The sequence below is a fragment of the Adiantum capillus-veneris genome, chromosome 18 (genome assembly GCF_014529385.1).
Source record: "Adiantum capillus-veneris isolate H3 chromosome 18, ASM1452938v2, whole genome shotgun sequence".
NCBI lineage: Eukaryota > Viridiplantae > Streptophyta > Polypodiopsida > Polypodiales > Pteridaceae > Adiantum > Adiantum capillus-veneris.
This window is the reverse complement of record NC_140948.1, coordinates 41,453,647-41,525,735: the sequence shown is the minus strand read 5'-3', so window position 1 is coordinate 41,525,735 and position 72,089 is coordinate 41,453,647. Positions and strand designations below refer to the sequence as shown.

At 42.8% G+C, this 72,089-nt stretch overlaps 2 protein-coding genes across 6 annotated transcripts in view; one reads left to right on the top strand and one right to left on the bottom strand.

Annotated features, from left to right (window-relative positions):
* Window positions 1-28,334: 28,334 nt before the first annotated feature.
* LOC147435546 (uncharacterized) lies at window positions 28,335-70,303 on the bottom strand. Of its 5 annotated transcripts, none has more exons than XR_015185090.1 (3): window positions 66,956-70,303; window positions 52,551-52,752; window positions 28,335-28,837 (listed from the first exon to the last, which is right to left on the bottom strand). XR_015185090.1 is itself a non-coding variant. In XM_086488585.1 (2 exons), exon 1 carries the CDS (start codon window positions 70,162-70,164, stop codon window positions 66,958-66,960), a length of 3,207 nt encoding a protein of 1,068 aa, XP_086344711.1. In that variant the 5' UTR covers window positions 70,165-70,303; the 3' UTR covers window positions 28,339-28,832; window positions 66,956-66,957. The 5 variants fall into 5 exon arrangements, 2 of the variants coding, with proteins under 2 accessions (XP_086344711.1, XP_086344710.1); XR_015185088.1 differs by lacking the exon at window positions 52,551-52,752 and having other exon boundaries at window positions 28,341-28,602; window positions 28,686-28,837; XR_015185089.1 differs by lacking the exon at window positions 52,551-52,752 and having other exon boundaries at window positions 28,342-28,535; window positions 28,686-28,837.
* A 1,664-nt stretch (window positions 70,304-71,967) lies between these two features.
* LOC147435545 (uncharacterized) overlaps window positions 71,968-72,089 on the top strand; it is an 894-nt gene continuing 772 nt past the window's right edge. Inside the window, exon 1 of the mRNA XM_086487745.1 lies at window positions 71,968-72,089. This exon is cut by the window's right edge and continues 772 nt beyond it. Coding sequence (XP_086343871.1) covers window positions 71,968-72,089 — 122 coding nt within the window.

Genomic DNA, 72,089 nt, shown 5'->3' with positions numbered 1-72,089 from the left:
TATAACATCTTGGCAAACCACAATGGACAATCCATATGATGCATAGGATGACCCATAACATCGAGATATATGTTCTCTCCATTGTCTCGTATGTTTGCATTAATGCATTGTGATAGCTTGAGTCGGCCTTTCTTGATGTTGTCATCTGCAACGCCTGGCCATGTGGATTTGACCATTTCTCGGTCAATCCTAGTGTTCACCTCTTTCCATTGTGTACCCACTGGGTTGGCCCACTGGGAGCAACGAGCAGCAATTCGAGCGGTGTCGTTCACTCCACCGCCTTGACACATGGATCTGAGACGCTCAAAAGCGCGCTTAGCCCTTTGATTATCATTATCCATATCCTGATTAAACACTATACTTCAGTTACGGCATACAAACTTAATGATAATCAATTGCTATAAGAGTAACCACCATTTTACGACAATCAATTGCTATAATTTTAACCACCATTTTACGACAATCAATTGATATAAGAGTAACCACCATCTTTTAAATCAATGAATGAGAATCAGTGACTCCACGTGGCTTATTTCTTGAAACTTAAGAGAAAAAACAAAACTCATAGAAAATTTTTTGTCTATTGAGATATAACAAAGTGTTTTTATTACTCATACATCATCCATGGCGCATAAAACCCAATTTTTAAAAGTGCTTTTATAAGTCACAAGTCTCAGAAAACCATATCCATCAAAAAAAGGCTACACTCATTTCAGAGGGAGGGCGTAAGCATCGTTCTAGCTGGGCTTCAAATCTTTCTAATTCTTCGTCCAAAAGTGCCAAGGTCTTTCTGTCTGTGGATTTCTTCCTCACCCAACCTTCCACAACAATCCTAGATATGGCTTGTACCTCCACTGAAACCTTATGTTTGAACCAATCTGTGTTGTAGTAGTCAGAGAACTCTCCACAAAACTTACAAAATTGCCATATCACCCATCCTATGGCGTACACATCTATGGCCTTGGTCCATGGGCATAAATTCTTTCCATCTAGTAACTCAGGAGCTCGCCAAGGATGAAGCTTTTGCCAGTTTTCATCTGTATTGTTGGTCTTTTGTGTCTCTAAGCCAACACGCAGAGCCAATCCCCAATCAATTATTCCAATACGGGGAGTGAGATCCTTGGTAAAGTCCAACATGATGTTCCATGGATGGAGATCATTGTGGATCACTCCCTCGTCATGTACGAATCGCAATGCCTTCACCAAGGCATGGATCAATGAGGGAGCATGATTGCATAGGCTCTTGATACGTGTTTTCTTGTCTTCAGAGGGCTGCTCCCATTTAAAGTCTTCAGGGATCTTTCCTTTCCCCTCTTGATGCACTACAAGCATCGTGAAAGAGCCATGTGGAAGGGGCACTGTCTCCATAAGATCACCTAAAGTTCCCCCATTGAAGTAGGGGAATATCAGAAACCATGGAAACGTTACAGAGTGGGCAATACTCCTCACAATCCCTCTATGGTTGAGATCTACTCCACTTTCTGATGCAAAGCTTTTCCACTGATGCTTGGCTTGTCCTTTGAACTCCTTGGCACAATAAGTATTCGTTGCAAGAAGGAAATTGATCCCTTTGATTTGAACTTGCCACCCTGTGCCATAAGCCCCTGACCCAAGTTTCTTGATCTTCTTAATGGACTATTTGGAATGCCCAAAGTCATACTACATTCAGAATTGTATATACTGCTCTCCAGGTGACTGGCAGAAGCAATAGAACCCAATGTTCCCTCAATGGCAGCCTCCTCAATAAACAGTTCTCCAACTTGGCTGCTCCCCATAACTCTGGTGATAGCCATTCGCATTTTCTTGCTTAGGCCAAAATGTGTGTCTATGTGGGATGCTCGCCTTGACCTCTTCTTCTCAGCTCTCCATCTCGCGTTCCAATGCTCTAGCTTATCCTTGTCTACTTCTTGAGGGCATCCTCTTTCAAATCAGAGGCCACCTTGGGCAAATTGCCCACCCAACTGCTCGGTAATGAGATTATTGATTCGGTTGTTTTGTCTGGATATAACAACAAAATTTTTCGGGCAATCTCACTGTATAATGATTGCAATTTAGCTATATCGTCGGGATCTAGTGCACTGACGATTGTAATCAACAATTGTCTAATTTTCTTTTTGAACTCTATCATTGAAGTAGCAAAAGGATCCATTTTGCCTGCAATGGTATTATTGCAAACAACACATTGTGAAATATAACTATGTGCCACTCCATTTGGATCTTTTCTAAATTCTACGTGAAAGAAAAAGTGCAGTATAGACCATAGATCTCGTACGCTTTTGCAGTGACACACCTAATCGCAATTGTAACCATGTGCCAATGCCTCACCATACAACAACTTACAAACAGATGCTCATGTCATTCTAGCAGCAACACACATAGTCGCAATTGCAACCATGTGCCGAAGCATGAATGACTGGGAGCAACATAAAACATAGTCACCCTACGCTTTTGCAATGACACACCTAGTCGCAATTGCAACCATGTGCCAGTGCATCCACGCACGGTGACTTCTTTCAAACAGATGCTCCTGTCATTCTAGCAGCAACACACCTAGTCACAATTGCAACCATGTGCCGAAGCATGAATGACTGGGAGCAACATAAAACATAGTCACCCTACGCTTTTGCAATGACACACCTAGCCACAATTGCAACCATGTGCCAATGCATCCACGCACGGTGACTTCTTTCAAACAGATGCTCCTGTCATTCTAGCAGCAACACACCTAGTCGCAATTGCAACCATGTGCTGAAGCATGAATGACTGGGAGCAATATAAAACATAATCATCGTACGCTTTTGCAATGACACACCTAGCCGCAATTGCAACCATATGCCAGTGCATCAACGTACGATGATTTGATCAAAGAAATTTTATACCTTTAAGTTTTAACGCAAAAAACTCAAAAAAACATCAATAAAATAAGGAAGGGATTAAAAAATTACTGCTACACTGCTTTGAGAATGTGGAAAGCTGCCAGAAAGTTTGGTGAAGAAGACTTTTCAATGTACCTCTCTTGTGAAAAAGACAAGCACCGGCATCGTCTTTATATAGCCACGGCGGGCCCAGCGGGAAAGTTGATTTACCCGGCGGGCCATTTACTTAACCCGGCCGGCCTCGAGCCGGTCTCCAAGTCTCCTTGCAGGTCAAAAAAGATGAATGTCAATTAACATAATATTTGTTATTTTGCATTTCTATTGTTATTAACCTGAAATTATAGTGTGATCACGTCATTTTGAAATCCCTGGTACATGCCCATAAGTATATTTGCCATGGGTGCTCTATTGCATCAATGTCTTAAAATGCTTGAATTCACGTGATGATCATTTTTGCAATCTTTGTGAGCATTTGACATGTCAAATCTAGCACATCTGTCATTTGGTTAATCATTGCCCACATAGTGTGCACCATGTAGGATTCTCTTGGCTTGTAGTTGTTCATAGGCTTTGATAGCACTAGGTAGTTGAGCCCGGATGGCACGGATAGCCTATGACTCCTCCAGATGAAGTAGCTATCATAGGACATTTTCCAAGAAATTGGACAGAATGTGGGATTGATCCTGAGATGATGTGGTGCATTTCTGTACATTGTTTCATCTTGAGGTCGCTTATCAAATCACTTTTTTCTCCACATGGGTTGACTTTCTAAAATTAGGGGTCCATGGTCCACAGTGATGGGTACATCTTCATAGTCCCCCTTTGCATTTGGTTCTAGAGTCGGTAAGGGCTTCTTTTTCCAGAGGAGGGCTTCTTGCTTCATTAAGGAAAATGGAACCATCTCGTAGCCAAATTTCTTAACCACTTCATCTTATTTTATCATTAGAAGGGTCGTTGACTCAAGCACTTTGATCTCATAGAGCATAAACTCTTGTTTGAGTTGTTGGAGATGTCCTTGATCAACAGTAAAAGCTACAATTAGCGCGGCAGTGGTTTGCTAGCAATAAACATCGTAATGGTCGCGGATATATATCTGCAAGTATTACCACGTTTATTGTTGCTTTTGTTACCGCTACATGGCTTATCAAAAAAAAAAGGTGCTCATTTGGGTCACCCAATTTTGGGTGGCCCAAATGAGCACCTTTATTTTTTACCTGCATAAACATACGAAACATCAATTGCATTTTGAAAAGTGTACAGGAAAAAAATAAACAACAGACTTTGAAATTGCAACCTACACCTTACCTTGATAATTTGAAGTACAAAAGAGCAATAACTTTAAAAAATTACAAATAAAATCTAAATTTTAAATGATTTTTATGCATATGATCATATATTTTTTTTTGTCACATTTTCACTTGTAAAAGAGGACTACAAAAAATTATCTCTTTGTCCAAGTCCTCCTCCTCATCCATAGGTACATACATTTGATCACCCTAACTCTACAATAACCAAAACCAAGTTAAACAAATTAATAACTCAAACCAATTAATACAATAGTATTTGTCCACACTTACCGCCTGTAGAGATTTGACTACTCAGTCAAATAGCTCGTGCGAGAGATGTGATAGTTCTCCAACAACCATCATCAAGTAACAAATTCTGTGTGCTACTCTCGATACTTAACCATCTTTCTGGTCGGGCGACTCAGAGTGATATTTTTCTAAGTTAACAATAGCAAAATAAATTCATAAACCAAACCGTTGTCACAACTCATAGATAAGGAGTTTTAAAAATAATCCTTGAACGCACGTGATATACACACTTTATACATAGTGACACCCCCCCCCCCCCCCTCCCCCCCGAGGAGATCACTAGACACTATAAATGAAGAAGTATCAAACACTTACTCCAACTCAACCTCAGACATCATCCTTTTTCATTCAAGTGTTGGAACCTCATGACAATTTAAGCACATATTGACCTTTTATAAGACCAGTACTCATGGGGCACAAATTTATCTACATCCTATCAGGAGTACATGGTTAGAGTTGATGAACATAGTGTTGAGTTCAAAGAGGAGGTTAAAGAACATAGGAAACCTTCTACATGGATCAATATAGAATGTAATACTTGAAAATTGTGAATCCTAACACTGTGAATATATGAGACTTAAAGTCGATACATTGATTTCGGCTAGGACCACCAAAGGAGGACCACCAATATTTGGAATTAGAAGGTTATGATCAGATTGATATGAAGCCTTTAAAGCGTATAACGATTGATAACCCAAGACTAGGAGTCTATTACTAGGAGGACACCAATGCTAGAGACTTACTGCAGACAACTCATGCCAAGCGAGGACACTTAACACCCTTGAAAATCATGTAAATTTTCAAGATTAGAGAGAAAAGGATATCAAACCTTCTTGTTCACCTCTTTAGAGATTGTTTTAATAATAACTTTGTTATGATGACTCTAAGAGAGGTAGAACTAGGTTGTTTGATCAAGGATATGATAATGGGAATGGGACCTAAAATAGATCAAAAATTTGGGCCAACAGAAAGATCTTTTGGTAGTATGTCTAATCAACAAGGAAGTATGACCCATAGAACTCACTTTAGGGATGAAAACTAAGTGACAAAATTTGAAACCACCTTCCATAGAGGAAAACCGAGTGACACTAGAGCCAGTGAGGGCACATGAGTCACCGTTACCAAGCAATTAGTTTGAAGGCTTCTAAATCTACTATATGAAAGTTAGCTCTATGTACTAAAACATTCCTTTAAACACTATATATGGTAAAGAAACTTAGTAGGTTAGTTTGGTATGTCTAAACACTACAAAAATAGAGATACATTATGATTTTTATCATAATCTATCATTATTTTATATATAATAAAAATAAAGATCAAGCTCTTTTCTATTTTCCATATATGTAGGCTCATTCTAAGAACTACACATAAATAGAGATAGATTTCGATGAAATTTTCATCATAGCCTATCACTATTTTATGTATATTAAAAATAGAAAGATCTCAATCTCCTCTTATTTTTAATATATATAGGCTTAAATACAAACATTTAATTACTACTCTTGATACTTTCAAAGCATCAAAAGTAGTGATTTTTAATACATATAGGCTTAGAGAAAAATATTTAATTACTACTCTTGATACTTTCAAAGCATCAAAAGTAGGATTTTTTCTCAAAAAATCAAAATGATTTTTTTACTACTTTTTAATATAGCTTAGAGACAAACATTTAATTACTACTCTTGACACTCTCAAAGCATCAAAAGTAGTTATTTTTCTCAAGAAATCAAAATGATTTTTAAAATTTTTTCTCTACCTTGCATTGCTTGGGGTTAGCCTTGCAATTTGTGTGAAGGTGATTTGTTCTCCGGAGGTAAAAACTTCTCCTTTTATAGTATTTTTATCAATATGTAAGTAAATATACAAAAAAAAGCTGATGTATCATCAAATAATACGATCGAATAATATAGGTCAACATATAATACACCCATTATTCTTTTTTTTTCAAATGACTTATCATGCAACCTAGATGATGTTTTATTGTGCATGGAATCTCAAAGGACATACGATGGATGTCTCACGTACATGTATATTTTGCTTTCCATCCTTCTATGTCAAAACTAGCTCTATGTACAGAGACGATGAGGTGTGGTCAAGGTATATCACTTGCATATGTTTGAAAGCATCTACCTTGATTTGAGATTGTGGAGGTGCCTTACTCATTGGTTGGAAACTTTATATCTATAAAATATGGCCTTAAGCATCCTATGTGTATGGTGAGTCTATCAATAGTGGATACAACTAAGCATCTCCAAGTGTGGGCATTGATTTCAAAGATGGTCATGGTTTATGTTCAAGGGATGAGATTTCCCATTGAGTGATGGGTATGGTTTTTGGTTGTGATAGCCATTTAGGCTCTTGGATTATGTTTTTGAATATGGTTGTACTGATAAAGGGGAGATCTATGGGGTAGGGTCCATTGTGTTAATGAAGGAGGGGTTGATTAAGTTAGGATTTTTCAAGGGACCTAGTCTACCGAGTCAATTAGAAAGATCTTGTCATGTATGTATAGCTTAGCTCATGTTTGGGGGTTTGTCCCTACACCTGGTGAGGTTTAAGGAAGAGACATGATGGCACCTAAACTAATTTAGTTGGTAATGATATCCTACCACCAGCGCAAGATGGAGGTGTTCTAATATCTAGTGCCCAATGAAGTGAGATTCTCTCTATCCGTAGTAGAAATGGGTGGATGAGTGGACCATTTGATCCTGCACATGGTCCGTTACAAATCAATTTTTTTTAAGATTATGATGTACTCATTTTTTATGGCATAAATTCATGCTTCAAGGTGCTTCATTTTAGTTGAGACTTTAAAAGTTATCTCCCATATTCTCTTCTTTCCACATGCACTCTATTTCACCCTGCACTACACTACACTCACTCACTCTCTCTTTTTTCTCTCTCTCTCTCTCTCTCTCTCTCTCTCTCTCTCTCTCTCTCTCTCTCTGTCTGCAAAAGTGGTGTACACATACATTCACCCTCCACTTGGTCATTTTTATGAATACACTTTCATACATACACATTTAGAGATAGCACTAGTCACTAGGTACCTTTGGGTGCAATGTGGCCCATAGATTAAACTCCATGCTAAGTCGGGATGATGCATATCCTATGCTTTTTCTTCAACACTTGATGTATTATGAAATGTCTATTGATGAAATATGTAAATTATATATTCCTTTTCTATACCCCTAGGGAGGGGATCTCTCATCCCAAAGTGAACTACACAAATCTCTTTGCGCTTGGGTATTTCATTTTATTAAAAGTAAACTTGTGCCAATTCATGCCCCTCTTTACAAGCATGTCACTCTCATCCACACATTTACAAGGGGGCCTTCTTTTGAGCCTTATTTCTAAAATACCTTGTTCAAAGATAATCTATGTATAAGATAAATAATTGAGTAGCTGCCATGACAACAACTATGACAAAATGTGAGACTACTTTGCAAACCGACTTTAGGTCCAATCTACATTCAATCATCTACATGTTGCATTATGCAAAGCTTGAGGTCTTTTTTTCTTTGAGTGCGTAGTAAGAGGGTGCCCCAAGCCAATGAGAAAAGGGATTCTAGTACAAAATTATTATATTTATTTTAAAGTTTGGAGTTCTAAAATATTAATTTTTCTCACCTTGCACTTGTATTTTGGTTATTTCTTGTATTAAAAATAGATTGTTCTTTTTTTCTTGTGTGTGTGTTTACAATCGTGTTGTTTTTTCTCATCTTATGACATGCAAGTCCCAAGAAGAATCGAAAAAAAGATTGTATGCAAAGATGTACCAATAGGAAATTACCATTTGATCCCAAGCCATAGCTATCCACACCTTATTGGCTACAAGAGGATTTTTTGTCCACTATCTATTGTTTATAAAGGCATTTTGCACAAAAGAAATATCATGATATGAATGAAAAGAATTTTTTTGGTATAAATAATTTCTTGACAATACTCATTATAGCAATTTCAATGTTTAAGTCTGTTGATTTTGTATGATTAGTTTTTGCATCTTTCAATTTTGTGTATTGAAACTCTTCAAAGAAACATTTGGGTTTGTTTAATGGTAAGAAACTTGATCTATGGATAGATCAACTTGGTGCTCCAAAGTCATTCACTCATTGGAATGGAGATTAGGAATAAGATTATGATCAACAATGAAGGCTTCTAACAAGAGAAGAAGAAACAAGAGGAGAAAAGTGAAAAGTAAAAGAGGAAAAGAAAGAAAAGGAGAAATCAGAAAAAGAGAAGTAATTTTTATGTAAAAAATCATCCTATCTCAAGACAGTTCCACCATCTCTAGCAGACTTTTAGGTCCTAAAGGTATGGGCTTAGAAGATGGCATAGACTATGATTTAGATTTAAACATGCTGCTATAACAAAGTTGAATAGGGATGAATGTGCAAATATAGACCCAATTGCTATCAAAAATTGGTGATAAAATTAAATGACTATGTTAGGAGTTTCACCCGAGAGTTGGAATGAACGAAAACACTTTAACTCATTTATAAATTAGAACCTTTTTTATAAGAGGCTTTACTTGGTTTATACTCGTCTTTTGTAGAAAAACCTTTTTCTTTACAAAATGGTTATTGCAAGATATGTACAATAAACTTTATTATGAATGGTGTTACCATATACACATGGTTGTGATGTGTGTGAACACACTAGGACTGCCGGGGCATTTTTCCCTCTTTAGGAGGTTTTTTCCCTGGTGCATTCTATATACGCCCATCACTTTAGGGCTATCTATCTTTCCATTTCACACTAAGTAATACACTCTTTGTTGTGTGCCTTGAGCTTCCTACTGTGTGCATTTCCCTAGAACCCTAATTTCAACAATTGGTATCAGAGCAGGTCACGTCCTCCCGAGCTTCATCGCCAACACCGCCAGAACACCCCTGCTCATTTTCTCAAATTTTAATGAGATTTGGTGAACGTCAGCAAGTCGACAAAAATTTTGGGTAATCTCATAGAGCTTGGTCTACTCATAATTTCATTTCGGGCTCATTTCAACCTTGGTTTCCACTATAGCCAGGTCTGCACAGGCAATTTTGTCATTTTGTGCAGATTTTTTGTCGGTGTCAATTACTGCATTACAGGTCCCATACAGTCTGCTGCGGGTTAAGCTATATAGCATGTGCGGATCTCACTTAGTTTGTCCTCATTTAGGGCAGTTTTCACATCAGGTGCGGGCATTTTTCATGGTTGACAACAACATAGATGTGTTCAAGATGTTTGCTGTTGAGGACAGATTGGATGGGGACAATTACCCTATGTGGGCTTACATGATGCAACATGTACTTGTGTCAAAGGGAGTTTGGAACATTGTGCAGGGCATTGATATATTGAGGATGCTCCAGTTTTTGTTGCCAAGGTTGCTGCTCACAACTGTTTTGCCTACGATTGAGTAGGCTAGTTGGGATGAAAGAGATGCACAGGCTCATGCATTGATTGCATCCGTTCAGCCAAATCTACAAAACAGGCTTGGGATATTCTAGCTGGTTTTATGCAAGCCGCAATGAGGCTAAAATAGCTTTGTTGCGTAAAGAGTTGGAATCAAAGATTATGCATGAGGAAGATAAAATGTACACTCTCCTTGCTGGTGTTAAGGATGTTAATGAGCAACTAATTTTTGCAGGAGAAGTCATTTTTGACAATTCACTTATGTAGACTGTTCTTGATGCTTTGCTAGATTCTTACGAGACTTTCGCTAGTACTTGGAGACTTATGACCCAAGGAGATCTTGAAGTTGTCAAGTTTGATGCATTGTGCACATTGCTATTGCAAGAGTCACTTCCTAGAAAAAACAAGACTAGACAGCGTGCAGTTGAATAGAATTTTATTGTTGCTCAAAGAAAGGGTGGTAACAACAATGTAGCCACTTCTGTGGTTCTTTTGCAAGTGGAAAATCATCTGTTCCTAATGCTTCTGCTGGCAACAATTCTTCTGGAAATTCTGGTGATAAGGGCAAAAAGAAGATGTGTTGCCAGCAGTGTCCTAAGTTGAAGGCCAAAGAGGCTAAGAAGAAAGAGGGCGGTTCCACTGCAAATGCTGGTTCCACTACAAATGCAGGTATTGTTGAGTCTTCTATCAAAGGAGACTGTGATGTTGATGTTGATGCAGAATGGGCTTTTAGTGCAGAGTGTACTATAATCCTATTGTCCATGATGCATGCATGTTAGTTTCTGTAGATTCACATGTGTGGTATTTTGACAGTGGTGCTACAAAGAAAATTACCTCACATTGTGATTTATTCACCTCTCTCAAATCTGTCCCTCATGGGAATTTAGTTACTTGTGCCAACAATGCCTCTTATCCAGTTCAGGGAGTTGGAAAGATTGATCTTACTGCTGCAAATGGCAGTTCTTTCACACTTGTTGATACACTTTATGTACCTGGGATCGAGAAGAATCTTTTGTCTGTATCTACACTTGCTAGAATTGGTCAGTTGTAGTCAAATTTGTGGAGGACAAATGTACAGTACATGATCTCAGTTTCGGTGATGAAATTGTTGCATATGGGATTTTATGCCATGGGCTGTATAAGCTCACTTTGTATGACAAGTGTGGGCAGAATTTTTCAAATGCAATTTTGGATTCAAAGGCTATTTCAGATGCAAAACTTTGGCATGCACGTTTTAGTCATCTGAATTTTGCTACTTTGCTGCATTTGCAAAAATATAATATGGTATTGCTTCTTTACCGACTCTTGAAGCACCTGTCAAACCCATTTATGAAAGTTTTATTTTGGGTAAGAAGCAACCTTTCCAAAGGATGGTTCAATTAGGGTCACATGCAGGTTACAGCTTGTGCATAGTGATGTTTGTGGGCCCATGCAAACTCAGTCCTTGGGAAATTACCTTTACTTCGTGACTTTCATTAATGATTACTCTAGGCATGCATGGGTATTTCTGCTTAAAACGAAGTCCAAAGTATTTATGTGCTTCAAACAATTTCTGGCTATGAATGAAAATGTCTCGAAATGTACTATGGGCACCCTCCATTCTGATTGACGGGGGGAGTATATGTCTCATGAATTTAATGCATTTCTGGCTAGTCGTGGGATAAAACACCAATGTACAATGTCGTATACGCCTCAACAAAATGGTGTTGTTGATGAGAGGAAAAACAAGTCTCTTATGGAAATGGCACGATGTATGGTCAAAAGTCAAGCTTTGCCACATTCTTTTTGGCTTGAGGCCATCATGTGTGCCACGTATGTACTAAACAGGTGTCCTACAAAAGCTTTACAGTCTATTACTCCATATGAAGCATGGCATTATAGAAAGCCATCTATTGAGCACATGCGTGTTTATGGCTATTTGGCTTATGGTTTAGTACCCAAGCACAGCGCAAAAAATTAGATGATTTTGTTGTCAAATGTTTTTTTTTTTGCTATAGTACTGAAAGCAAAGGTTATAGGTTGTACCATCTGCAAACAAAGCGTATTTTGGTCCACATGATGTTGTGTTTGTGGAAGATTCTATTTAGCCTTTGATATCATGTACTAGAGATAGTAATGTAAGCTCACATGACATTTATGACAGTTTATTTCCTTTGTTCAGGGATGGAAGTTCAAATGTAAATTCAAATGAGTCAAATGTACAGCCTATGGGGGTTTCTAAAAATCTTACAAATCAGCCTATTACTGATGCAGATGTACATGATGTACTTGATGAGGAAAGGGCTGAAAATGAGCAAGCTAGAGGTATGCCAAAATGGCTGGTGCACACTTTGCATGACAGTGAATTGGATGCACCTTTGTCTAGTCATACTCGTTCAGGTTCTCGCCATGCCTCTTATGCATCATATTTTATGCTTTGGCTGTGTCTAGCTTATGTGATATAGAGGAACCTCTATCTTTTGATGAAGCACAGAATTCAAAAAATTAGATGGCTGCCATGCAATTAGAATATGATGCACTTATTGAAAATGACACATGGACTTTATGTGATTTGTCTCTTGGCAAAAAGGCCATTGGTACAAAGTGGGTTTACAAGTTGAAACTCAAGCCGGATGGTGAGGTTGATCACCATAAGGTTCGACTTGTTGCAAAAGGCTATGCACAGCAAAAAGGCATAGATTATGAAGAAACTTTTGCTCCCACTTGTCGTATGACTACTATTCATTTTCTATGTGCATTGGCAGCTCATTTTGGTTGGGATGTACATCAATCCGATATTGTTATTGCGCTCTTAAATGGTGACATTTTTGAGGAAGTCTGCTATGTAAGTTTGGACTTGAGGATTGCAAACGTATTGCCACTCCCATGGAAACAGGTTTGAAGTTAAGTCTACATGATGTTGGTGATCTTGTTGATGTCACTCTTTACCAAACTGCTAGCTGCCTCATTTATGTATGCAACACGAGGCGAGGGTCTAAGCATTGGTAGGCAGTCAAGAGGATTTTTCGCTACTTGAATGGCACTTTGCATCTTGGCTTCTTTTATCCCAACGGGGGATCATTGCCACCACATTTACATGTTTTTTTGGACTCAGATTGGGCTGGTTGTTATGATAAGCAAGTGTCCACAAGTGGTTTTTGTTTCATGCTTGGCAATTCATGTATTTCATGGTTGAGCAAGAAGCAACCTACTGTGGCCACTTCCAGTTGTGAGGCTGAGTACATGGTAGTCTTCACAACTACGGTTGAGTGTGTATGGCTCAGACGCCTTATGGTTGATTTGGGGACAAGACATTGCCAACATCATTCACACTGACAATCAGAGCACATTGGCATTTTTGAGGAACCCAGTTTTTCATGCTCACACAAAGCCACTATGTCAGGGAGAGGCTCTTAGCAAGAGAGATCAGCTTGGCTTATGTGCCAACACGGGACAACCTTGCAGATCTTTTCAGAAAGGCATTGTCTCGTGAGAAGTTCGAAGCTTTCCACAAAGCTTTGGGCTTGCTCCCCTTTGTGGATTGATCATGTCCTCAAGGTATGGCACTTCCCTTTACTTATCGTGCCAGCCCTCATTCACCGCATCACTCCCAGGGGAGATTTCTTATCATATACATGGAACACATTAGGACTGCCAGGGCGTTTTTCCCCTCTTTATATAATCCCATCATTCTAGGGCTATATATCTTTCCATTGCACACTAAGTAATACACTCTCTATTGTGTGCCTTGAGCTTCCTTCGTCTTCTCCAAGCTATGTGTGTTTCCCTGCAACCCTATTTCCAACAAATGGTTCATTTTTTTTCCTGCAATCCTAGGAATCTTTCCGTGAGTTTCTTGTGATGTCTTGAGGTTTGTTTTAGGATTTGGTGGTTGGACTCTTTCTTGGGGTGACATTCTCCCTCTTCTCCTTTTTTTTTTGTTGGCCTCTCTTCCTTCACTTTCCCTTTATCTTTGACTCTTTCTTGTGATCTCTCCTTGCCTCTTCCACTCCTTCACAATATTATCATACCTTCACAAGCCTTAGGTAGGGTCTAAATTAAAGCAAAAAATATATTAATCTAACAATTTCTAATACATGTAGCTAAATAGTAGGAGTAATAGGTATTGTAGCTTTTCCATGCCATGGGATCCATAAAGAGATTTCATTAGTTATCAAATCTTTTCTTTGATATCAATGGTAATAAGGTTAAGGGACAAATTTGAACTCACAAGATCTCCCATATTTTTTGTACTTTGAAAACCCAAAATAGTTTTAACCATGCAAAAAGTCAAAAGCATTGGCAAGGGATTTTTAAAAACTATTTTTAAATTTGTTGTAAGCAATGCCAAGTTTTCCTTCATAGAAAGTAGAACCAAAATGTTCTCACTTTGTGTTGGAAATAGCTGGAGCTCAAGAACCCCTCCAGAGATAGACTTCATAGCTCTTTGTAGGAAATAAAAATACCAATTAGACTAGTAAGATCTGATAGTGGTTTAGATTCTCAAATATTAGATGGACAAATTATGAAAAATTAGATAAGATAGATATCAAATTATAGGTTTAATAAAAATAGATAAGTCAACTACTGATGGTTATGACCAAAAACATGGAATACTTGAGAATTGAAATAGCAAAACTATTGAAGAATTCATATTACAAAGTTCCATAAGTGAAATTACAACATAGAGTAACTCATATTACAACCAAGATGACATCTGAACACAAGTTGGTGGACTCAAACTCTTGCAATGTTTTGCTCTTAAGTAGCCAAGCAATGATAAGTGAGAATAAAACACCTCATAGGATTTAAATGAGAATGACCAAAAGCCCTCAAATAAAGTAATTTGGCCGTATTTATAGGTTTTAAATCTGAAGCTCTGACTATCCCACATATAGTATATAGCTACTAGGTTGTCTGTATCTTCAAGTGACTTGCTTTGTACTAAACTCTCCCCACCTTCCACATTTCTCCTATCCTTTCTCTAATTTTTGGTAAATTTAGAGGATTTCTTAGTGAAGAAAACATGATCATTTTGTTTTTCTTTTGCCTTTTTACCTCAACCTTATAAATTTCAAGAGCTGGTTTTTCAAAGAACATGGGTGATGGCCCACATGTCTATTCAACTGAACGAGCGTTTCAAACCACCATTTGTTTATGAGTAGGCCTTGAGGTTGCATTGTCCTTCATAATTATTCTATAGATAGCCTCTTGCTCTAATTCCTCTTTCCTAGAGGTGAGCATCTCCTGTGCATAGGGTGCAGCAGACGTGTTTGGAGATGGGTTTGATAAGCCCTTTCTTCATACTTGCATCTAATGACCCTTCAGTTGTGGCTTGGTTAGCCAACCGCGAGACTGGTACCTTGAGATCATCCCCATATTCTGTGAAGAATTTAACCGTCAGTCATCCCAATCGGGGGACTTTTCCTTGCCAAGAGCTTTCAATGCTAGCAAGCATTTGTCTTTAAAGAATGCCACTTCCAAGCATTTGGCTTCCGATTAGGGAACCTTCTTCCTGACACTCTCAAGAAAAGTCGTTGTGCTTCATCCACTTCCTAAGACCGGGTCTCTGGCTGGCCACCAATAATCTGGCTTAGATAGTTCACCATTAGACCACCCATCTCATCTTGCTTCTGAACTACATTCCCATTCTCATCATAGACCGAGTGGATGTGGCCCCAGCTCTTCTTGAATTTAAGCCCGAGAAATTTGTGTTTGATTAGAGGTTTTCAGTTGTAGGAAGGTATTCCTGGATAGAGAGCAATCTTGCTTTCTTGATTTCCTCAAGTTGTTCATTAGCCAGGCTAGATTTAGCTTCGATTCACTGCTTGTGCTCATCCTCGGTAGCTAGCCCAACAACCTTGCTTGATGTAATTCTAAAGTGGTGGTCTTCCCCTTGATGATTTAAAATTTGAAGTCCAAACTCAAGGAGGATAATAAGTAGAGTTTGGTGGTCAACAAAGAGGATAAACTTATTTACAAACAAATAGTGCGTATATTCCAAACCAAATAGATCGTAGAGAGGCTCTCTCTCTCTCTCTCAACGGTTGTATACTCTGTTTGGCGGAGTTCAAATGTAAAAGTTATGAACTTTATAGTGAAAACTAGTTTTCACTTGCAACACAAAACTGCTTGTAACTTGAGCTTTGCTGGGTATTTTTCACCCAAACTTAATCATTGCGATGTATAGGGCATGCACAACAAGGCCACAAAGTCTTGTCAAGTTCTGACCCCTGCAGCTAGGTGTTGGGAGAAAATTGCGATTTTCTCCTCAAAGTTTTTTTTTTTTAGCAACTTTTTCCAATTTTGTTGAGTTCACTAGGTTCCCCATCTCAGTATACCATGTTTGTCAAATTTGGTCAAGTTTTGATCTTTTTTTGTCAAAAAAAACAAAAAATTATAGTTTTAGCATTTCCCTATATACCATTTTGCCTGGATCTTGCACTCCCGATGTCCAAATGACACCAAATTTTGAATGTGCACTTAACACATCATGAACTACAAGGACACCTAATTTGAGCCCAATCTAACAACCGTCAAGAGTACTTGGGAAAAAAACGCAATTTTTTTTCTCAAGATGCTTTCTTGACAACTTTTTCAAAGTTTTTCACTTTGGTTGGGTTCCTCACCTTATGATCAGTCTACCCACCAAGTTTGGCCCATTTTGGAGTTTCAAAAGGTCCCCTAACCCTATTTTGGTAGTTTTAGAGTCCCTTCCTGACTGTTTTGAGCCTAGCATGTAATGTGAGTGTCCAAATTTGATTTTGAAAGGACCATTGAGTTTCACGACACCAAGGCCTATGAGCACACCAAATCTCACTTAATTCTAACTATTTTCAACAACCTTCAGGAAAAAAAAATGATTTTCTCCTTAGCTCAACACAGATTTGTCAAAATGAAGCTTTTTCTGCTTTGTTAGGTTCCCCACTCGCTGCAGATCTTACATACAAAATTTGGTTTAGTTTGACCTGTTTTGGATGTTCTAGGCCAATTTTAGCATTTTATGGCACTTCTGATCTAGATTTGGTCTAGCTTGAGGTGCAAATTTGCAATTTCATGTTTTTCTTGATGAGTGTGATCCTTGCATCAAGGTCCCTTTCTGGTCCAAAGCTTGGCAAAAGAATTCTTCTTCTTTCAAGTAGCTAGGAGAAAAATACGATGTTCTCCCTCTACTCCTACTTTTGGCAACTTTTTTCAATTTTGACTTGATAGAGGTGGTCCTTGCATCATTGCCTACCACTGAACCAAATCTTGGCAAAAAAATCTTGTTCTACCAGGTAGCTGGGAAAAAAATGCAATTTCCTCTCCTACTACTGCTTTTGGAAACTTTTTTCAACTTTTTCCAATTCCCAAGTATTTAACCTTCGTTCAAGAGTACACTCATCAGATTTCACAATGTTTGGTCAACTAGTTTGACTTTAATCCAAAGTTTAGCACTTTCTCAGTCTGAAGGTTGGGGTTTAACCTCACACTCACACTATGAGTCCAAATTCAATTTTGATTTGATGGCTTTCTTTTTTAGGTCAAGAACAACCCTTGTCCCAACCCTTGTCAAGTTTTGAGTCCTGTAGTAGCTGGTAGCTGGGAGAAAAACGTGATTTTCTCCCTCTACTCCTACTTTTGGTGACTTTTTTCAATTTTTATTTGATAGAGGTGGTCCTTGCATCAAGGCCTACCACCACTGAGCCAAATCTTAACCAAAATTTCTTTTTCTAGCAAGTAACTGGGGAAAAAACGCGATTTTCTCATGTCGGCCGTCAAAATCACAATTTTTGTCAGATTTCACTTTCCCACATGTTTTTCCTCACTTTAGATCCAATGTGTCACAAGAAATCGAATTTTCACAAAAATTGAACTCCTTGGGTCACTCAAGTGAGTCTCTTATAACCTATAGTCTCTGACTTGTGGTGACAATCAGCTTCGTAGTCTTAGGGAATGGGTGGCCTCCGATTTCCAATTCAAAGTCTAGGGAATTCTCCTTAAAATCTAGAGGAACTTGATTGGGCAGCTTACTTCTCCATCTTCTCTTTTCTATGAGATAGACAAAGAATTTGGGTTTATCCCTATGACTGATAGTGTTGCCAAAATGGAAAGGCTTTTTGTATAATCTTCTCCAAGTATAGCATCCACTCCAATTGTGGATGGTCTTCTATTCAACCTGCACATGTTTCTTTTCCTATAACAATCTATAGATTCGAAAAATGCCACAAAGGCATGGATAGGCAAGAACCATGAAATCTTGATCTTTTTGAAATCGTTCGTGTCATTGCTTTTTGGTATCATCTTTGACTTAGGCTTTTAAGCTTGCAAAATACGCAGTTGAACCCATTTTTTGTGAAGGTATGGTGGCTTGTTTGCATACATATTATTTGAGCTATATAGATAGTTGCTCTATATATAGCCATAGGTCCCATTTATATATATATATATGCATTTAGCGTGAGTATTCTATACACTTTGGGGTTACAGTCTTTGTGAATTATCTCTGTGTTCTTCTCCTCCTCTATCTTTGCAACATGGTATCAGAGCCTGCTTATTTTTTCTTTGCCAAAATGGAATATTTTTGTCCTCCCTAGGCTCACGTAGCGTGCGTACAAGAAAAGTTTACAATTCGGTAAAACATAAAATCGACATAGTTTTCTGCTTGAAACTTCAATATTTGAAGAGTCATTCTTAAGGTTTTACCATGTTCAGAAGCTACTTGTCATGGCAGATACATCAAATATACAGTATGAAAGTAGATGAGTATCACTTATTGAATGTAGATGTGGATGTTGATTGAATTTCAACACCATATCCTTGACCAAATAGACATGTTGTACTCTCCTAGCCAGTCATTGTTGGCCACTTGAAATGCAATAATACGCCCTTTCCAAAGATACTTCAATTCATCTCATTTGGTTCTCTTCACTTTATGTGCACCTTTACAAGATGGGAGCATGGTTATCCAATCATTTACATGAAATACAAAAGTTTCCAAATTCCATCCTCTTTCATATTATAGAAATTACAAGAGGTTATGTTGTTGGATGATGATGTGAGGAAGTAGAAGCCATTGAAACTCAAAGACGGGTAAGAGAAGGGAGAAAGGAACAAAAGTTCAACGTGAGGGGTTTTTAAAAAAATCTAGACGTTTGAAGACTAGTACCTTTTTGTCATTAATGATCTAAATTGGTTTTTATGATCTAGCATCTTTTTGTCATTAATGATCTATCTTGTTTTGTACCTTCAAGTACCCCAAACTTATAGTTCCCAACGATTTTTCGTTCTAGGGAATGTAAGAGGGACCCTTGTACTTTATGCCCAAACTTTCATGCTTTCCTCAAAAATGACACAAATGCCATCAATTTTTAGCCATTTCGGCCAAAGTAGAGGGCCTATGGGATGTTCTTAGCTACAAATAACTAGGAAGATCCCAAGTTAGAGAAGAAAAGAATCACATTCTCTTGTACAAACGTCAATATTCTATTAGCCTATAGCTTAATGGGGTGATTTAAAAACATCTCTATTTTAGCTAATAAGTCGGTTGAGCTAGGGATAGTGAGCCTTCTACTGTGAGTCTTTATATCTATCCATTGACAAGTAATCTTCTTCTTTGGCACCCTTGCACTTGATGAACAACTCCATTTGTGTGCGCTTGATGACCATTGATACCCTTTCCGGATGCTCACTGTGTGTGTGTGTGTGTGTGTGTGTGTGTGTGTGTGTGTGTGTGTGTGTGTGTGTGTGTGTGTGTGTGTGTGTGTGTGTGTGTGTGTGTGTGTGTGTGTGTGTGTGTGAGAGAGAGAGAGAGAGAGAGAGAGAGAGAGAGAGAGAGAGAGAGAGAGAGAGAGTCACATGGCCTCTATAGATGATCATGGAGCACTTGCAGTGGTGATACAGTCCGATTGGGCATCAAGAGCAGGCCACCTAAGAGTAGATGTGATTATAAGGATGCCAAGGTTGCTAATTATACACAAGAAGATTTAGAAATTTTCTCATGTAGGAAAATGGAATCTTTTTCAGTGTTTTTCATACAATGCATAACATCATGAGCTTTTGCTCGAGAGGCACCACATACCTAGCTAGGTCCGATTGGGGGCGGGCAGGGAACCACCGGCCCCGGTGGTCCCCTGCCCCCAATCGTACCTAGCTAGGTATGTGGTGCTTCACCGGGGCCGGTGGTTCCCTGCCCCCAATCGTACCTAGCTAGGTATGCGGTGCCTCCCTTGCAGAAGCTCATGATGTTGAGGTAAGTCACAATGTGAGAGTTATTGTGAGAATATCCAAAACTTCTTGCGTAAAAGCATGCAACCCTCGTCATCGTCTTTGACTAGCAATTGCAAAAGCAGCTAAAACTCCCTTGGTGACATTATTGATCCTGGTGATGGTGATGGAAAACCCAAGACTGAGCAAGGCTATGGACAAGGGCAGGCCACCTGAGAGCGGGCCTTGTTTCTTCATACAACCAACAAAACGTAGACGACATCTCAGCAAGTGCCTTTTGTTCTCATAATCAGCAGTGCCAACGTGATCAAGGCGCATTCTTTGCATATTAATCGGCAATTCTTCAAGCTAACAGCTTGTGTCCATGCTGTTATTCCATTATTTTTGAAGGTCCATTTGACTTTCAAGAAAAATGGCTTCTCAAGTGATGGTTCTCACCACCATGCCTAGTATATCCCCACATGCCAATTGTGAGAACTCTATGTAGTATGATCCTCTGATAACATCAATTAAGCACAAGGATATTCCGAGGTCAATCTACTCATATTTTATGGATTCATGGCATATTTATGTGATCATTTTTGCTTCCTGTCCCTTATGCACTAGCCGAATTCGCTCATTGGCGGAGTTCTTAACCCATGTGTCTATACATGCTTATGAAGCTAAAATCTCTTATCACCCTTGCGTTGAGGGAGAGATTACAAGTACAACTAGGCAAGCAAGTGGAATTGTAGTGCAAGTGCTAGGATGTAAGAACTAGAGAAGGTTGTCAATGTTGTTGGAAGGAGATTTCCCTCAAGCAACTTAAAAATATTAATATCAAACAAAAAATGAAAAAAATTAGGTGCATTGCATTAATAAAGTCCAAGATTTTTCCCCGTGTCGTTCTACTTGGACATGTAAAAACTCATGTAATGAAAGAGTGTTTCCATCACGACCTAGAAGAGGCACAACAAAAAAATAGCAAAGCAATCACCTGTATCAAATGGAGCAAGAAAAATGTGTGTGTGTGTGTGTGTGTGTGTGTGTGTGAGTGAGAGAGAGAGAGAGAGAGAGAGAGAGAGAGAGAGAGAGAGAGAAATGGGGCTTGTGCAATACCTTGTTTGCAACTTATAAAGTAATGTAGTTTGTTATGATGCTATCATTAAGCTTGCATAAAACTAAACCAATTCTTAGTGGATGCTAAACATTGCCATCAAATACGTCTTGTCGACAAGCAAGGAAACCATAACTCTGCTTTTCACGGTGAAGCTTTTCCTTTTCTCTATCAAGATACGATGGTCCTGAAGCGAGTGACACAAAGCTCCAAGGATGCTCATGCCGTTCCCTTGATGAGTAAGCTTTATGTACATATTATCCTCTTGACCTTGTAATGGAAATTTTGCCCTTGTCCATAGCCTCTAATCACTGCACTTACACAAATCATGTGCAATAGTCATTGACATAAGAGCTTATAGTACCAGTCACACTTAGCAACGATCCCTGGTAGGAGAACCATACTTAAAGCAAACTCATCTCACATCTACATATAGTCTATACTACATCACACATGTGCTACAGTCACCGGAGTAAGCGCCAATTGCGCCATCCACACTTAGCAAGGTTTAGTGGTCCTTAAGTATACTCAAGTAGATTAGAATGTTTTCGAGGGAGGGTGTTGATATATCAACCTAGGACGAGATGGCAGCCATGCTTCACAAAACTCTTGTGAATGTCGCAAGCAGGTGGGCGATTGGATGGTCGAAAGCGAACGGATGCAGCCCATATACAGTCTGAATTTGCATGTTTCTAGTGGTTGTGTTGGTGAAGTCTCTGCAGACCCAGGTTACCAACAATTCCCTCACAAGCATCGTCTTCTTAATCTACAGTGAGGAACACTATGTTGTAGCCCATCGAAAAAAATCGTTGGCTTGACTAACACCGTGCGAGAGAGATACTATCTCCCACCTTACCAGAGAGAGAGACAGAGAGAGAGAGAGAGAGAGAGAGAGAGAGAGAGAGAGAGAGAGAGAGAGAGAGAGAGAGAGAGATTGCTATCGGAAGACAATATTGCTGAGGTGGAGAGCTAATGAGTGGAGGATGGGAGAGCGACACGAGCTTGGCAGGGATGGTGGCTAGCTTCAAGGTTCGTTGGTCTAGGTGTCAAGAAAATAATTGAAAAAAAATGATGATGTGAGTGGTTGGTAGAAAACTACACCAAAAAGCTAAGAAAGAGGGATGGAGGGAGAGAGATAGATAAAGAGAGATTAGGGGGATGCATGGTTCACAAGAAATAAAAATGAGCACTAGGCCACTCATTGGTTGCATGGAGAGGACAAGAGTAGCATGGCTAGCTATTGTTGAGGCTACCATGCATATAATATCTAATTTGTGGCGGAGGTGATCACAAAGTCTCCACTACCGAAGCAAACCATGAGCATGTCACATGGTTGTAGGTAAACACCCATGTAAAGCAGCATTCGCAACAGCCACCAAAGGTGACACCAACCCTACCAAGGTCCACTAACAACCTTGGTGCATGCAAGTAAAGCCTTTCCAGACCATGCAACAAGCCACGCAGTACCTTTTGAATGGGGGATTGACCTGGGTTCAAACCCATCGTCCCCTGCCTATGAGCCAACATCATGTTATCCCTTCCCTGAGCTCCATCTATCGTTTTGCACTTCTCCAGAGCCAGCTTCCCCTCATAAGTCGTATCGACTCCCAATGTTGTCATTGTGGATGTCTGTCAACAACAAAGACTCCCATTGTCGTCCTTCATTACGTTGGAAGGGGGAATGGGAACACACCCACAAACACACACAGTTGCCTCTCTATAGCCCATGGCATTTGCAACAGCCCAATCCACTCGAAATCACCATCGAAACGACACACTCTCCAATAAAACACACTCGATTTCACACCGACAAACACATACACCCTTATCGAAATCAATATACATACGCCACCCTCAGTGCTTCGATCCCACACACCATCACTGCACACAAAAAACCTCTCTCTGCACACCACAAGCGGCCAGAGGGGCATACATTCTCTCACACACCGGCACTACAGCACAAGGCATATGAAGGAGAGAAGGGGGCGGGGAAGATATAGCAAAATGGAGAAGCTACGGAGTTCTATTCATCCCAAAAATATGACACACATTCTTACAATCTTAGCGGCTCCTCTCTATCCAACATATGTCCAAGTTCACCTCATTGTCCATTGCATGGGCGGATGCATGGGGCGAAACTCTTGGGAAGCCGGTCACGTGCCTCGGTTCCAGTTCAGTAAAGCAGCTTGTCTCTCACAAAAAAGGGGGAGACCCTTTGTCCTCCATCGTGTGAACCCGTCCCAGTCAGGCGCCAACAAATCACCATTAGACGTGTCGCCATCAACAACTGATGCCAACATCATCATTGGTCAATGTGCCACACACAACCGCTAAGAGTGCCAATGGCCCCACAAGAGCAACGCCACCCATGCAAGCCCGCAGGGGGGGGGGGGGGGGGGGGAGGAGGAAGGAACCATTCGAGCTCCCCTCTCTCTCTCTCTTCAATTACCTTATGGGAGTGTTTCACTCAACTATATATACCACGGCACATAACGTTGAGGTTTCGCATGCGGCATTTTCATATTGCCATGTGGTAGCTTGTGGAGAGTTGCCCCTCAAAAAACCTCCAAAAATTTTACAAAGTTATCAAAAAAAGTCTTCTTTTGATACCATATTGAGCCTGCTCTATTTTCCTTCTCACTTGCCCAATGGAACATCTATAAAATTTTACCAGAAGCCCCGGTTCTGATCTTCAGCTCCCATCATCTGCTCCGCGTTCTGAATCTCCTGAGACCTCGAACGAGGAACCCCAACATGGCAAAAAATCATTTGACTCTTCATCGTGCATCCTTCTTCCACTTGTGTAGAAGGGCCAAGTTGTAGATTTAGAATGCACTGGCCATTCTACAACTCATTTAAATGTACAAATCATGGATAAGCCTTCTAAAATTTGGGTCAAGTGGTGAATCTTGGCACACTATCTTCTAAAATATAGGTTTCAAGTGGTGAATCTGGCGTCTGTAATGATCTATGATTTCAAAAAAAATTGTGGGAGATCGTGTGGTTTGGGATCTTGTACAATCCTTTGGAATACGACTATGTGGCCAAATTTCATTTTTGGGTACACTTTGGAGTTGAGGGCATTCACGTGCAAAAATCCAAAGTTCAAGTTTATACGAATCCCCATTATGGTGTTGCAAGAAGCTTGGTTTCTACTGCAATTTCATAGCTAATGTATAGTAGTGTGAAGCATTGAGTTATTGGGTTCATCTACGCATATTGTGGTCACAAGTTGTGGTAGATACGTGCTTTTTTGATCCATTACTACAAGTTTTGTGCAAATTTCTTTGCAAACATGTTAAACAAATGCTTTTATCAATAAGAAACTGGTGGACAAGAACAGCTTCGCTACTTGAAAGTTCAAAATGGCAAATTTTTTCATGGTTAAAGGTTATGGGGAGTACATTGAAAAGGTGAATTATAAGACGCGCCAATGTTTTCCAAGAGGAATCCTACTCCTCACACATGAAAGCCTACAAAGATTGGAACTAGGGAACACAAAAGGTCATGTATTGGTTGTATATTACCGTGGAGAATACCATGAGTGGGCATATATAGGACGTCAATTCCCACAAGGACGTTATGGAAATTTTGGTCTCACTAGAAGTGGCCAACAATAGGGTAAGGAAGCTACAATGAGGATGAATCAAGGACATTGCTCAACATTGTGAAGAAGATGGTCCTATAAGTGAATGAAGATTAATGGCATGTGTGGATCACTTGCACCTATTTGGTGTTTCAATCAATAATGATGACAAGGTGGAAGCAAGCTTGTGTGGTTTAGGGCTACTGTACAAGCAATTAAATAACTCTATTTGTACTCAAGAAGAAACTTTATGGATGTTGTGTCCTTGCTAATTGTGGAAGAGAAGAACATTGGTAAAGAATCATCTTCACAAGGTGCAAGTTATTTTGAACAAGATGTGTACAATAACATAGGTAGAGGTAGATGTAATGGTGTAGGTCAAGGAGATGACCATGGTTGTGGAAACCACAATCAAGGAAATTAGTGTATGTTTGACAATGAAAGATAGAATACCCGTGATAGAGGAAACTTTTGACATAGGGGACTCAAAAAGGTTGAGAAAAATTTTGTAGAAACAATGTATAGAATAATGGTAAGGGATCTTTTCAAGACTACTTTGAGCATGACTATACACAAACAAGGTAGCAAAACGACTATGCAGGTACTAGCACGAGTATAGATGAGCCAAAAGGATTGTTTTTTGTGTTGCATATGATGATTATTGTCTCTAAATCTATTAAAAGGTGGCGATAATATATAGTATGTGGACTCCGATGCATTGAATCATGTGATCAACCATCATAAGTGGCTTTGGGACAAGCAAACTTTGGATATTCATGGTCAACTTTGTTAGGTATATGGGAATATCTCCTATACTAGCTTCTTAAGCCTGCTAACCCAATCTATGAGGTCATTGTCACTTGACACAATCCGAGATGTCATCATGCATATCACATTGGCCGTGTAAGCCCTCTCTTGTACATTTTGAGTTTGAGTTAGTGAGTTAGTTCCAATTATCCCGGTTGCTCTTGTCCTTGAATCTTCTAAGTAGTCCTCTCTCTCTCTCTCTCTCTCTCTCTCTCCACCATGGCATCAAAGTGGGATTTTACAGATTCTTATCCTAAGTCTTTATTTTACATTTACCTATGCTTCAATAAGCCTATTTTTTAATCTCTTTAACCACATTTAGTGGGTTCCTTTGGATAGGATGGATTATTGATGGAGTAAGAAATATATATTTTAGTTATAGACTTTGAATAGCAAATATAGGAGTCTCCTCTTCTAATATACCTCTATCTATTCTCCTTTCCATGCCCCACTTAGTGAGGTTTATGTCCCAGCCCCTTATAAGTTCAGAAAAGGAAATTATTGGGGGCCTATCCCTAACTTATTCACTTGTCTAGCTTTTTGAGTACCCCTCCTCTCCTGCTCTTACGTGGTACATTAAGTTTTCCGTGGTCGATCCCCCGGAGCTTGACCTCACAAGCTACTACTTTCCCAATCAAGCCCTCAAGGAGGGGACGTTTCCCACTTAGGGAGGCCTTCAAAGCGTCAATGCTCTCATTTCCTTGCGTCGTCCTTGTATAACCACCAATGGTAGGCTACCCCCATATATACAAGCACTCTCTCTAGTTGCCTTTTGTGTGAGACCTAGCTACCCAACACAGATGCCACATACTAGCCCTCATAGGGCTTCAATCTCTGGTGCCATATAGTGGCTAGCCTCTCGGCTTCTCATGCATCTAGCTTCTCATGCGTCCAATTTCAAATGCCATAATCTCATTCCTCAACACCCTAGGCATCCACAATCAATCTCGCTAGATTTTGAAAGTCTCATTTCAACATTATAAGAGCTTTTTGGCAATAGCTTTCAAGGGGAAATCTCACAAGCATCACTTTTACATTGCCAATACTGGGCTCTCAAAGTATGATATTACCGTCGAAAAGTTCTCCAAAACTAATTTTTCTCTATGGAGAACTAATATTTAACTTCTAACGATGCGGGAAGGCCTATGGAAGATTTTCACAACCGACAAACAACCTCACGCATGACGACAACCTTCTTCACCATCTTGGATCTTAGCATGACAACAAAAGTAGCATGGGAAAATCTTGAACCGATTATTGGTGGTAACATTAATAACTACAAACTGTTTCATGAGATGCAACTCTACATTATACAATACCAATCGGGTGAAACCACATCTTGAGACTTTAAGCTTAATATATCAACGATTAGCCACACTTGAAAGATGATGACAAGAAGGTTACAGTTTTGAACAATCTTACCAAAGAAGATAAATTTGTTGAGACTATCACAACACTCAAGGTTGGCAAAGACATGACCTATGAAGAAAAGGTTGCCATTCTCTTAGATGAAGACAAAAGAAACATAGTTGATTTTGACACTTCTACAAAGGCAATTGTCACCAAAGGTAGAAGTGAAACTATTGCAAAAGGTTTGGTCATACACTTGAAAATTGCTTCAAGAGGCTTCACAAAGAACAAGGCCAACACCCATGCACAGTTGGTTCCTACACAATTTGAAGATAAAGAAGATCCTTAAGTAGAGAAGGCCTTGCAAGTGCAAGTTCTTAAAGACTCACCTGACACTGAGGATTATTGTGCTTTCTAAATAGCTCCATAGAAACCATTAAAAAGTTTCATTTCTATTATGCATTTGCATCAATAACTTCAAAGGTTTCTCCCAAGTGTTGTACTTTGATCTTATACATAATCATGCAATTGAGATTCGACATTGTCCATGCTAGTACAAGCACGTGATAAAACCACCCGTGTATTGTTTTCCCAAAAATTTTGCATTGAACTTTATCAGGAGATTGATACTTTCCCTCTAGCTCTCTTCCATAAAGGAAATGTATTTTGGTAGTCTATTACTAGCATCTGAGTTTGCATATGCTATGTGTGGCCCAAGAACACCGGAACACATGCCTAAGAACCACACTGGCTTTTGATCAGCTTCTAAGCCATGCATGGATAGTTTATCCAGTTGGTGCTTCATCACCTCTAAGCCTTAGGAATCAAAACTAATTCATATCTACGTGCCAAGGTTCGTAAGAGGCCTTTTGGTACTAGGCATTTCAGACTACATGTAATCACCATATCCATTGGTATAGGTAGTGCTCGATCAAGTATCCATATCAGCCTTGTAAATTACCATATCTTTAAGATAGGACTAATTTGTTACACGATAGTCGATAGCATCTTTGAAGCAGAAGATGGTATCAGATATCCATAACTCCTCGAATTATACTAAAGCTTTTAGATATGAAGGCTTGAGTTTACACTTTTCTATTCATTGTTTTGTCTTGTCAGCTCACTTGCCAAGCAAGGGACCCTGGGCTCAGTATGTGTTACGACTTGGAGACTACACTCGGCTTTGGTAATCCCACACTTGTACCAAAGAGTTCCCATTTTTCGGTACAGATTCTATCCCAGTATTAAGCCATGTATGAATAACCCAAATTCAGAGGTATTACCTGCTCCTAATGTTTGGTGACTCATCATCCCCTCCTTTTCTTTTAAAAAAGCAAAATAGCAAGCTTAGAAGCACTGACACGCACGCGCGTGTGTGTGTGTGTGTGTGTGTGTGTGTGTGTGTGTGTGTGTGTGTGTGTGTGTGTGTGAGAGAGAGAGAGAGAGAGAGAGTTTATTCATTTTTGTAAGATCTTTCCCAAGGGTTTTCATTTTCCCAAGACTTATATGCCTATTTTTTCACACGACAAATTACTTTCTCTTATCTGACAGTTGTACCCAAAGTTGAATAATCATCTCAATGCTACAAGTGCCCTCAGATAGACCACCATTCCAATACCTTCCCCTTCTTTATGAACTGTATCCTGTACATGTTAGCCAAGCACCCAAATTCTAGGATAAGCCTTTAAAGGATCATCCTAAAGACACCAGCTAAAAAGCCAGTTAAGTAGTAGTTTATTAGTCCAAACACTGATGTAAATCCCTCACTCGGTTTAAGTACGCAGACTTCTTACCTTCTTTTGTATAGGGTGAGTAAAATAAGTCAGTCAATCAACCACTCGTCATTCGTCATAAAGGATGGTTGCAGAAGAGTGCTAGCAATTCCTGCTGTATCATCCTCAGGTGATCAGATAAGTGAATAAATGAGTAGGCACTTCCTCCTATCCTGTGCAATAGGATAAAACCAAGAGAAAAAAATTACTTTTTATTGGCTGATTAAACAGAGTCAAAAGAAGGCCTGCAGAAAAACAGTAATCAGGAGCCGCCAACCCATCTGGCTACTGGCTATTTTGTTGACTCTACAGTTACCAGAAGTCTACTGTTTCCAGCTTACCGCAATTTCAAGTGATAAGATATCCTCGTAAACCCTCCTTACGAAGGACACAACCACTCATGAGCATTGCATAAAAAAAACCAACCATAGCATTCTCTCTTTAAATCAACCATAGCATACACTCTTTAAATAAGTCACAAAATTTATCCAGAGTAGTGTCTAAGATCTATCAGTCAGCTCACCATCCTGGAAAGACCATACTATCAACTTAGTCATATCATGCACATAGGCCCAATCGATAGCAGAACGACAATCCAACCATGTACTATTCTAGTACCATTAAGGCATATTTAAGCCAATGCTAGCAATCAAATGAGCACAGAACTGGAAATTATCACCGTTATTTTCTAGAGAAAGGTGAAAGCTCACATACCCATTTTAAAACAAAACCTGAAATTTGTGAAAAGACAGCCACATGAGACCCTTGAATGAAGAAGAGACCCATTTATAAACTAAAGAATAGACATTCCAAAATTTGTGCGACTTTCTCCTAGTCCTCTATGGCATGTTTTAACATACCACTGAAACCGGCCTCTTCAATCCAAAAAGGGCGGTAGACTTTACTTTAAACCTTGATTTAGCTTTCACCCATTATTAGTCGTCTATTTTACCTGCGCTATAGTGACACAAGAGAGGGGAATGGGATACAGATGCTAGAATGCACCTGTATGAGAAGACCGACACCAGATTGGCCCCTAACTTAGGCGCCCCTTTCGGTATTTCTTTATTGTTCAAAAGAGGGAATAAACGCTGTGGTTCCCTACAAGCTGCCCCGCACAAACTCGGCTGAATTTCCACTGTTCCAGCCCGATTTCGGTAGCATAATTGTACTAGAACCCTTCACAGTCAGTATTCCCACGCATTGAATGACTTTCCCGACGCATACAGGCACTTTGCAAAACCTGGCGAGAATCTGCAGCACGCTGAATTCTCTGTTTTCAGCCCTGAAAATGCGCCAGATCATCTGTACAGCGGTCCCCTTGCGTCCCCGAACCTCCTGGGGGTATTAGGGTCCGTTTAGGGCCAAAACCCTAAACCTGCAAAAATACACAGCAGGCTGTAATTTACTGTTTCGGGCTCCGTTTCGCATGCCGGTCGCATCCGTAGCAAGTCCTCGAGCTCCCGCACCTGTAGGGCTACTTGCCCTTTGAATCGGACAAGATTTCTGGCGTGAAACCTCTCCGAATTCACCTGTACCTGCGGGAGGATTAGCCGCTAGCTAATCCAGTACCTGTGCAAGAGGCTCTTGCCTCGGCAATCGCGCATGAACCCACACAACTGTACATTGGTCAAATGAAGAGCCCACTAGAGGGGCATAACATACTGCCAAAGGGGAGAGAGAGGGCAGTGCGTAGCGTGCAGGGCATCACTCCTGGCACCGCACTGTGCATAAGAGGGAAAGCAAGCACTTAACATGTGACAAATCTGAAAATGAGGCTCTCCCCTCCTAAATTCAGCGCCACTTCTTGTTGCATGAGGCAAGTGCACCAGAATGTGCCACTTGGCACATTTACAAGCATTTTCCCGTTTCGGGGTTGCCGCCTAAAAATCTCCCAACCGGTTGCCCAGTTGACTTCACGGCAGAGTAAGAAAATGTTCCCCTTGTCATTCCGGAGGTAATGACATCAACACATTTTCAGGTCCCAAAATAGCAGTTCCCTAAATTTTAGGAGATGCTGCCATTGTATCTATCTAGGTCATCCGACCCTCTTTGTACACTGCGGCCACATCCAGAACTGAAATGTAGCCTCTGTAGCAAAGGATTCCACTTTGGCTAGTCAATGACCCCACTTGGCTAACCATAGTCCTTGTCCAACTTTAGTGCTCTCTTGCCCTCAGGCCTGGACTCCCTCTGGACAGTTCCACACTAGCTATGCAATGCAGGGCAGTTAGATTTCCCGAGGGGTGTTTCCAAAAAGTGAAAGTAAATAGATAATAAGAAAGAAATCAACAAAAAGGATAGATAGTAGTCACACGCTGGTGACAACCACAATCAGTAGAAATTTGAGAGAGGTGAAACATGTCATTATAATGACAGGATTCAATCACTTAAGCCACATAGGAGGAATCCACAACTTGAAAAAGGACCAGCCTAGGAATTTCTAATACCCTGTGTTATCCCCATTCATAAACTGACATAATCATTCTTATTCCAATCTATTGCAAAAAAGACTTTTTCTCTACCTGGTTTGCAGCCAATGGAGGGGGCACCGCCGCCAGAGGAAGTTCCATGAGCACTCTCAAAAAACTCAGCTTTTGCAAGTCGAAATAGAAGGAAAAGGGCAGAAAAGGAAACAGGAAGACTAAGTGAGACACAAATATAGTGTCTCACCACGTTTTATATAAGCTCCAAGAAGAGTAGAACCAATAAATGCAACCAAGTTTGACCAGGGAAGGTGTCCCCCTCCATCATCTTCGTTTCGCCTCGCCGTCAACTCAACCCTAGGGTTTATTCATAGCAGCAGACACAGATAGAGGATTCTGCTCCAACTGAAAGCAACTCGCATGAAGTCCCCTCGCCCAGCCCCGCAGAACCCACCATTCGACTTGCTCTCTTACCGACGGAGTAAGCGAGCCTTGCAGCGTAAGTGAAGCACTTGCTGGCCACCTCAGTTATCTGCAAGATTATCGGCACCAGACCTAGCAAAGGCGAGGTGCGCGATCCCGCCTTCTCTCAGAGGTAGGAAAGATCATCGACGTACAGATCCTTGGGCATGGTTACTACCAAATCGAGTTTGAGACTCCCAAGATGGTGACCAAGGTCATTTTGATGAGCCCCTTGGCCATCCGTGCAGTCAGAGCTCACTTTCGACAGTGGTGCCATCGTTTTGACCTTGCTTTTGATGTTCTTGTCGCGGAAGCAAATCTACCCATTTCAGTTTGCTTCCCCGGTTTGAGGAGAGAGTACCTCTCGCTCCTGGGGTGGTCACTCATCAAAATTTTCCTGTATGACATGCCTTCAAGAGATTATTAATAACACTTTAATATACATATTATATTTACACTTTGCGCCTAATTAAAAAACCCCATCCCCCTCTAATGCATACATAAAAGTAAACATTTTGGAATATCAATAATCCTCTCTGGTTAACTCCCTTGCTATGATACACACTTTGAAAAGTGACCGCCTCGCGCTCTTGCTTTTGTTCTGCTCTGTTGGCAGGGCTCACACATAGTGGGACATGCATACAATCCTAGATTGGCTCCATGTACACACTCTTGAGTTCTCTCACCACACGGGGGACTTGAGAGTGACAGACTTGATACAGACCCTATGGCAGCTGGCGCCTCCACACTACTTGAAGCAATTGAAGGAGGATTTTGGGGCTTTATCTCAACAAGGTAAACCTGTGATGTCGTATGCGGATTGTCGTAAGAAAGAATCTAACAATGTACCCGCTACTGCTTCGACCTCTGACCCTACCCCTCAAGTGAATGTTGTGAGCATGGTAGAGCAAGAAGCTAAACAGGAGGAGACTTTTGATGATAAAGAGCTCATAAAATGCTATGGACATGTTAAAGGTGTCACAATAGATGACGTGGCATGGCCTAAAGGACAAGAGCCCGGACACAAGGGGCCTTAACCCTAAGAAAACGAAGCAAAAAAAGTTGTTCCAACTTACAGGTTCTTGCCAAGGGCTCAGAGAGGTTAGGAATTAAAAACCTAACCCTCACAACTTATGGAACCCAGCCGAGGAGCCTAGAACCTCTAAAAATAAAGCAAAGGACCCAAGTTTGCGTAGAGATGATAATGTGGCACTGTTGTACGGACACTCTGCGTTTTACGTTGACTGCTGACGTGGCACTGTATGGGTTGCCGCGTTTTTCGTTGAGCCCAAGGGGTGCTGTATTTTGGAAACTACTACTTTTGGGACTCATTGCTTTTCATGTAACTGCTTTTGAACAGGCCAAGGGCCTTTGTAAGTGTGCCCAGTGCCTCACTCCGGCTCAGATTTGCTTGGGAGCACTAAGAGGATGACCCTCGGACATTGTACTTTGTGAAGCATAATAATAACGAAATACCAAGAAGGGGCGCCAGTCTTTGGGCCAGTGCATCTGGGCGCGGAACAATGCCATGCCATGTCGACTCCTCTTCTCTCCCCCTCTATTTTAAGTTATGTTCACTTGTTTTGAGTTTCTCTCACATGTGTTGTCGTAGATCTTCGACTTGGAGTGTCCAAGTCTATTACAGTGGTATCAGAGCTCAGAGGATTCTTCTTCTACGAAGGATCCGATCTTTTTTTCTTGCAACACACATGGATTTCAGTAGCGAATCTGGCAGGGAGAAAATGGATATACCTGTTTGCTTGAGTGAGGAAACCAACGGAGGTTCTAGTGGGAGTCGGACTTCCTCCGAGAATTCGGGAGTCGTCCACCAAACGACATCGAAAAGGTGGAAGCCCAACGACAACTTCACGTTGACGTTTGTGCCAACGAGATGCTCAAATATGCCAAGGATCCTCTTTTTTTCTGAGCCTGCTCCACTCTTAGGAGAAGCACCAGCCCACTTGCATGGAGGAGCGCTTGAGATAGCCCCTTGTTTGGAACCCCATGGTCAGCACTCAGAGAGGCCACTTGGTTGGTAGTAGGCCTCATGTTTCTTGGGGTCCCATGGCAAAGGGTCCGACACGCACTCTAGATGACTGGCTTCAGTTCCCAGGTTTGCCAGAGGAGTTACAGAGCATCCAGCTGCAGGGCATGAGAGGGGTGCAGAGCATGTGTCAAGACATCACAGAGGCAGTACCAGCTGAGTGGCTCATACCTCTAGAGACAACAGCTCCTAGATGGATGGGGGCCTTCATGCGACTGGAGGTCCTCATCGCACTTCGAGCTTGCTCAGAGACTGTACCCTCCATGTTCTTTGAGATACAGGGGGAGGGTCAATTACGTCGAGTCTCAATAGAGGCTCCACAAGTTGCAGAGTGTTGTGTTTAGAGGATCCAAGTAGTGGGCATTTGCAGGACTTGTGTCATCGATCCTGACCAAGCAGCTCTTGAGACAAGCCATTGGAGGCTTTGGGCTTCAATCCCGTGCTTACCCAGGATAATCATTTCCCTACACAACATCCCCATCAACCTATGGACATTGTCTCCGACAATGACGCAAAACACGTAGGTAAAATTTTCTCTCATTTCCATAAACCGGATAAAGAGAAGCTACAACCAGGTGACTTCTTGTTTAGGAAGCTCCGTCCTCCCAAGGTAGGATCTTTTTGGTTACCACTTCTCTTTGTTCGTAAGAAACCAAACTCAAATCATTTTTTCTGTAAATATCACGGCACTCAAGACAAGGATGGTCAAATTCCGGAAGTCGATACCTCGCATTGTCGTTCCTTTGGAGCGTCTACAGGAGGCACGGAGAGTTTCCAAAGTGTACCTGAAGAGTTGCCGCCACAAGGGTGGACTTTCAAGGAGCAATCCGAAAGAACGACAACCGGAGATCATTGTTCTTGTAATAGACTTGGACACTCCACGCCAAAGATCTACACGCGAGAAAAACTGGAAACAACTACACAAAACTTAAAATACAAGGAGAGAGAAGAGGAGAGATGACACGGCACGACGAAGTTCAGCTCCCAGACGCACTAGCCCCAAAAACTGGCGCCCCTTCTCAATATTTCTTTATCCTTATGCTTCTCAAAGTAATATGTCCAAGGGTCCTCTTCTCAGCGCTCCCACGCAAAATTTAGAAGAAGTGAGGCCCTCGACACACTTATAAAGAACCCTAGCCAAACTCAAAAGAAATTGCATGGAAAGCTGCAGTTCTCAAAGCTTCTGGCTCCAAAAGCAAGCGCCCCATGGGCTATCCGTACATTGTTGCCATGTCATCAGGCCTCCACAATTTCCGCCGCAAAACACAGGCGTTTGTACAGTCTCCCACATCAGCATGCTCTATGAAAATTTGGGATGTTGCTTTATTTTGAAAGCTTTTAGGTCCCTCGATCGGGTTCCATAAGTTGGGACAGGTTAGGTTTTAAAACCTAGCCCTTTATGGGCCACTCGACCATAATCTGTAAGTTGGTAAAGCTTCTTCTACTTCTTCTAGAGTGTTTCAAACACCCTCTGTTCGGGCTGTGTCCTTTAGGCCATGCCATGTCATCACTTTGTGACATAACCTGTCAGGATCACTAACCTTAGTTGTTGGTTTCTTTCCATTGATTTTTATTTAATTCTTGGGACGCTCTTTTTGAAGTCACAAATGGACGGACATTATATGGCCAGTGTGAAACAAGCCGACAGCCAAGAGTTTCACCCGCAATAGTAAAGGCCAGGTCGCCACGACTTGGTCAGGCCGATCGACACAGGATTCCAAGTAGTAAAAGGGTGGTTAGGGTCAATTTAAAGTCATTTAGGCCCCTCGACACGACTTTAAGTTGGTGGGTACTAGAAATTAAACCAAAAGGAGCAAACTGGACACATGGCAAAAGGAGAGCAACCTGCAAGGCAACACACACTACAGAAGCTACCGACTCAAGAGGGGACGCCCAAAATGAAGAGGGGCTGACTACAGTGTGTGTATGAGTAGTGACTGCAGGTGATCACAGCTTTAATGGAAAGCTTGCCTTCTCCCTTGTCTCATGTGGCGCAATGATTTGCTCTCGTGCATCTCTCTCTCCCCTTTGCACATATGGTAATGCCCCACTAGTTGGGCTTCTCAGATGACCATGTACACTTCTGGGGTTTTATGTGTGTTTGCCAAGGCAAGAGCCTCTGTACAGGAACCGGATTAGCTAGTTGCTAATCCCCCACAAGTACACACAGTTCCATCGCGAAGGATTGCGAAAACTGAGAGTTCTCTCACGTGAACACTCATCCGATTCAAAGGGAAATTGTCCCATAGCATGTGGGAGCACCTGAGGCACACGTAGACATGTTTGCTCCGCTCAAAACGATCCAAAACAGAAGATTACAGCTTGCTATGTTTTTCTGCAGGTTTAGGGTTTAGCACCTAAAGTTTAAACTGCAAGAAATCACAAAGGGAGACTCACGAAAGCCTTGAGATGCTTAAACAGGGCTTTGGGCACCTGACACTGACAAAACACGGAATTACAGCATGATGATATTGACATGCGGCTCACCGAAAAGCTTCCAGAATGCGAGCGAAAGTGTCTTGGACGTGTACTTTTGACCTACAGGGGTTTTGGTGCCATCATGATGCCATTATGATGCCAAGATTGGGTCAAAAACCTGCGATTACAGCCATGATGGATAGGTTTGGACAGCTTGGTGAGAGTTAGGTGAAAGCGTTTAGATCGTTTTTTTGCAATAAGAATAAGGAAATACCAAAAGGGGCACCAGTCTTTGGGGCCTACAAGGTGTCGCTGTCTACTTGGGAGCGCTCTAGCTACCAGGTCATGAAGTGTCTTGAAGTGTTGAATTCCACTCATAGGTTCATTCATGCAATTGCTTTGTGTCGTAAAGTATAGGTAAAGTTAATCAACGTAAAGCTCGGGACAGAATCACTTTTTCCTCAAGAAGTGAGCCTTGGTTGGTTTTCGGTGAAGACACACAGCACGGGAACGTGGAATGACATTATGGCTGACAGGACGAATGACACCAGGGAAGAGGGTTCCTCTTCACACGACAGACAGGTTGTACCCCCAGTGTTCGAGGTTGGCGAGGGTTCACAGCCACCATTGTCTGTACCTTTTGTTGATCTCAATGCTCCACAAGCTCACGAGTTTATGGCTGGGCAACTAGACAAGGATGCATTCAGGACACAGTTGGTTGCTGCTGTGAATGTGTTTTTTCGGTTGGTGCAGAATCCCACATTAATGGAATTTCTACAAGCTCCACCAAGGTCACGGCAGACAAGGCAACTTTCTCATGTAGTAGAGCTCGTTGAGGCTCAAACATCACCCCTCAGGTGACCAAGACAAAATGTTGCATTCATTTCGTCTTGCAGACACGCACTCAAACAATGCACGCATAAGGGAGCACATGTAACAGATTCGTTTTAATAATTCCCCTCTAAAGTACATCTTTACATAAAATCATAAATATTGTCAGCCAATCACTAACCCTGAGATCTCAAAAGAAATCAGTGACTTTATTTCATCGAGGTAACCTGTGACAAAAGAGTGAAGTAATCCGCTCTTGCGCAGTCCGCAACGCACCAAATTCTGTAACAGACTTGGACACACCAAGTCAAGAATCTACCACGACAGCACCAAATAACCACTTCAAAACGGTTCACAGTTCACAATTGATTCAACACTGGCCCGGCAGAGTTCCGTGCCTAGAGATATTGGCCCCAAAGACTGGCGTCCCTTTCGGTATTTCTTTTTGTATTAATCTGAGTTCAAAGTAGAAGAGTGCAAGCAGGCGCTCACACTCAGACTCTGCATCCAGATGCTCTGAGTTATGAGCCCTGTTCGCATATTTAAAAGTACAAGGGATGCCAAAAGTAGAGCCCAAAAAGCTGAAAATCAAAAGTTCAAAAGCTGCCTGCTTTTCCACGGCAGCTTTTCCCCAGGCTCTCTCTCTCTCTCTTGCTTCATCAAATAAAGCAAAAAGGGCTTTCTTTCTCTCTCCAATTGCGTGAAGCATAATAGAGAAAAACTGCCAAAAGCTACCGCACAAAAACTGTCAAAAAGCTTCCGTACGGAATCCCGCAATTTGCGCTACAATTTGCGCTGCCTGCCATGTGTCATTTTTGCCGCTAAGGTTAGGGTTTTTGGCACAATTAGGATTTCTCTGGCAGCCGCGTCATCACTTTGTGACATACCCCCCTCTTGAAAGCATTGTAATCGCCCTCAATTACGGCTGCAAAACGGACAAAGGCCATAAACAGTCTTAGCAAACACTGACTGTTAGCACCTACGTACTAGAAACACACATCTAGCACATGTACCAATCAACAGTCACATCACACGACATCACAGGACATCACATGACATTCAATATTTATTCGGATCTTAGACCATGATTTATCGGCAATGTAGCTAGTGATAGCCGTTTTTCGGCTCTTTGTAATTGCCACATAGAGTTACCTCACCCTACCAAAATCACCCAAACACTGTGGCTATCCCTACCATTTCACTGTACATAGGCGTGCGTGAATCACGAGACTTTTCCTATATCTTCTTAAAAAACCCTCAATTAGCTAGTCATTGGGCTAGTTGAGCCAAAAATATAAAAAATATAAAAAATATAAGTATATTATGGCCCGTGCGTATGTAAATATTTCTTTGTATATAGGGCCTAAATAAAAGATTTTTTCATAATTATTTTGGTATTTATTTAAATATTTCTACCTACGTGTGTGTTATTTATGCTCTGTACATTGCCTCACCATTACCACAATTTTTCTTACCATTTTTCATACTCTTTATTCCATATAGAAATATTTTCATGTAAGCTTCTCTTATATTTGGTGTAACTCCACCCCAACAAAAATCCAAAAAAACTAGTTTTATTTATGTGTATATTTTTTTACTATTGTGATTTTTCCCTTCCTACATCTATTTTGTTTTTTTTTCTAAAAAATTAGAACACCAAAAATATTTATCTTTTTATGGTAGCCTCATAATGAGAGAGATTTCTTTTGACCCCTTTATATTTTTCCCACTTATATTATTTATATTTGACATGTACATATTTTTAGACCCCTCAATATTTGATTTTCTTAGTTGTACTATTCACTTATATCATAATCTCAACAATATCTTCAATTATAGACCTACCAAATAAAGTCAAGGGTAGGTGGCATGCATACATGCACTATGGAGGGCTCACTCTTGGAGGTATTCAAAAGAATCATCCAAAGAAGGACCCCACAAGGACCTTGTGCAGTGGAAAAAACGGTCGGTTTTGCTGAATTTTTAAAGTTCACTTGCTCTCCGAATTGGAAAAGGTGATACAAACAAAAGTTGTAGCTCGTGGGCTGAACTTTAGCCTCAAATTTTTTCATATTTTTTTGAGCTACGAGCTGTGAGCTATGATTTTTTTAGTGGACCCCAGTTTTCCCATGCTATGCAGCCACACTCTCTCTTCCACTTTATCATTTTCCTCTTTCACACACACTTCTCCACTCATCATCCCCACCTCTCTCACCACTCCTCTCTGCACCCTACTCACCTTCTCCTCAACCTTGAAGAATAAGAGAACCCATGGTGAACTCATACCTCCCACACACGATTCCATTCCAAAATTGACCACCTAGTCTCATTTTTCCTCCTCCAATTTACCCATATCTATCAAAAAAACCACAAAATTCAGCCTCTTCTCTTAAAAGACAGCATCATGGTGGTTGATTACTCAGCTTCAATTACCTTGTCTCTCAAGGAAGGTCAAGGGTGGAGAAAAAATGTACCGTCAAAGCTAGTGGACCGCCAACGAGCGTCAAAATTGGCCCTATTCAAGACACTTGGAGCATCAACCTTGTAAGAAATCCACCTTTTCTTACCTCTTAAGAGTTTTTCTTCCTTATTTGTATCCTACATGGATACTCCCATTGTAAAAATCCAATTCCATTTGTAAATTAATACTAACTCTACTAACACTAACCCACTATGAAAAGTCCTATCACCTCCATTTCTCTCCTCTCTCTTTCCCCACCAACTTCTTGATAATTCCAAGCAAAAGAAATTAGATAAATTGCTGAAAATCTAACCCAACCATGGTTAGAGGAGTAACCCTAGCCTTCAAAATTGCTATAAAAGGAGGGTGTAGCTAGCACAAAAGGGGGAGCCATAAGCAAGAGCACTATGCTATAGCTTGAGAAGCCAAGTTCAACCTCTCTAGAAGGAGCTCTTGAGTGGAAGCTCATTGTCTTATGCATGTGCATGTGTTGTAATAGGAGATTAGCAAGGGAACTCTATGCCATTGTAAGAGAGAGAGTGATCACTCAATTGAGAGTAGGAAATCTATCATTTCTCCTACTAGTGTAAGCCCAACATTTGCTGAATCAAGGAGGGTGGATTTGGACTAAGCTTGGATACTTTGTCTCTCTTCCCACGTGAAGTAATGGACAACAATGATGTGTAAGTGTCTTGGTGTTTTTTTTGTTAAGTTCTTGATAGCTTGTCTCTAGTGTTGTCATCAATTTAGCCATAAATCCCACATACTGTAAGAGGGCGACAGGGTGGAGAGGACTCCCCTGGCCTTAAGACAGTGAGTGGGGTGGCTTTTCTTGTGATATGTTGTGGTGTAATTTACTCAAGCTATGTTGAACAAATACTAATATCACTTTGATTGGTCATGACAGATTTGTAAGAAGGTATTAGTGCAACAAACACCCCCTCCCCCTTCTCTCTCTTTCTTACATATATAATTGTGTTTGCTTGATCATTGCCGATACGTTTCAAAGCAGCCCGAGCACTCTCTCTCTCTCTCTCTCTCTCTCTCTCTCTCTCTCTCTCTCTCTCTCTCTCTCTCTCTCTCTCTCTCTCTCTCTCTCTACGCGTCCTAGTTCGCATCCAAAACTAGGTGGTGCCCCAAATTTGTGTAGGGTTAGGTTGCGGGTTTGTGTGTGTGTTTGTTGTTTTTCCAACCCCAACCCAATTGAGCAGCACGGGAGCCTTGAAGGATGTCTAGAGGTTGCTCTTCTTGTTGCCCGCCCCGAACCGCTTCACTAGCAATCGCATCTAACTCCAGTCGGGACCTGATCGATGTCCGATTGACTAACCCCTATTGCAACCATGTCTATTCGAGATCAAGTAGACCAAATTGCTGCAGTCATTTCGTCTATCAATTCCTGCACTTACAAACAAGTCAAGAACAAATCAGTTTCATATTCAAGAATTCCATTTCATAAAGTCATACAGCAGAATACTGTCAGCTCTTAGTATCCCTGAAGCTCAAAGAGACATCAATGACTCTAGTATTCTAAAATCAAGGCGTCTGTTCACAAAGGAGCGGAGTAACTCCCCTCTTGTGCATCCCACTGCACCAGATCTCCGGCCAAGCTGAATTCTGGGTTCCATTTAGAATAGACTATGCTAAACCGAAAGCTTCCAAGTAAAGTTGCACAATCTGAGGAGTATCTGCTAGGTCCTCCTCCTCCATCCATTTCGTATCCAATGCAAGATAGTTCTTGAACTTAACCAAGAACCGCCTTCGGACTTTACCTTTATTCTTTGTGTCCTCATGTGCCAAAATCTGTTCAAGAACAAGGATCTCCTTGTTTTCTTCTATTTCGGGTTGCTCATCAGACTCCCCATCATCAGGCACATCACCTTTAAAAGGTTTCAAGAGACTCACATGGAATGCATTGTGAATCCTCCAAGTGTCAGGCAGTTTCAGTCAGAAGGAGACATCATTGATCTTTTCAGAGATCTAGAAAGGTCCGTAGTATCGCATACTAGGCTCTGGAAAAAGACTCTCCTTTCCCTTCTTCTTTCTCAGGCGTGCCTTCCCAAAACGTAAGAGCACCCAATCATCCTCCTTCAATTTCAAATCGCGACGATGGCGATCCGCTGCCTTTTGTCTGTCGTTCTTGAGATTTCTGCAAAGCCTCGCGGACCTTGGCAAAAGCCGTGTCTAAGTCGTGCGTATACTCATCCGCTTCAAAAATCTTATCTTTCGTGCTTAGGAAGGGTGGAACCTTTGCAGCACCTTCAACAATCTCAAATGGCGCCTTCCCGTCGAAGAGTGTATCATATTATTGTAGGCAAATTCCACCAAGATAGGTACTTTTCCCATTGAGTCTTCTGATCCGAGATGTAAGACTTCAATAAATCTAAAACCACTGAATTGGCAATCTCAAATTGCACGTCAGTTTGCGGGTGGAACGATGACGAGAACTGCAACCGCGTGCCAATGTTCTCCCAAATTGCCTTTTCCAAATAAACCCGTAAATCTAGGGTCCCTGTCGGAGACAACCGTCTCAGGCATGCCATGTAATCTGAAGATCTCGGACACAAACAGTTTCGCTAAGTGATCCGGCTTGACTGTTTTCTTCACTGGAATGAAATGAGCTTGCTTGCTAAATCTGTCAATAACAGTCCAGATACCATCGTGACCACTCTGTGTTCTCGGGAGATCAAAAATCAAATCCATTGCAATACTTTCCCAAGGGCGGGTGGGTATGGGCAAAGGCTATAACAATCCCTGTGCTTTATGCCTGTCAAACTTGACCTTCTGGCATACCAAGCAACTGTGCACAAGCTCTTCCACATCCTTCTTGAGTGTCGGCCAAAAGAAGTATCTCTCTACCCCTTTCATGGTAGTAGCGATGCCGCAGTGACCCGTAAAAGGTGGACAGTGGCATTCGGTCATAACCTTTACCCTCAACGGCTGTGTAATGCACAACATGGTTTTTCTCATCAAGTAGCCATCCTGAATGGAATATCCCGCTACTGTCTCCCCATCTCGTATCTGTGTGAAAACGTCTGCAAAATCTGTATATGTGGCATACTAGTCGACCATATCCTCGAAGCTCCTATGATGTATCGCGGAAATAGCCAGAACCAACGGCTTTCGAGACAAAGCATCAGCCACCACATTCTTCTGTCCCTGCACATGGACAATCTGGAAGTGAAACTGTGACAAGATGTTTGCCCACCGCATCTGCTTTTCCGATAGCTACTTCTGTGACAAGAAGTAGCGTAAACTCTGGTGGTCTGTAAAGACAGTAAAATCCCCTCCAAGTAGGTAATGCCGCCACCGAGTAAGAGCATGGATAACCGCCAAAAGCTCTTTCTCATAAATCTGTGTTGTCTTGGGAACAATCGGCTCTCATAAGCAATGACATGGCCTTCTTGCATTAAGACCGTACCCAGACTACGACCACAAGCATCACAATATACTTCAAATTACTTTTGCAAGTCCGGCAAAGTTAAAACTGGTCCCGCAGTCAAATTCTCTTTCAAAGTCTGAAAGGCAGTTACCTCTGTGGGTCCCCACGAGAAAGGGACTCTTTTCTGTGACAAGATATGCAAAGGGGAAGCAACCTCTACAAACTTTCGAATGAACCGCCTGTAGTACGAACACAGTCCCAAGAAGCTTCTAACTTCATGGACATTCGGAATGCTATCTTGTAGACGTCTCCCAATACGATTCTGATCTGATCAATCCTGCTAGAGCACGAGGATCTGTCGAATATATCAATCTTGCTAAAGCACGAGGATCCTTGTAATCTGTCGAGTATATCATCGATCCTAGGAATCGGAAATCTATTCTTGATGGTGATTTTGTTGAGAGCTCTATAATCAATGCACATTCTCCCAGATCCGTCCTTCTTCAAAACCAACAACACTGGTGAAGTACTAGGCTGGACAAGACCCTTTTCCAAGAGGTCTTTCACTTGGTTCATAATCTCTTCATTCTGTGCTCGGCTCACATGGTAAGGTGGCCGGTTCGGTGGTGTGCTTCCAGGTATCAGATCAATGGTATGATCTTCAGGACGAGCAGGTGGTAACTCGCCCGATAGGCCCTCTGAGAAGCAATCGGCGTGAGAGTGGAGAAAATCTTGGCATTCTTTATCAAGTTTAGACATATTTGTCCTATCCTTATCGCTCAATTCTTTCATAAAGATCAAGTAAACAAACAAACTGGATTTCATTAATTCTGAAATGGCCGAAACCGATACAATAGGGACAAACTCGCCCTTCAGTTTAATGTCAAGTACAATGGTATTGCCCTTCTATGTAGTCAATGTCGCTTTCCTCACCCAATAGTCAACCACGGCGTTGTTCTTGTGGTACCAGGGAATTCCCAAAAGAACATCACAACCTTCCAAAGACATTATGTAAAGTCCTCATGCCCCAAATACTCCTGACAATGCAACCGAAGTTTGCCAATGACAGGTGTAATGGCTACGTCCCTACCGGGTGCCGCTAGAACTGCCTCCGCAAGTGGTCTCATCCGATCGGGAGTGATCTCGAGCCACACCGCCAATTCCGTTGAAATGAAGTTGGCCTTGGCTCCTCCATCAAAGAAGATCAGGGCCTCTTGGTCTTTCACTTTGCCCCAAGCTCGGCAAAGTTCTATACTCTCGTCCATTGTGTTGGGATCGGTACACACACAATCTGGAACCAGTCTTGTTTTCATCTTGCCTTTTCTTCCACGTTCCTCAGCTGCTCTCAAACTCTCAGGTCTTTCGTCGTCCTTGTCATTCTGTTCTTTCTGTGCCTTTTTAGGGCACTTCGCGGAGATATGTCCATGTTCCCTGCATCCAAAGCACTTCCCCTCCCTAATGAAGCGAGCTCTCTCCTGAGGAGTAAGCTTGGGTCATGCATCCTTCTTTTCTGGGTTGCTCTTTCTCTTTCTACTTTTATTTGTTGAAGTCTGTTCGGCTCGTTGTGTCATGACCTCATCGGTGGGGTAGGTCAGACTGCCAGAGTGAATGGCAAAACCCCGTTTCGTATGACTCGTCAACTCCTGAATTGTCACGTGACACATCCAACCCTATATCTCTGTGGACAAGCTACAGCACGACAAGAGTTCAGTCAGCCCAGTCAGTCTAGATTTAGAAGTGATCTGGCACTTTTGTGAGTCTATTCATAGACCGTGCATGCCCAGTCACTTAGTGTAGATGCGCATATCCTCTTGTTGCACACAGCATGATCATAAGCATTCCCATCAGAATCCATCGAAATCCTTCAGGGGAATTTTCCAGTGCATTTAGCCTATTTTACCTATTTTTCACATTTTTCACTTGTTATTTTTAAGTGACTTTTGTTGGAAAGTACGCAGGGCAAATTGAGTAAGTTTGTATATAAGCAAAGCTAGACTAGCACTTTCTGGCAGAAGAGGTAGCAGGAGCACACGCTCAACAGGCACCTTCTCAACAGAACCTCCCCAAGAGACCTAGCGTTTTTGGAGCAAAAGCCAAGACCTAGCATTTTCAGCACCAGATCAGCCAACGATTTGCTTTTGCAGATTCCGACAACAGCAGCCCACAGGCTTAGCGTTTTGCATCAGATCTTCACCGCATAGCCATCACAAGACATAGCGTTTGCATCAGCAACCCATCGCCATGCTTCAGGCAACCTAGCGTTTTTCATCCCATCAAGATGCGCTGCAGATTTTCAGCCTTTGGACATTTTCAGCAGGTGCATTTCAGCCCTCTGTTCATAGCCATTCCGACCCTGCCACAGCAACAGATTTTCAGCCCTAAAGACCAGCAGAATCAGCGTTTTCCTTAGCGTTTTCGGCAGCAGCAGATTTCAGCCCATAGCGTTTTTGGACAGCAGATAGACACTTGCAGATTTCAGCCCTTAGATCGGCTTCGCCATCCCCATCGTAATCGTCGACATAGCCTAGACTTGCGTCAGTCACATGCATTCAATTTGTACCAGTTTGTGCAATCAATAGGAGACCACTCTCGCTGACGAGAGTGGGGCCTTCGGAGGAGGGTTTTACAATGTCTCTGGTGTCGTATTTCTCTTCTCTCTCTATCTCTTAGTTCATACACTTGCACGCACAGTGTCCATTCACTTTGTTTGTGATCATAACACTCTCTCATTAAGAACGGAAGGCTCTCCCTTCCATAAGAACGAAAAGGAACCTTGAGCACAGTTCGGAGCACTCATCTTGAGCAAAGCGCAAACATTCATTCTGCTGCACCTAACATTGGTATCAGAGCTTTGGCGGTGTTCTGTATAACTCAAGGAAAGAACCACAAGAACCACATAATTTTTTTTGCTTGTTCAGGTCTCATGTCACAAGACGGACACCACGTACCAATAGAAAAGAACAGACTAAACAGACTTTTAGCACTTCAATAACAGTTGAACTGAAAGAGAGAGACGACACGCGACACGGAGTGGCGGAATTCCACCCCAAAGAGTATTGGCCCCAAACCTTGGCGCCCCTTTCGGTATTTCTTTATATTGCATCATCAAAGTACAAGCCGGTACTCCAAACTCTGCACCTTTTCCAAGAAGCATGCCAGAGAATGAGCCCTAGCCTCATATTTAAAGGCCCTTGGCCTAAAAAGCAGTTCCAATAAAAAGCTTTTAAAACTCAAAAACTTCTGGTCCAAAAGCTGCCAGCGTAAACTCACGGAAATCCGTACAGCCTGCCACGTCATCAGCCAACGCAAAACGCGGAAATCTGCCCTTAGGGTTAGGGTTAGGGTTTCTACAGTTTTAGGGTTTTTGGCAATAGAATTAGGGTTTGCAGGTTTTAGGGTTAGGGTTTCCAAAATTAGGGTTTCAACAGTTAGGGTTTTTGGTAGAAATTAGTGTTTGCAAGTTTTAGGGTTAGGGTTTCCAAAATTAGGGTTTCCACAGTTAGGGTTTCTGGTAAAAAATTAGGGTTAGGGTTTATGCTCTCAGGCAACCACGTCATCACTTTGTGACACTTCTTCTATTACTTGTTCTTCTTAGGGTTTAGGCCCCTCGGCCAGTAGGTCGACACGTCAGCAGTTTGTTACATCTCCCCTTCTTGAAAGAGAGTAATCGTCCTCAATTACAGCATATCTGCAAAACAGCTCAAGTTAACTCAAAAATTTCCGAGAGACATTGCGAGGGACAATCAGTTTGCTCTTTTTATTAAGGAGTTAGTTGCTCCTTTCTGCTCTTTTGATCAAGGAGTTAGCTTCTCCTTTCGGCTGTTTTGATCAAGGAGTTAGCTTCTCCTTTCGTCCAGATCGGAACTCTTGATATACCAGCGTAGTAAAATTAGCCATCACACCCAGACCGTACTGATCTTCCACGGGTGTCTTGATGCACTAAAATTACATACCCAGGCAATCTCATCCAATTAGGAATATTCAGTAAGTTGGCACATCACAATGCAACACAAATGCTCACATATGCATGTTACAAGACATAGAAACATAAAGCCGCCGATGAACACTCCCCCCGCAAATAACCATCCAAGTCCGGGCCATGAGCTGTCCAACGACTCCATCACTCCTCCAGCAAATAGCCTAAAAAGGTCTGGGCCGGGAGATATAGAGGCCTTTTACAACCAACCGCCCCCCAGACCGCAGCCTGCGTCGTTTGGAGGTGCTGAGAGTAACCACTACTCGGACTTCTTAATACTCCTCCTGCATAACCATCCAAGTCCGGGCCATGAGTAACAACAACAATACTCCCCCCGTAAATAACCACAAGAGTCCGGGCCATGAGTAAAAACAACACTTTTCAATCATTCAATACTCCCCCTGCAAATAACCACAAGGGTCCGAGCCATGAGTAAAAACAACACTTTTCAATCATTCAATACTCCCCTCGCAAATAACCACAAGGGTCCGGGCCATGAGTAAAAACAACACTTTTCAATCATTCAATACTCCCCCCGCAAATAACCACAAGGATCCGGGCCATGAGTATGAACAAGCATTCTTAAACATCATTTCTCACTTCTCCACCCGGGAAAATCACCAATCATTGAAACCAGTATCAAACCAGAGTCAAACAATTCAACTCGGCACCAAAACAGGTTCAAAACAGATAGCATCCATTTCAAACAAATTCCAAACAGGATCACCAAACAAGTTCTCAAACAGAACTTAAAAAAGCAATCTCGATATCAGTCGAGCTCGAAAAGTCGACCAACTTTCCATCCTGGAACCTGCACCAAAAATTAGGGTTAGGTTCATTCCGTAAGGTCGTAGCCGAGCACGGCATGGTCCATCAGCTCTTGAACTGAAACGAACGAGGAGATAGGATCTCCCGGCCACACAGACCGCCTACAGATGCGCGTCGGACGAACCACTCGACCATAGCCACCATCCGGCAGCTCCCCCGTGCTGGGGCCAGCGTCCGAGGATGTAGACGTGCACCTGTAAGACCGGGCGTCCCATACCACCCAGCCTCACCTCCTCGAGGGTGACCTCGCGCACTCCTAGCCTCTGGGCTAACCACTGGCACTCTGCCAGTGGGGTCGATAACCGTAAATGAGGCCTTGGCCTCCCTTTTATAATAATGGCCGGCCACACTGGCCGTATTCACACTACGTCCGCCCGGACACTGGACGCCCATCCCGACAGCATCTGAGCTAGATCCCCTCTCCTGTGAGCGGGACATAACATACTTCCCCCCTTAAGAACCATTGATGTCCTCATCAATGAAGTGGGGATACTGAGCCTTCAAAGCTCTAACAGGTTCCCAAGTAGCAAACCTTTCAGATTGACCCTTCCATTTAATTAAGTACTCGTCATAAAGCCTTTTGGCGAGAATGTCGAGTACGATGATCTAAAACTGCTTCTGGTTCTCGAGGAATATACTCAGTTTGCATATCTTGCCATACATTTTCCTCGATTAGCACGACAACATCAGCTTCGCCCAATTTCACTTTAAGGCGGCTGACATGAAACACTGAATGTACAGTAACATCCAAAGGAAGAGCCAGTTTATAAGCAACTTGGCCAATTTTCTTTGTGATCAAGAACGGACCACAATATCTAGCTGAAAGCTTATAATGCTTTCCTCTTCGCATAGTCTTGGAATCCTTGGGTATCTTCAGATAAACCCATTGTCCCACATCTAGAGTCCTTGGAGGTCGGACCTCTTTTGATTAGCATAAGTAGTGACGCGGTCCCGAGCCGTTCTTATACTATCCTTAGCCAATTCGAGCATTTCCTGCATGTCATACAGGAAATCACGAGCTTGGCGTTCCTTGACTTTCTCCAAGCCAATAGCAATCGGGGATTTAGGCTCAAATCCATACATCAGCATGAACGGGCTAAATCCAGTAGCAGAATGCTTGCTACTATTATAGGCAAACTCTAACTATGGGAGATACCTTTCCCAATCAAATTGCTTGTGAGAGACATAAGCTCTCAACATGTCCTCTAATGTCTGATTCATCCTCTCAGTTTGTCCGCAGACTCAGGATGGTTAGAAGACGACATACTCAACTTCGTCTGAAGGTAAGTAAAAACATCTCGCCAAAATCGGCCAGTGAACTTAGTATCTCGATCACTGACGATATCTTCTGGGAGACCATACAGCTTATAAAGCTGATCGACAAATAAAACTGCCAACTCATGGCTTTTTATTGTCGACTTCGTTGGTATAAACTTCGCCATTTTTGTGAGTCTATCGACCACAACCCAAATAGCGTCATTGCCCCGACTAGTATTAGGCAAACCAACGATGAAGTCCATGGAAATACTTTGCCACTTGGCATCTGGGATTTCCAATGGATGTAACAGGCCAGCTTTCCTAAGGCGCTCTGCCTTATTGACCTGACACTGAGCGCATCTCTTCACATAGCTCTCTATGTAAGAGCGCATTTTTGGCCAATAGAAATATCGCTTGACCAAAGCCAAAGTTCTTTGGATGCCTGGGTGCCCAGCGCTAGGAACATCGTGGCATTCGCACAAAATCCTTTGTCGAATCTCATTGATTTCCGGCACGCAGACTTTACCATTTCTAAACAATAGTCCACCTCTAATGGGATATTGTCATTGTCTCGTCTCTCCAGCACGACTCACTTGGATCTCCGGATCACCCAAGCCTGTATGCGAGTCACGCCCCGCTTCGACCTCGTTCCATATCTTGCCAAAATGGCCATCAGAACGACATAGCCCTCAGAGAGAGAGAGAGAAATCCGTCGAGATTTCAGCCATAGACAAGGCATTAACCTCAGGAATCCTGCTGAGCGCATCAGCAACTCGATTGCTAGATCCTTTCCTATAACGGATCTCAAAGTCAAACTCTTGCATAAGCTCAACCCATCTAGCCTTCCGGCCTCTGAGATCACCCTGATCACAGATATAGCGCAAAGAATGATGATCTGTCCATGCAACAAACTTAGAGCCATACAAGTAGTGCCACCATTTTCTGAGGACGTGGACTACGGCGTAAAGCTCCTTTTCATACGTTGGATAACGCATCTCAGCGTCAGAAAGCTTCTTACTTTCAAACGCAACAGGACGTCCATCCTGGTTTTATGCCGCACCAATAGCATAATCACTAGCATCCGTCTCAACCACAAATGGTTTGCTAGGATCCACAATGTGCAATATTGGCGCAGTAGTCACCAAGTGCTTTAGTGTCCGAAAGCTCTCGTCGAGACACTCATTCCAGACAACAGGGGGATTACCTTTACGACGAGGACCCGAAGTCTTCGGCCCTTCACCCCTCCTTTTAAAAGTTGCGTAAGCGGAGCAGCAACTTTAGAGTAATCCTTGATAAACTTGCGAAAGAATCCAGTAAAGCCTAAAAAGGACTTTACTTGGCGTACATTCTTCAGAATGGGCCAATTTCGCACTTTATCTAACTTTTCAGGGTCAACGCGAATTCCATCGCGAGTAATGATGTGACCGAAGTATAGAAGCTCTTTTTTAAAGAATTCACACTTCGAAGCCTTAGCATAAAGCTTCTCAGTTCTTAGTACTTCGAGAACAGTGTGTATATGCACTAGGTGCTCAAACAAACTTCGGCTGTAGATCAAGATATCATCGAGAAATACAACAACGAAGTTGCCCAAAAACGGTCTCAGCAGATCATTCATCATCTGCTGGAACGTAGTTGGAGCATTGGTCAAACCAAAAGGCAAGACCAAAAACTCGTAGTGACCATAACGCATATGGAAGCCTGTCCTAGGAGTATCTTCCAGTTTGATCCGTATCTGGTGATAGCCTGATCGCAGGTCTATCTTCGTAAAATACAACGCTCCATGGAGCCGATCTATCAGGTCGTCCATGCGCGGGAGCGGATACTTGTTCTTGACAGTGAGTTTATTCAACCCCTTGTAATCCACACAGACGCGCATAATGTTATCCTTCTTTCGAGAAAGTAGCACTGGCGCTCCCCACAGGGATTTGCTAGGCCGAACAAAACCCCTGTCGAGATAATCCTTCAGCTGCCGCTGAATCTCGTCCTCCTCGGTTTTACTAAACCGATAGGGTTGCTTTGAGAAGGACTGACTACCAGGAGGTAGATCATCAGGAAAAACATCCTTGAAATCAGTCATGATTTCTCAGATAAAGTTCGATTCGTCAGAATCCCCAAGTTCAACAGAAGAACATGAAACATTTTTACGAAATTCAGTGACAGAAGTACCAAGCACTAATAAATCAAACCAAGCAGATGGTACACATTGATAAAAGTCAACATCAGAAGACTTTATTTCTTTATACATTTCCAAAGCAGTAACAACTGGTATTGCAAAACCATTATTTACAGACTTCTAATTACAAAGCGACACAGATACATGAGGCATGTTCTGCTTAACAAAAACAAGAGAGTGATGTACATAGTCTATATACAATGAGTCTTGTTTATCATAAAACCATGGAATTCCTAAAATAACATCTGCTCTGTCCAGGCGCATGATGTGGAAGTCCAGGTTCTCTTTGTAATCAGCCAGCTCGAGCGAAAAGTCTGGAACCATCCGATTCCATACATTCGTATCCATGCCACGAGCCATCTTCACGCGATACTCATGGTCACTGTCCTGCGTCCGCAGGTTCAGTTTCTGCACCAATTTTGCATCCACAAAATTGTGTGAGCTTCCATTATCAAGGAGTACGGTCACGTCGTGACCATTGATCTTCCCGGGGAAACGGAGAAGATCGTGCTTACCAAACACTTTGGTGCTAAAAGTACAATTTGTGCATGAACTGTGCGCTAAATGATGGATTTCAACTTGAACAACATCAGAGTTACCTGAGATCTCGTGAATCTAAACCGAAGGACGGCCTTGCGGTTTCTGCGTCTTTTTCTTTTTAGGGCAATCCTTGCTTTGGTGGCCCCGTCTGGCCACATCCGAAGCAAGCCCCCTTCTTCACTGCATCAGCAACTGAAGCGTTTCTGGCTTTTTCCTTTTCCTGAGAAGATCTCGGCGGTGATTTGGACTTATGTTGGAATCGGGGTCGCTTCCTCGAAGCACCCTCACCAGATTGATGGTTTGCAGTTCTTTTCTTCTCATAATTCGCTCCATTTATCAAATGGAACGTCCTGGCCTTGGCTACTGCATCCTCGACATCAGTCGGGGCTTTGTCCTTGATCAAGGCCCAATGGTAATCTTCATGTAACCCCAGTAAGTACATGTGCACGGCGTGCTGGAATCCACCTTGCAGAAGGTGAGCGCCTCTTTGAAAGTTGTCGTATACTTATCAAAAGACAGAGTTTTCATCGAAAGACTCTACAGTTTGGCGTAAGCTTTCAAAGGGTCCATTTTGGCGACATCCCTCTTGAATTTCACGCAAAAGTCAGCCCACTTCGTAGGCTTTTCTGTCATGTCACGCAACCAGGTAAGCGCCTTGCTGCGCAGATAGAGAGGAATCGTCTGAATCCTCCGTTCATCATGCTCTCCATGGAGATCAAAGTATGTGGTCCACTGGTGCAGCCAATTATTTACGGCCAATTCCGTACACTCCTCTTCACCTAAGAAATTTGTAGTTTTGTACGGAATTGTAGAAGTCGGGCCACCCTATGAGCGCCCAAAAGCAGCAATCTGCATCCGCAATTGCTGGAGATGGGTTTCCCCCTCGAAGATACGCGCAATCGTCGACTGAGCCATTTTTTCGAGAGTAGAAAGTCGGGAATTGAGCCCCTGTACGACCCCTTCAAGAGAGGCCAGGCGAAGGTTCGTCTGAACATTCGCGTTTTCCAGAGCGGTAACACGTTGGTCGAAGCTCTGGAAAGTGCTTGTAATCCATGTGTAGAGAGCATGCGTGAATGGAATTTGAATGTTACCTGGCGCGTCGTCACGCTGCACATCTGAGCTGGAGGAATCCATGGCGAAGTGCGTGAAAAACTGGAAAATTCACGCAAAACCGAGCCTTTTCTGCACTTTTTAGTCGCGAAAAGTCGAAGTTTGAAAAGCTCTTCACGTCGGCGTGAGCGTCGAAACGCGAACAGGTGATGGCGGGAGCGCGGGAAAACCCTTCTCTGCAGGCTGCCACAGAGAGGTAACTCTCTCTCTCTCTCTCTCTCTCTCTCTCTCTCTCTCTCTCTCTCTCTCTCTCAGAGAGGAGAAGGTTACAGAGAAGGTTTTTTATTACCAAAAAGGACATACAGTATGCTGAATTTAATCCAAATCAGTAAATTAATAAATAACATAGTGATTTCCATCGAAAACCAGTAAAATCAATGAGTAATCCTTTGATTTTCAGCACTTCCATCTGCTAGACTCCTGAGTTTTATAAAAAATCAACGAGCAACCCATAAAATTTCACCTGCACACGAGCTTATGAGAAGAAAATAATCAGTTAACCAGTTAATTCATCAAAAATTGCATGAAACGGTAATCATCCGCCCGTAGGTGTGCACATAGTCCTTCGTGTAGCCAAGCCGGCTCTGATACCATGGAACGAATAAGGAGATACGATCTCCCGGCCACACAGACCACCTACAGATGCGCGTCGGACGAACCACCCGACCATAGCCAACATCCGGTAGCTCCCCCGTGCTGGGGCCAGCGTCCGAGGACGTAGGCGTGCACCTGTAAGACCGGGCGTCCCATACCACTCGGCCTCACCTCCTCGAGGTGACCTCGCGCACTCCTAGCCTCCGGGCTAACCACTGGCACTCTACCAATGGGGGTCAATAACCGTAAATGAGGCCTTGGTCTCCCTTTTATAATAATGGCCGGCCACACTGGCCGTATTCACACTACGTCCGCCCGAACACTGGGCGCCCATCCTCATGGCATCTGGGCTAGATCCCCTCTCCTGTGAGCGGGACATAACATGGACAGACAGTGTTTTCGTTGACGGCAATGGTAGTCTCAAGATAGCAATCGCACTGGATCTCCAAGGTCATTTGCTCGTGAAGAGACATCTACTGAAAGATGTCGAGAAATTTCAAGTTATAATTTGCTAGGGTTTCCATGGCAAGCATTTCAGGATACCCCACTCTACCAGAAGTTGCACTTTGAAGGAAGATATCAAAAACCATATAACTTCGGGAATTTTTTTTTTTTCTTGAAAGCTTGTCAAGTACTTGGAGTATGCTGCTTGGTAGCTGTAGACATCAACATCTGCATGGCACTGCTTCTGAGAAAAACAGTGACTTGAAACAAATCTGGATCCTTCTCTTGCAAGTGATCTTAATTGGCTGATGTCCTGTAAGACATGAGCGGTGAAGGCGGAAGCGCGCCCGATGCGCGATGAAGTAAGGGTGGGAGTGGCTAATAGGTCCGGGTTGGAGGGCGAAGATACCTCAAATAAAATTCCAATAGCTCTGTCTACTCTTTTGTAGGACCGGTATGCTTTCAGAAAAGCACACGCCTGATGCTCTGATACCACTGTCACAAGACGGGCACCACATGCCAATAGAAAAGAACAGACTGAATATACTTTTAGCACTTCAATAACAGTTGAACTGAAAGAGAGACGACACGCGACACGGAGTGGCGGAATTCCACTCCAGAGAGTATTGGCCCTAAACCTTGGCGCCCCTTTCGATATTTGCATCATCAAAGTACAAGCCGGTACTCCAGACTCTGCACCTTTTCCAAGAAGCATGCCAGAGAATGAGCCCTAGCCTCATATTTAAAGGCCCTTGGCCTAAAAAGCAGTTACAGTAAAAAGCTTTTAAAACTCAAAAGCTTCTGGTCCAAAAGCTGCCAGCGTAAAATCACGGAAATCCGTACAGCCTACCACGTCATCAGCCAACGCAAAACGCGGAAATCTGCCCCTAGGGTTAGGGTTAGGGTTTTTGCAGTTTTAGGGTTTCTGGTAGCAAAATTAGGGTTTGTAGGTTTTACGGTTAGGGTTTCCAGAATTAGAGTTTGAACAGTTAGCGTTTTTGGCAGAATTAGGGTTTGCAGGTTTTAGGGTTAGGGTTTCCAGAATTAGGGTTTCAACAGTTAGAGTTTCTGGCAAAAATTAGGGTTAGGGTTTCTGCTCTCGGGCAACCACGTCATCACTTTGTGACACTTCTTTTGTTACTTGTTCTTCTTAGGGTTTAGGCCCCTCGGCCAGTAGGTCGACACGTCGGCAGTTTGTTACATCGCACGAACCTAAGTTCGCTTGGGCGTGTCGATTCCTAATCGTGTTTTTGAAGAGTGACAGGAAACCCAAGAAAGAAGGGCTTGTCCAACCTCCCCTTGTGCCTCTTTTCACTCATTGAGAGCGGACCGTGCACTTAGCGGCCAGCCAATCGACGTGAGGTGGGAAAAAGCAACCTTGGTGTGAGCGCAAGGCCGCCAAGGGGTGCGCCCGCAGAAAAGAGCAGAACTCGGGTGAAGAGAAGATCCTTCTCAAACACGGTTTGCAAGCGAAAGAAAACCCTCAAGAACCTCAAGAACCTCAAGAACCTCAAGACTCTCAAGAACCTCAAGACCCTCAAGAACCAAAGTTCCTCGTGAACTTAAGAACCAAAGATCATAGTGCATGGTCATCGCCCGAAGCGGAATGGATACTTCGCATACAAGTGATGAGCATGAGAGAGCGACGAAGAGTTCTCCCCACCAAGAGATTTTTCCGACCCTCCCCCTTCTCCATCTACGCCACAAGTTGTACCAACTTCCATGGAGGTGATGGTCAAGTCGATGTTGGACATGATGACCCAACAACAAGAAGCCAATCACGAAGCGACTCGCCTTGCGCTGGCACAACAAGAAGCGAATCGAATTGCAGAAGCAAATCGCATTGCTTTAGAACGCGAGCGCGATGAACGAAACAAAAGAAAAGCACAAAGAAAGGAGGAACGAGAAGCTCAAAGAGCGGCCTTGGAGGTAGAGCGTGAGGCTCAAAGAGAACTCCACACTCAAGAATTGATTGGACAAGTACTTGCCTCGAAGTCCGAACCAGCCAAAGATCGTGGGAGTTCCTCAAGTGGCGCAAGTCACGATGCGGATTCCAACAACCCAGTCACAGAGAAGTTGACTTTCAGTAAGTATGATGTAAGATGGATGCTACGGTTATTCATTCTTGGTTGCATCAATTTAATGCTTATTTTGCGACAACTAAGAAGACAGGGATTAGCAAGGTTTTGACGGTAGCTATGTACCTTGCCGGTGATATCATCAATTGGTACCACGTATGGCAAGAGGCACAGTTAGCCGCGCACCTAGAGGAAGCCGACGAACTCACGCCCCTTTCCTTCAATTGGGCTGATTTCCAAGACAAGCTCAAGATGCGGTTTATGCCACTTCAGTACCTCGCACGATTGAAGAACGATTGGCGCGCTCTCAAGCAAAATGGTATGCCGGTTATGTCTTTTTCTAATCGTGTTTTGCAGCTAGGTACCCAATTACGCAAGTCGGATGATGAACGCAAAGAGGCGTTCCTTTATGGGATGGACGAGTATATCAAGTACGATGTCGAGGTGCTCGATCCAATCGATCTCAACAAGGCGGTAGCGATTGCTCTCGCACAGGAGATGAAGCACAACAAGGGAAAGCCTAAGGAAAACAAGACTTCCACAGTACCTCTCAGACTTCTCAGAACCCTCAGAACGGTAAGACTGGTAAGAACGGTAACTCTTCTAACCAATCTTCTAACAATCTCTCAGAAAAGAATTCTTCCAATGAACGTAAGGGTAAGGCTAACACAATTGCTAAACCTAAGCTTACTCCATATGAAAAGGTAGCACAAGGAATTTTAGGAGGATACATCACGTCGGAAGAGCAAAGCACTTATTCTAAGGAAAGTCGTTGTTTTCATTGTCACATTAAGGGTCACATAAAAAGAACATGCCCTAAGCTTGCATCGAATGAATCTAAAGAATCCACAGAACCCACTTCCTCTGTCAATGCAATCACTGATAACACGAGTGTGCCCCAAGTTTCTCTTGACCCATTCTCTCATTAAATGTTATGGTCATATGATGGGGCACCGTTTTGTCTATTGTTTGACCCAGGTAGTATGCATGATGTGATCAGTCTCTCTCTTGTTGAGAGAGCCCGCCTAGAAGTTAGTCAGAAATCTCCTCTAGAGGTCTCTGGCTTTGTTCCCGGTATGGACTCTCTCATCACGCAAGAGTGTCTCGGTGTGTTGTTTTCAATTCAACAAGCTACTTTCCGTAGAAGATTTTTTGTCTCTCCTCTCTCAGGATGTGATATGAATTTGGGCATTCGATGGTTTCGTGATCTTAACCCTCTCATTGATTGGGAGGCTAACACTTTCACTCCCAATGCCAAAAGTGAGTCTGCCATTGTCATTCGTGGAGAGAACATTGTTCATTCTCCCTCTCTCATTGCTAATATGCAAGACAAGATTGAAAGGATTCAGGAGAAGGAGACTCTCTCAGTCTCTTCTTCTCCAAAGCATGACACACATGATTTGCATGATGATACGCATGATGATTTGAATGCCAATGATTTGCATGATGATTTGAATGATAATGATGAGCATGATGATTTGGATAACAATGACAAGCATGATGATTTGCATGATCAAGATGTGATTTCTCACAAGCATGATGATTTGCATAAAGATGATGTGATTGTTCACAAGGATGATGAGTTAGTTGATGCTTTTTTTAGAGAAGCTAATCTCGTTGCAGATTCGATCAATCACAAAGAATCGATCTTGGCTCTCGAGCCTAGGTCCAAAGAACCCCCTCAGGAAGAACCGATCTTGGCTCTCGAGCCTAGGTCCAAAGAACCCTTACAGGAAGTATTATGTGTTCGCCTGATTGATACGCACGCATTGTTCGAATGTTTCATTCGTGATCGTTTCCTGTATTTTAGTCAGCATCGTTATGTGATCCCTTTTCCTAGGCATGACATATTGTATGTTGAGCACGTTTCACTCATGAATGAGCACGAATGTATGTGGATTTCTCATGAAAAGCTGAAAAGTATGTATATAAGGAAGTCACATTCCATGTCTCTTCCTTGGCATGACACATTCATAGAACGAGCACATGAAAGTATGAGCACCAAGCGTGGGCATTTCCATTGTGTTTTGCCACAGTTGATTGCTCTAGATAATAAGAGAAAGATTCGATCTCATTGTTTGCATGTGTTTGATGAACGGATTGTCACTCCGTCTCTATGTTCATTTACATTGCATACACAGTCTTTAGCGAAGACGAGATTTTTTCCACTCACTTTACATGGAATAGGTATGTTCATGGTTTTGTGTTGGAAATGGTTTCATGAATTTTCAGCCATGGAGACTCTAGACGAAGTTGAAGCATCGAAGGAGACACAAAAGACTTTGTGTCGCTTTTGGCGCGGCTCAAAGAAGCAAGCGTTGCAGACATTTATGAAGTTCAAGTACCGCACAACCCACACATCAGAGTGGGCCGGCGAAGAGTCCCTTCCAGGATTTCGGATGCTATTGGCGATCTCCCTCGACGCCATACAGTTCGGTACCAATACCTCACTTTGAAAAGGAGGGGATGTCACGTGACACATCCAACCCTATGTGTCCGTGGACAAGCTACAGCACGACAAGGGTTCAGTCAGTCTAGTCAGTCTAGATTTAGAAGTGATCTGGCACTTTTGTGAGTCTATTCGTAGACTGTGCATGCCCAGTCACTTAGTGTAGATACATATCCTCTAGTTGCACACAGCATGATCATAAGCATTCCCATCAGAATCCTTCAAGAGAATTTTCCAGTTCATTTAGCCTATTTCACCTATTTTTGACATTTTTCACTTATTATTTTTAAGTGACTTTTGTTGGAAAGTAGGTAGGGCAAATTGAGTAAGTTTGTATATAAACAAACCTAGACTAGCACTTTTTGGCAAAAGAGGCAGCAGGAGCACACGCTCAACAAGCACCTTCTCAGCACAACCCCCCCAAGAGACCTAGCGTTTTTGGAGCAGAAGCCAAGACCTAGCGTTTTCATCACCAGATCAGCCAGCGATTTGCTTTGCAGATTCTGGCGACAGCAGACCACAGGCTTAGCGTTTTGCATCAGATCTTCACCGCATAGCCATCACAAGACATAGCGTTTGCATCAGCAACCCATCGCCATGCTTCAGGCAGCCTAGCGTTTTTCATCCCATCAAGAAGCGCTGCAGATTTTCAGCCTTTGGACATTTTCAGGAGGTGCATTTCAGCCCTCTGTTCAAAGCCATTCCGACCCCGACATAGCAGCAAATTTTCAGCCCTAAAGACCAGCAGAATCAGCGTTTTCCTTAGCGTTTTCGGCAACAGCAGATTTCAGCCCATAGCGTTTTTGGACAGCAGATACACACTTGCAGATTTCAGCCCTTAGATCGGCTTCGCCATCCCCGTCGTCATCGCCGACATAGCCTAGACTTGCATCAGTCACATGCATTCAATTTGTACCAATTTGTGCAATCAATAATAGACCACTCTCGCTGACGAGAGTGGGGCCTTGGAGGAGGGTTTTACAACGTCTCTGGTGTCGTATTTCTCTTCTCTCTCTCTCTCTCAGTCTCATACACTTGCATGCATAGTGTCCATTCGCTTTGTTTGTGATCATAGCACTCTCTTTAAGAACGGAAGGCTCTCCCTTCCATAAGAACGAAAAGGAACCTTGAGCACAGTTCAGAGCACTCATCTTGAGCAAAGCGTAAACATTCATTCCGCTACACCTAACATTGGTATCAGAGCTGACTTTTGTTCCAAGCAGTGATCTCGGATCTCTGTAGATAGACCCAAGGTAAACCGCTCAATCTGTTCTCTGAACGAGATCTTCTTGAATGAAGAGGCGGGTAGAAAAGAGCTCCAGAATCTCTCGCAATAAGCGTCCACTGTATCTTTCTTGGTCATTTGAAGATGGTTCCAAGCAGCTCGTATATCGCGTTCATACTCTTGAGTCAGCCAAGAAGAAATAAAAAGCTTCCTAAATTTCAGCCATTTAACTGGCGCAGTCTTGTTTAAAAGAAGCGTGGACCACCAAGTTCGAGCATTCCCCTTAAAGTAAGAGGCAGCTCTCCGAATCTTCGAGTGCTCTGAGTAGCGTCCTCCCACGAAAGCGATGTCAAACTACTGTACAAAAGACAAAGCCTTCGAAGCATCTCTATATCCCGAAAATGTGTCAAATTTAATTAACTGTCCACCTTTCTTAAACTCTCGGACCTTCTTGCTTTTATCTTCTAGAAAGCCATATTGGTTGGCTTCATAAAAATTCTTCTTCTTTGCATAAAAGTTGCTGTCGTCAAAGTCGCAACTGTCTGTAGACGAGTCCTCTGTAGAACTGTCACTCATTGGGCAAGATTTAGACTTCTTTGCCCTTTTCGAAGCGTTGTTTCTTGCTTCGCTTTTTGCCTTTGCGGTCTTCTTCGCTCGAGTCAGATGAGCTAGAAGAATTGTCAGAAGAAGAAGAAGAAGAAGAAGAATTGGGTACTTCTTCAAATCGAACACGCTTCTTCTGTTTCTTTGCCTTTTCAAATGTCGACTAACGACCCAAATAACCCGGGAAGTCAGTGTCTTTCTTTTGCTTTTTGCCGTGCTTTTTAGCTTTGTTTTTGCGCATCAAAAAGCTGAGCACTCCGTGCATCAACCACCTCTTCTAATTCCTTCTCTGAATATTTCTTGTGAGCAGAAGGTTTCTTGCGAGCGGGTTTTGGGGGTGGTGTTGTGGTTTTCTGCCACTGCGCATGCACTTCCTCAAAAGAAGTCTCGCTCATATATTTTGCAAATTTTGAGTCCTTCGCAAAATTGAGCATCATCTTTGTTGTATCGCCGATCAATTCACAATGCTCCATCTCTCGACACTCCGCCTGAGTAGGCCGAGGCGGGTCATACTCCTTGCCGGAATCTTCATTGTGATCCCTTGCTGCATCACCGGATGCAGAGGGAGTCGACCAATCCTTGCGTGAAGCCATAGGTGCCTCGGAAAAAAATTTGGGATCGGATTTCTCGTAGAAGAGAAATCGGCCGTGCTCTGATACCACTGTAACAGACTTGGACACTCCAAGTCAAGAATCTACCACGACAGCACCAAATAACCACTTCAATACAGTACACAGTTCACAATTGATTCAACACTGGCCCGCCGGCGGAGTTCCGTGCCTAGAGATATTGGCCCCAAAGCTTGGCGCCCCTTTCGGTATTTCTTTTTATATTAATCTGAGTTCAAAGTACAAGAGTGCGGGCAGGCTCTCACACTCAGACTCTGCGTCCAGATGCTCTGAGTTATGAGGCCTGTTCGCATATTTAAAAGTACAAGGGATGCCAAAAGGAGAGCCCCAAAAGCTGAAAATCAAAAGCTCAAAAGCTGCCTGCTTTTCGACAGTCTCTCTCTCTCTCTCTCTCTCTCTCTCTCTCTCTCTCTCTCTCTCTCTCTCTCTCTCTCTCTCTCTCTCTCTCTCTCTCTCGCTTCATCAAATAAAGCAAAAAGGGCTTTCTTTCTCTCTCCAATTGCGTGGAGCATAATAAAGCAAAACTGCCAAAAGATGCTGTACGGAATCCCACAATTTGCGCTACTTGCCACGTGTCATTTCTGTCGCCAGGATTAGGGTTTCTTTGGCAGCCACGTCATCACTTTGTGACAAATTCCACCTTGGCTATTTCCACGATTCATTATAGAAGCTTTTGGACAGGGTCAATCAGTACGCCACAGATCCAGATTTTTCTAATGTATTCAATCGAATACAGAATGGGAGGTAGTAGCGGGATATTCCATACGGCATGGCTACTTGATGAAGAAAACAATGTTGTGCGTTACACGGCCGTTGAGGGAAAAGTTTCTAACTGAATGCCACTGTCCACCATTTACGGGTCACCGCGGCATTGATACCACCTTAAAAGGTGTGGAGCGTTACTTCTTTTGGCCGAGACTCAAGAAGGATGTGGACGATTTTGTACGCAGTTGCTTGGTATACCAGAAGGTCAAGTTTGACAGGCATAAAGCACAGGGATTGTTACAGCCTTTACCCATTTTCACCCGCCCCTCAGAAAGTATTGTTATGGATTTCACTTTTTATCTCCCGAAGACACAGAGTGGGCACGATGTTATCTGGACTGTTGTTGACAAATTTAGCAAGCAAGCTCATTTCATTCCAGTGAAGAAAACAGTCAAGCCGGATCATTTAGCGCGACTGTTCATTGCTTAGATATTCAAATTACATGGCATGCCTGAGACAATAACCTCTGACAGAGATCTCCGATTCACGAGTTTGTTTTGGAAGGCTATTTGGGAGAACATTGGCACACGGTTGCAGTTCTCGTCATCTTTTCACCCGTAGACAAATGGGCAATCTGAGATTGCAAATTCAGTCATACTGGATTTATTGAAGTCTTACATTTCTAATCAGAAGACTCAATGGGAAAAGTTTTTGCCCTTGGTAAAATTTGCCTACAATAACACGATCCACTCTTCGATGGGGAAGGCGCCATTTGAGATTATTGAAGGTGCTACGAAGATTCCACCCTTCCTAAGCACAAAAGATAAGATTTTTGAAGCCGACCAGTACACGAGGGACTTGCACGCGCTTTTGCCAAGGTCCGGGAGGCTTTAGTGAAATCTCAAGAAAGACACAAGAAGGCAACAGATCGACACCGTCGCGATTTGAAATCAAAGGAAGACGATTGGGTGCTCGTACGTTTTGAGAAGGCACGCCTGAGAAAGAAAGGGAAAGGAGCGGCTTTTTCCAAAGCTTAGCATGAGATACTATGGACCTTTCCAAATAAAAGAAAAGACAAATGATGTCTCCTTTAGACTGAAGCTGCCCGATACTTGGAGAATTCACAATGCTTTTCATGTGAGTTTCTTGAAGCCTTTCAAAGACGATGTGCCCGATGATGAGGAGCCAGATGAGCAACCCGTAGTGGAGGAAAGCGAGGAGATGCTCATTCCAGAACAGATACTGGCACATAACGATAGAAAGATTAAAGGTAGAGTGATTAGGCGGTTCTTGGTTAAATTCAAGAACTATCCTGCGTTGGATGCGAAGTGGATGGAGGAAGAGTACCTATCAAATACTCCTCAGATTGTGGAACTTTACCTTGAAGCATTCGGTTTAGCATAGTCTACTCCGATAGAACCCCGATTTCAGTATGGGCGAATCTAGTGCATCGTGTTTGCACAAGAGGGGAGTCACTCCGTGTTAGGTGCAGCGGAATGAATGTTTGCGCTTTGCTCAAGATGAGTGCTCCAAACTGTGCTCAAGGGTTCCTTTTAGTTCTTATGGAAGGGAGAGCCTTCCGTTCTTAATGGAAAGTGCTATGATCACAACAAAGTGAATGGACACTGTGCGTGTAAGTGAATGAGACTGAGAAATAGAGAGAGAAGAGAGATACGACACCAGGGATGTTGTAAAACCCTCCTCCGAAGGCCCCACTCTCGTCGGCGAGAGTGATCTACTTTTTGATTGCACAAAGTGGTAAAATGACGATGCAATGGACTGATGCAACCTGTGACTATGTCGGTGACGACGACGACTTTAGGGCTGAAATCTGTGGTCTTCTAAAACTGCTGAATTTTGGGGCTATTTCGGTGGCTGAAAATGACTGTTTTGGCTGCGTTTTCGAGGGCTGAATTTAGGGATCTTCTGCAACCATCTAGGGCTGAATCTGCTGCTGTTGTAGAATGCTGAAAACGTTGAACTTCTGCAGCGATAAGGGCTGAAAACCAAAAACGCTGGCTGTTCTTCTAACGCTAGGGAAAAACGCTAGGCTGCCTGGAATCTGCTCGCGATTCCCTTGATAAGGCAATCGCTAGGTATGCTGGTCATGGCGGGGATATGCTAGTGCAAAAACGCCAATGATCTGGTACTGCTGGCGATGCTACAGACTGGAAAACGCTGGGGCTGATGTGTGGCGAGGATGGAGACCAAAAACGCCAAGGGTGCTGGGGGTTCTGCGGGTTCTTGCTGAGAAGGTGCATGTTGAGCATGTGCTCCTGCTGCCTCTTCTGCCATTTAGTGCTAACTTAGGTTTGCTTATATACAAACTTAGCAAAATTGCTCTACCTATTTTTGTTCGAAAGTCACTTAAAAATAATAAGTTTAAAAATGTCAAAATGGGGAAAATAGGCTAAATGCACTAAAAAAATTCCCCTAACTGATTCTGATTGATTCTGATGGGAATTCTGACAATCATGTTGTGTGCAACCAGAGGATATGCATCTATGCTAAGTGACTGGGCATGCACGGTCTACAAATAGACTCACAAAAGTGCCAGATCACTTCTAAATCTAGACTGACTGGACGGACTGAACCCTGATCATGTTGTAGCTTGTCCACGGACACATAGGGTTGGATGTGTCACGTGACACTCCGCTCCTTTGTCAACAAATTGCCCCGATTTTTTATATAGATTCACTGATGTCCCTTTGGGTTTCAGGGATACTATTGAGTTGACAGTATTCTGCTGTACGACTTTATGAATTGAAATTCCCAAAAATGAAAATGATACTGATTGATTTGCACTTCACTTGTTTGAGTGCACGAACTAATAGACGAAATGATTGCAGCATTTCGGTCTCATAAATCTCTGTAGGCATGATTGCAATATGGATTAGTTAATCGGGCATCTATGAGGTCCCAACTAGATCTAGATGCGATTGCTAAATACGTTGCCGATTAATCATGGTCTAAAATTTTAAAATAATTTGAATTTGATTTGTCATGTGATGTCAAGTGATGTCCTGTGATGTTCGGTGATGTGACTGTCGATTGGTACATGTGCTAGATGTGTTGTGCCTAGTGCATCGGTACCAACAGTCAATGTCTGCTAAGATAGTTTATGGACTCTATCTGTTTTGCAGGCGTAATCGAGGGCAATTACAATGCTTTCAAGAGGGGGTATGTCACAAACTGGTGATGTGGCAACTCCCTAAGTTGTCCTAACTTATGGGCTAAGCGACGAGGGGACCCCTGGAGACACAAGAATTTTTTTTTTAAAAGCAAGCATTGAATTCTGTTGACGTGCCTGGAGTATGGATTTCCGCAATTCAAGCTGACTGTACGGATCTCCGCAATTCACGCTGACTATCCGTACAGCCTGTCGGAAATTGCATTGACATCTTTTTACAAATTTTTGGGCCCGGTTGCTTTTGAATGTTAAAAGCTTTTCACTTACTGCTTTTGGGCATCCCTTGTATCTATAAAATAGTGGGCACGGCCTCACTTCTAAGAGCACCTACCCGCTCTCTTGTACTTTGAACAAAGATTAATACAAAAATAAATACCGAAAGGGGCCCAGTCTTTGGGGCCAATACCTCTAAGCATGGAACTACGCCAGGCCGTATCGACTCAAGTGATTGTGAACTGTTTGAAGTGAATCTCTGCTGTGTCACGGTAGAATCTTGACTTGGGTGTCCAAGTTTGTTACACTTGGCAAGCTTTCAAGACTATTTTTGCACAAAGTCGCATGACCTCCCTATTCGAAGTCCAAATTTTGTCAGAATGAGGAAACTTGAAAATGCTTGCCACAGAGACCATGGAAGACTACATGTCTTTCTTCAAGCTGATTCCCTTGGCGGACCAAAGCAAGCGATATACGATTGGACTACCATCACCTTTCAGGAATACTGTCTTTCTAAACAAGTATCAACAATGCAACAATGCAACAATGCAAGACCTTATTGACCATGCTGTGGTCGGTAACAAGATTATGAAAGGGAAGTTGGAGTTTGCTACAGACAAATCCCCGGAAAATAATCAGAATCCTTGGCCACAACCAACAACTCCTCGAAATTCTCGTGAAAGCCAACCACAAAGGCCTCGTTTGACGCCAGAACGCCGCGAAACTTTATTACAAGAAGGCGGATGTTTTCAATCAGGCCATAATTTTTTTAATTGTCCCCAACGAACAGATAGACCTGTAGAGCCTACCCATGGTTCGAGAGTCGACAAATCCTCAGGACCAACTCCGTCTAAGCAGACTAGACCTCGAGAATTCCAATGAATCGTGTAGAGCCTATGTAAAAATCAACGGCTTCAAAGCACTTAACTTCTTCGATCCAGGCGCCACCGAGAATATCATACATCCAAACTTCCTCAAGCAGATAGATTTTGACTACAACCCGAAAGCTGGAGAACTTGAAGCCGACCTAGCCACTGGGCAACCTCAAAAGGTGGTACCTCTTATTGGTGCTCTTCCAATCACCATCCAAGATTCGAGGTGGCACAGTGTTGCTTCCGACAGATTTGAGTTGTGGGCATCACTGGAAGGACTTGTGCGATTGATCCTCACTTGTCAGCTCTTGAGACAGACATTGGCACTTATGGGCCTGGGAGCCACCCTCTGGTACGAGTGCAATGGGACCCCGGGGAGTGGTTTTGGCAGGATCCCTTTACTTTAACCGATCACCCAAGGATCCCCTTTTTCCACTACACAGCACACCTGGGACGTCACATACTAATAGCGCAAAAAGAGGCTCGCCCTACTGTCGGATCATTGGCACGAGGAGGGTCTCACATGGGACAACAGATAGCCGAGGAGAGTCACCATGTTCCAATGGCTCCCATCGAGCTACTGCAGTTGGGATTTGGTTGGTGCATAGTGGCCACTCTGCAGCATCTGCCGCATGTCAGCTCCGACCGCATGTGGGAGCGCCACGAGGCCTTCTTGCATCTCTGGTGTCCAGGGCAATTCTTCACCATGGTGCATGGGGCGCCTAAATAGCATTACCGCCCACCAATGTGGTCCTCCTCCCATTTTCTGATTTAGCTATCATTGTACATATCTTATCTTTTCATTGGGAGATCTCCCCACAATTTGATGTCGCCCTCTCTTGTAGGGGCAGTTTTGTAGCCCATTGGGCAGTTTTCTTACCTAATGGAAGGATCTTGTTCTTGGAAAAAAAAAAAGAAGTTGGATAACGAAGTTCCTTGTGTGTTAAAGCCATGTGCAGAGTCCGGTGCCTATGGCCGAGTGTGCAGGGTACATTGTGCATGAATGTGGGATTACGATGTAATTACCATGTGATTAAACTCCAAGAGGGGTGGATCTTCCTTACACTAAGGCACTGGCCCTTAAAAACCTATAGGTTTATTAAATTAAAGGAGTGGTCTCACCAACTAGACCTTCCAAGAAATTTTGGGTCTATGTCCACCATAGTCCGCATGTAGATGTGTGCGCGCATGCGAGCCTGAGGTGTTGTCATCATACAAAAAGCTGATAATTATTTTGGCATGTTACAAGAAAAACCTATTCAACTTACAGAAAAAAAAGAAGAAAAGAACGATAATAAGGATGGCAGATCATGCTTTCATCTTCAATAATAGAATAAGCATATATAATGACACCATAAATACAGGAGTACTGCTCACTCATTACCCTCAGAAAGTACGTCTCTGTGCTTGGCCAGGAAGCCTTTGGCCTGAGGGACATCCTAGACTGCTACCTTGAAGAGGTGCAGGATGCTCTCTGAGCATGAAGTTGTTGTGGCTAGTTGTTAACCTTGAAGGATCATGCAGGCCCGAGGTAGCTCGATATTCTGGGAAACATGAAGGTTGTGCCGGTACAACACCTGGTCTTGGCATTCCTGTCCAGGCCCTTGGGGAGTAACTATGTGGAGCTTGACACCAAGTCTGCGAAGATTGAAGACCATTATGTGGAAAAGCACCCACTACTCCATCTCTTGGTCCAGGTTGAAGCCCATTATGTAGATGCTTACCGACTCCCCCAGAGAAGCCCTGAGTTCGAGGCAAAAATCCACCTTGACCATTGCTGTTCTTTGGCTCTTGCAGCCAAAGCATTCCTCTTGGTGCCTCTGGCCTGTTGTATTGAGTTTGTCTCTTCTGCATTGCGATGTGAGTATCACTATAGCCCCTACTATTTTGAGTATCCTGCTTCCACATGCTGATAGGCCCTTGCTGTGGACGATACAGAACCTTGCTTGGCCTGTTTGCCTGGGGAAACACCCAATTCGACTGACTATCTCTTGGATGCTCACTTGCCTGCGCACAACGTTCAAATGCTAAATCACAGCCATGGGTGTTCTTTGATACAGAGCCATCAAATAGATTTTCTGCTAAAATGCCCCGATGCCCACTCATCATTGAGTTTGGTGAAGCTCTCTCAGGTGCTTGCCTCTGCTCATAATAGTTGTTAGGCAGCTTCCTTACATCAAGAACCAAGGTGTCCAGTATCATGAGTATTTCTTTTGCCTTATTAGCTTCCATGCTAGGGTCATCCAATGCTCTCTTCGGTTGATTGTTTCGATCTACAAGAACAACGGGCTCTTCTACTCTAGCATTGTTCTCCCTCTCTTGCGTACATACATTTCCATCGTTATTAAACTCAAAATTGGGCATGGCTCTTTCCAATAATTCATTGTTCTTCCTCCCTTGCCTACATCCATTTCCATCATTATTAGATTCAAAATTGGGCATGGCTCTTTTCAATAATTCATGTCTTGCATTGTCCATTCTTCCTGATGGTAGGTTCCCACATGCTTCGGACCACCTTCCCTTAGGTACATGGTCTTTCTCAGCAAGACCAATGTTCTGATCTTGAGGGGCCGATAAAGCCTCCTTGGTAAAACCCACATCATTGCATTCCAGTGGCTCTGTGTGCCCATCTGACATTAAATTGATATCACCTTCATTACCACAAGCTTCATGTCCGTTAAGGGTGAGATTCACAATAGTGGGCTCTGTCTTTTTATCTGGCATGAGAGAGATGTTTTCTTGATTCTCACCACTTTTACGACCATTAAGGGTCGCCTTCACAATAATGGACTCAACATCAGTTTTGTTTTGATCCAAATTCCTCATGTCCCCTGCCATGTTTTCCTCGTCCTCCTCTAGCCCGAAATCTGAAAGAGAAGGAATTTGCAGAGAGGTTTTATGTAGTTGACTGCCAACATAACTAGAGTTTGAGCAATGTGTGACATGACCCTTGTCAAGAGCAATCGCATGATGTCGACCCGCCCAATCTGGCCGGCTCCAGATGTATAAAAAGGGAGCAGTTGTATTCCAATCTTCCAAGGTTTGATCATCCACATCAATGGAACCTGGTAAATGGAATGATTTCCCACTTAAGAGGACATTATCCTCCCATATCAAATCATACAGTCCATGCCGCTGGCCTGGCCTTTCTGTCTCCTTGGGAACAATCAAAACTAAGAGCTTAGGTTTAAATTTGAGAGCATGCCTTACAAACTGGTTAGCAAGAGCAAAAGGGGGATTTAACCCCATAACTAGCCTATTTCCATCAGGCAACTGGTCCTGCTTCACATCAAACCAGTCCCCCTTTGTAAAATTGAAATCATTGTTTGTTGTAAAAAGATCAAAATTTTTGTAGTCACAACTCTTCCATGTTTCTTCTAGTTTTTGCTTCATCATGAGGGAAAAATGATTGGAGCCACAGCAAAAATCCACCAGCATGTCACCCTCCTGGACATACCAATGTAGACGTTCAACGATCTCAGCAAGCTTTTGGGGGATTGTGAAATGCCACCCAAATGATGTATACCTATTTCCATGAAGGAAAGGACAAAGATAGACATTCAAGTCCTTCTGACAGGCTTGTACAAAATCTAAAAAGTCGGGAGAGCAATTCGCTTTTGCATCTTCGACCATACCACCACTCTTGAAAATCTTGAAGGCTTTGCGCACTCCTTTGACAATTGATTCAACCTTTTCCATGGCATACTTTCTGTCTACACCTGTAGTACTTCGCTTGTAGCATGCAGGGACCTCATGTTTCCTCATCACATCCTCAAGAGAGATTGATGTTTTTGCCCTCTCAATAATGTCGCTCACGAAGTTTCGTGCTTGGTTATCCAGTGTAGCCATGTTGCCTTCTAGAAAAGGGCTCTTCTGTGGCAGTTGGTGCCGTGCAGGCCTTTGAGTTTTGGAACTCATTTCTCTCATCCTCTGCTTGGCATCAGGAAATGAAGACACCTTAACTGAGCACATGAGCTTATGCTTACTGCCCTTTTCTACATTATCTTTAGTATTGCAAACATCCTGATTTGTAAGAGATGAACGTACATTTGCATTTCCTTCTGTCGCAACCTCAAGCTTTGCATTGCTTTTTATCATGAAGACAGCTGGAGGTTTTGATTTAGTCGCCTTGGGCATCAGTCCCTCTCGAGGCAAAGCATTTCTGTCAAGCTTTAAAAAAGAGGGTTTCAATCTCTCTCCGGTTATGTGTTTGAGTAACTTTGCAGTATTCTGACTCGCCATAACTGCATTCTCCAAGGAAGCTCTGTCTCTCTTTTTCAAGTGACTTAGCTTTGCCGATTTGCTAGCCTTTTCTCCAATGTGCACCTTAGTGTTAACCATATTATTTTGAGAGCTCGGCTTAAGGGCCTGAGTAAATAGCCTTGTCAATGTGCTTGCCTGCTCTCTACTCTGAGCCTTACTCTTCAACACATTCTCGTGAGAGCTCTGTTTGGACTCCCCCGGAAACTTGGCATGATTTCTTGCGGGCGTCCCCAGCTCTGGAATGATTGGGTGCCGCTCGCAATACACAAGAATCCTGTTTGATAGAAGATTGTCCCAAGATCTCTGAGGTTCATCAATTTCTGGTGACATAATGGAGCAAGGCAAACATTTGCGATGCCAAACTCGAGGGCATCACCTGCATACGGCGAATTGGAGCTCCCGTATACCTGTTGCCTCTGCACCACCGCATTTTCGACAATGATGCCTAGGGCAGCTAAAGTCCAATCTGTCTGTTCTAATAGACTCTACTAATGCAATATATGCTTCGCTAGTGTAGTCCTTGACCTTCAAAATCAGCTTCGCCGCACAAGAAGCATGATAAAAATGGCCACACATCTTTGTTTTGCAAAGAAAGACTTCCTGTGCATCTCCGCTTGATCGTCCGAGCCGCCCACATGCGAAGCACTGATGTATGTTGAGGGTGCAATTGGGGCAAAAGAACTTGTCCATGAGATCCACTTCGGCCTCACTGATACCAAGACTAGAACACAGAGAAGCCCCATTGCTCAGGTGAAACGACCGCAAGCATTGACCATCACAGTATACTACATCGCCGCCATCGTCACAGATGCAGCAAACTGTTTCTACAAGGTCTGGATTGCCCTCATTTCCCTTTGTAACCCGTCAAACCTCAGCTTAACTTTCTGTGTTCTGTAAAGTTCTTGCTTACTGGTGAAAGAGCTCTCTCTCGTATCCTTCTGTGTTTTAATGACTTCTTCCTTGCTGGTAGAAGAACTCTCTCCCTCTCTCTCTCTCTCTCTCTCTCTCACACACACACACACACACATGTGCCCTATCGATTTCCTGGCTCTACCGCCAGCATTTCAGGTTCATTTGCAGCTGGTCGCCCAACCTTGAAGCCTTGAGGGTTTAAAAACTCAGAATTTGCAAACTTGGCACCACCCACCATTAGGCTGGATTCAGACTGCGCGGCGGCAGAGCTTCATACTTTTAGCGCAGCCAATAGCAGGACGCCCTGTCAGCGAAGCTGTTCACAGTGGGCGGCGGCAGGGCACGGAATTGATTGCCAACGCATGGAAGCCACAGCCCTCGTCTCTTCCGACCCCCTCGCCCATTGCGCTTCCAGCCTCCACGAAGGAAAGAGGAGAGAGAGCCAACGTTCACAACCATTAACTTTTCCCAAAATAGACACCCCTCCTAAAAAAAATAAAAAACGGTTCAATTTGTGCAACGTTCACAAAAGAACCCACCCCCCTCCCCCCCTTATAAAATGATAAATTTTATAGCTTTTCAAGCTAGCTCTGTCACATCAACACAAAAATCAAGGAGATCATCATGTGCTTTCATATTTGAGGTGCAGCACGCACACAGTAAAAGCCTCTCCCTTTTTCATTTGAAGCTTCTCCCTTTTACATTTGAAGGCTTCTTCAATCAAGCTCAATGCCATGCTCAATCATTTACATTTGAGGGCTTTTCAGAATGATGTACCAACTTTTTTTAACATGATTTGCTCTATAATGTACCAACCTTTTTTAAATGGCGTTCTTGTAGGGTTGAAGCGTTAAGAGGGCGACGGCGGTGCAAATCAACTCATCAAGGTCGCTATGAATTCTATGATTTTCACTTTAATGCATTGTTTTCAACTTTGTGTGCACATCCCTAACATTGTTTTTTTTTTGCGTTGTAGGTACCATGGATTCCAACCCAAATCAGTTTATCGACTCCCAACGGGAAGACGACAACCCTATTCTCTCCCAACCTCCATTTTCTCAATCCACTTTCTACCCATTCCCCCACCCTTCTTTTCATATGCCACCTCATGGCTACCAAGCCATGATGAATTCTCCCTCCATCTCTCCTAATTCTCCCTTTATGTTTAGACCCCCAAATTATGGATCTCCTACTCTAAATGCTCATAGCCCACATTCGACTATGGCTACTCATCCTTCTCATCCCTCACCCCCTTTGAGTGTCACTAGTCCTAACTCCAATATGGATGCCGCCCCCGATCATGTGGCGTCCACTCCATCACCCAACCCTACACCTAATGCCAT

Excerpts from the sequence above, each read along its gene's own strand:
- LOC147435546 (XM_086488585.1), bottom strand. The coding sequence starts at position 70,164 with ATGTCACCAGAAATTGATGAACCTCAGAGATCTTGGGACAATCTTCTA.